Here is a 71,647-nt window from a genome sequence, read left to right as displayed (position 1 = left end):
CTTGATGACTTGACTCTTTCCAAATGCTAGCCAAACAATGCATCAGAAGGTGCATGGATTTTCACAGCCTCTACCCATGCAGCTGCATTTTATGAATTAGGCTGTATTTTAGTAAGTTTTTTAACTAAAGTGATGTTCAGAATCTGAAACATTTTAAACCTTGGCTTGAGATTTTTTTTTACATTTTAAATAATGAATTTAGTGGGACAGATTTCCCTCAAGTCTGAGCCTGATTATCCCCAATTACTTGTCCTACCCTGTCCTACCTTGGCCCTTCCATTTTCAGCTGGGCACCACTGTTTTTCATTTGGCTGCCTCTGATGGTACCATGTGAGCTGAACTAATTTATCCAAGTGCTATGATTTCAGAACAGAAAATAGTATTGAATTAATTTAGAGGCTGACTTAGCAGTTTTCTGGAGGATAACTTAATTTAGAGACAGGATCTGAATTCTCCATCCCTGAGGTATTGAAAAGTTGCATCTCTCTCACGGGTGACTCACTGCACACCCCAGCCAAGCCCAAAGTCTGCCTGTCCAGGCATGTGGCATGGTGATCAATGTCACATTTGGCTTCTGTGAAAGTGCAGCAGACTCAGTCGAAAATATCTCTGGGACAAACTTACAAAAATGCTGAACTGAAGATAGTTGCTAACCTTGCCCTCAGGACAGTAAAATACTGGTTTAGGACTTGTCTTCAGCAAAAATCCCACAATGAGGAAAAGAAACAAACCGTTTCTGTCCTGAAATTTGGTGTGATTATTGCTGCAATGTTCTACAACATGGTTCTCACCTTTCCATATCAAGTGGATGCCACAAACTCTAAATCGTGTAACACTATCTCTGACATTTTGGCTATTATAATACCAGACCAAAAGATTTCTATTTTGCTCAACATAAAGTAGTTAGTTAGTAGTTAAAGTAGTTAAAAAGTTACAGTTAACTTGTCTCTGCTGAGGAGAAAGTCACAAGTGGAATTTGGTGTCATTAAAACAATTTCTTTCTCCTTAAAACAAACCCTGTTCGTTATGGTGATTTAGTTCAACCTATCTCTTGTCCTTACCACCTGCTGCTCAGAGATGCCTAGTCAGCTTTTGGCTAGCAAAATAAACTTCTCTAGCAAGTCCCACCAGTGTTCTCATTCTATCAAGGCAAAAAGAGAGACTCTATATGAAGAAATTCAACTTCAGACATATCAGAAATTTGAGCCACCCCCTTCCAAACAACAAGTTCATTTTTGCATTACATACTGAATACACATCTTTCATTTCCTCAAGGAAACATATCTGTATTATTTCCAAAGGCAAAAGATGTATACACATATACACCTTCAGGCTCATAGAAACCTGAAACTGCAATGTATTAACTTGTCCTTGCCAGTTCTCAATCATGTGTATATGAGCTAATTTTGAAGCCTGCTCTCCTTGCAGTCAGCAATAACCTATGCAGAGGTAGCTGAGTACACCCACAGTAATCACAAAATCTGCAAAGAGAAAATTCTTCAATAGAGATAATATATTTAAACATCAGGAACCTCCATGCTTATGTACTCTACATTTTCAGAGGTGTAAATATACCTAAGGATGGCCAGAAAGGAATGAAGGTTAAGGTTGAAAATGGAGTTATCAAATTAGTCTTTTCCAATGTGTCAACATCCAAATGCTCCCTGTTTGTCACCCTTTTCCCCTTCTTGTAGGGAATATGTGAAAATAACTTAAAGAGTAGAAGTAAACGGGAAAACAGAGAGAAACCAGTGCATCAAATCTCTCCCAAATCTCTCCCACATCCCCCCTTCTCACATCCCATGCATTGTGTTTTCAAATTGGCCAGGACTTGGTTTACTAATTAAAAGCTACGCCTCTCTCCTAAATGGTGATGAGCCATGGTGTGGTGGTAAACCAGCTCCGTGTATAGAAAGTTCTTGAAACCATTACTGTGTTGGCATCTCTTGTGCATTTTACAAGTATTAGGTCTGCAATGCAAGTTATGAGAGAAATCTTTTTTGGTTAGAAAAGCAGTAAACATCTGGGGGAAAGGATGACCTTCTCACTGAGAACTAATGACAAAATAAACAAACAGCCTAAACCACATGGAAAAATAACACAGCTCCCTTGCATATGTGCTCTACATTATAGGAAGTGTAAATGCATAAAAAATGATTGGTCAGGTATGAAACAAATGTGTGTGTGTGTGTATCTCCCTTCCCTCCACATTAAGACAACATTAAGATTGAAAATATGATCATGAAACATCAACAGAGCAGTGGAATCATGTGCAATAAGCCACATGTGTTTCTAAATGAAAGATCTTGCCAAACAGTCTTGATTACATTGTATGATGGCGTTTTACTATTACTGGACAAAAGCAATGACGTAAAGGAAACATTCTGGGATTTTAGGGAAGCAAATGATAGGGTATCACACCAAAGAATAATAATCAAAACTGGCCTGGAAATGAACATTGTCACATGGATTAAAAACTGGCTGGAAAGCTACAAACACAGAGCTATGAGGCATAACAAAACATTTAGTAGAGAAGCCTCACGATCGGCCAACCTTCAATTCATTTTGCAGAAAAGCAGGACAGGCTAACAGCCAGGATCAGTGGTAGCCAACCTGCAGGTCAGGGCGATGTACAGCCCAGAACAAAGTCTCTGGCCTACAGCCTGCTTTCTGCTGCCAGCTAGCCTCAAAGTCCTCCAGACACAGGCAGCATGTGAGCACCACTGAGAACAAATGACTAATGCTAGCAGTTATTCCGAAAGATGAACAAACAACAAATAAGGGTGAAACAAGGGAAAACAATTTGGTTTATGCCTGGGAAAATATCCCTTGCTGTAGGTAACTGCAGAAAGCAAAGGGGGAGAAGTGATATTGTGGCAAGAAAATTTTAACTTTGAGACCAGACAAGTGAAGAGATCTTGGAGATTTTTGGATACCTCCATCCTTGTCATCCCTCATGCAGGGCAGCTAAGACGCCAGTGACTTTTTATCAGCCACAATTGCTCATCTGAGCTGCACTTCAATTCTCATTTTACTTTTATTGCCATCCTGTGAAATTTTCTACAGTATTGTGGGAGTATTTTGCTCCAGTAATTCTATGGTCCCACTCATAAATGAACATTACAACTGTACTGGTAAGCATTATATGAAAATGACGACCACAGATGATATAATGCTCCAGTTTACAGGGACTGTGTAAAATTACAGTGCTTTATGCAGAGAGCTGAGTGGCTTGTGGGCCAAGAAAGCTCCTGGTTCAGATTAATTCCCACTTGAGAACAGCAAGAACTAGTAGACAAAATGATATTCACTCCAAATCGATCAACATATAGGCCAGAAAGAAAATAAGTTTTATAATGAAAGTCCTTCCATAATGTGACTTAGATATTAATTTAGCAGCAGGGTATTATTATTCCCTAACATGGTATTTATTTTACAGGCAGATTTTATAATATTCAAAGCCGTGAGTAAAAGAAGGAGCTCTCAGTGTTGACTGTTAGCTTTCTGGTGTGACTGTCTGGAAGAGCAAATCATTTGCTATCCCCATTGCCATGCTCATAGCTCATTACCTAACACTCTTATGACAATTACACTTCCATCCATATATGCCCACTAGGCAATAAAGCAGCCAAAGCCACAACCAAGCTCACCTTATTTCCTGCAGTCTTTAAGACATGGAGCTTGAAGAAATACTTTTTTGGGCTGGGGTAAGTAGCAGCTGGAGGCAGAGCTGAAAACACTCATCCTCTTCACTGAGTGCCATTTGGTCTACAGCAGGAAACTCAGGGGAGCCATCCCAGAGCAGAGGGGATGGATGCAAGGGGAGACAAGGATGGAGCATGCTGGTGTTGGCCAGGGCTGCCTGGTGGGCTGGAATACCACCAGCAGCACTCTGTTTTCAGAGGGTTTGGAACAGGAAGAGACAGGCAGCTGCAATATTCTGTAATATCTCCGTCAGGTTAATGAGTCTGCAAACGACGTCCACTGTCTGCTGGACAGTGTGAGGGGCTGTGGTTTAAGAGACTGGTTTTTGTGTCACAACTTCAAGAATTGACATTATACCTTCAGGTCCAGACTTAGGAGGCACAGGGGCAGCTCCTATGCTCTGTGTGCCACCCCACCACTTCACAAAGCACCCACCACATTTCCCAGCAAAGTCCTGCAAGGCTGCAGCACAGCTTTGCATCTGAGTGCTGGCCTCCTCCCCTGGCCCAGCTCTGGGAAGGGGTCTTAAATAAAGGCATCTTTCAGGGGGAATACAGAGCCTTTCACGCTGCTGGGGTGGTCTGGAGGGGTGGGCAGCAGATGGGAAGCAGCAGGGCTGTGGTGCTTTGGGATCCATGTGGTGGAGCAGCCAGGGCTCCGGAATTTGCAGTGTAAACTATGCAGGAGGTGCGATGAGGGACTCTTATTTTTCTGCCAATGGAAACTTCTGAAATAAAGAGAAAGGCAAAGTTCTTGCACTGATGTAATTCCAAGGGTTTCCACTGATAACACTGATGATTTGCAACTGCATATCCACCTCCCTTCTGACACCAGCTCCTTCTCAGACATGGTGCTACCCCAGAGGTTTCATTAACATCAGATTATAAACCCTTGTTAAAGAAATACGATTTATGAGCATCTTGAGTGTGAATGCAGAGGTGGAGGTGCCCTGGACTGTTTTTAATGGGTTTGCATTCAGGTGCAGGAGAAGGACAGGTAAGCTAGAAAAGGCTTGGAATGTTGATGAATTTGTGGGTGAAATAACCTTCCTCCAGCAGCTTTTTACTTTTCCTCATCAATCCAGTGAGGTAACTGTAAAATTAGGGTATCCAAAGAAAACTGCAAAGCATTAAAAAAAGCACAAAGCCAGAATATATTGTAGAATAAGTGGATCATGTGACATCAGTGTCATCTCAACCTTTCGAAACCAGAACTGTCCTGGGGACATAAAAATATGTGTCATTATGTCACTCTGCAAAACACTGGAAATCCTGCAAAACCTACAGTGCACATTTTTACACATTTTAATTTCAGTTCAATTGAAACAGATTTTTTGCTGCCTTGGTTACTGCAATTGGCCTGGTAAGCACAAGACTCGGCCAATCCCCATAATTCACTCATTTTTCTTGACAGGCCTCTCAGGATCAACAGTTTCCACTGACCTGTAAGTCTTCAAGCCAAGAGCAAATCTCTTCAGTGCAGAAATTAATCTGTGAACCTTGAACAGCAGCAGAATCAAACTGATAGTCCTGTGATATCTACTTCAGATTTCTTTTTAATAAATGCCAGTATTCTCCTTGACAATAATTTTAAGCTGTTTTTTTAAATTTCTTTTTTTATTTTCGTGACCAAGTACACATCCCCACAGGCAACTATGTTTTGACAACTGCAAACACATGTGAGGCTGGTAGGCTTGCTATGTTGCCCATGTTCCATGAAGCTGGTCCAGGAGCACCTAACAGTGATTATCTCTTCTACATGCTTTACTTCTCAGGAATGACATTAGCTTATATCCCAGTTACAATAAAACAATTCTAAGGTGTTTTTGTATTGAAGTTGTGTGGGAAATGTTGTAATGTGTGGTACTGCTGCATTGCTGGAGCTGCCCAACCCCCTGTCAGAGAGCTCCCTTGAGAGAAAGCCCCCTATGAGAACTAGATCCTCTAAGTGCAACATTTAAAGAGTCATGGGGAAAAAACAGTCGTGCTCATTTAAGAAAAATCATGGCTTTCAGTGAAGTTATTTGAAAATGCAACACCCCTGATGCCTCCAAGTCCCCTCTTGCTGCATATTGCATTTCTTGACTCAGCAGCTCTGTGGCTGCCAGCTCTGAGCCTCTTCTGCCTCCCCATCTCCTTCCACCCCTTCCAGTCCTCTCTGCTCTTACTCTGGTCCAAATCCCCTGCACTCACAGCAATGAACATTTTCACTTTTCCAGCTATCTGAAGGAATCTTTCTTCCAAAATGTGTTAACCATTTTTTCATATTTTGGTTTTCCTACTTTAATTTTGAACAAAGTCTTTTGTTTTGAAGCATCTGGCATTTATGGCAGAGACACTGAAACCCAATGACTTCTCCCAACCCAAACTATTCTATGGTTCTATGACAACAGTTTCTTTTTCCTCAAGCTGGAATCCTAAAATAATTCAAGCCCACTGTTGTCCTGCAGCTTAGCTTTCCACCCAAATGTGTGCATCTCAGTAGCAATAAGCTTTCTGTTAATTTAAAAGCAATAACCACTTAGCTTTGCTTGATAACCAGGGCCCGTATCCTGCTGATTCAGGAGAAATGTTGGGTCATAGCTTTCATATTGAGAAATAAATGTGATAGGAATATCTGCTGGAATCTCATCTAAACTTGAACTATCCAAATATTTTAATAGCTTTGTGGATATTTTCTGAGTTCAACAGTTAAAATGTCACTTAAGAAATGTAAAATGAATGTATTTTACTTATGTATCTTTGCTAAATGGCTTTCCATATCATGGAGAATAAGAAAAAAAAATTATTAAATATTAAGAATAGACTTCCAACCTCCCCACACCTCTCCTCCCCACACCTCTTCCCACAGCTACACCTGTCTTCAGTTAATAAAAAAGCAGGGAAACATTTGGGTTGGAAGTGGGGTGTGAAAGGAAGAGAAATATGTGCACATCATCCTTACAAACAAAACACATCCTGCTTTGGAAATGATGATTTAGAAAGGAAACGTACCAAAATGGAAAGAATTCAGAAAACAAGATGGATTGGAGGATCAGGAATCATGGACTGCAAGGAAAGCTGAAGGATTTGGTATTGTTTAGTCTAGAAATAAGGGTTGTGGGGACATAGTGTCCAAATATGTAGAAGGTAGCTCTAAGGAGGAAAGAATAAACTCTGTTCATATCCCCTGGGATAAGCCTATGTTGTCACAGGCTTAACTGAGGAGGAAAATAGGGAAAATAGTTCCCAGCTGAGGTGACAACGAAGAGACAGGCTCACAAGGGAGCCTGCACATCCCCACTACCCCTCATTTCTAAGAACAAGTAATTGAGGAAAGATCGAGGAAAAGCTGCCTGATGATAAGGTTAGGTGATCTTCTTAAGTCCTTCCTAAGTCTGCTTTTTACAATTACCATGTTGGAGTGGGGAGCAGCTTGGCTACACTCCGAAACCATTGGGTTTTTTCCTTAAAACATTAGGATGCTTCAAGTAGCAGTTGTGAGGCACAGTGACTGTGGTAGGAGCCTGGCAGAGATTTTGAGCACTCCTCTGCCTTGCTCCTGCTGGCCTCCCCATTCTAGAAATTGCACCCTCTTACAGTGCAGTAAAAGTCAAACTCCCTTTGGAGGTTGACAGTCCTCATTGTCCATATCAGAAAGAAGATCCAGGGATTTCAGCCCTCACTGGATTTGGTTTGTGAGGCAAGGTTTTGGTATTGTGTCTGTGGAGGCTACAGGGATGGCCTCTGTGAGAAGCTGCCAGAAGCTTCCCCCATTTCTAAGAGAACCAATGCCAGCCAGCTCCAAGACAGACCCACCATTGGCCAAGGACGAGCCCATCAGTGACAGAGAAGAGCAATGGAGTGGCTTTGTTAGCACTTAGAATGTAACCAGGGTCAACCCACCCCACTTTCGTAACAGACCATTTAATCTCTAAAATGCTGGGGGTGCTGTTATGGCCAAGACAGGCAGGAGAGCCAAGACCTTGCTCAGTGGAATGCAGTGAAGTCTGGGCTCCCACCTTGGCTTACAGAGGCTGAAGATATGTGCATCAGCTTATATGGAGTAATTCAACACTCTTTAAGAAAAACAGAGCTGTTTCCTTTTGGATCCCAAATGAGTGGGAGGATGTCTAGTTCATTTTTTATTCATCTGAATCACTTTTGAAAGCATCCTAGTCTTAGAGTGAAACATTTTGCAGTGTGTTATGAAAGGACAACTAAAAATCTTGTCCACTTTTTTTTTTTTTAATGTCTGTCATTCTCAGCTTGACAGTCCCAACAGGCTATTAGGAAAAGGGAGTTCTCTATGGTGAATGGAAAATAGTAAATCTAGGGTGGGATCAGAAGTACAATACAATCCATCAGCATGTTAAAAACACAAACTGACAAAAAATACGGCCCTCAGGGTTCTTAAACACACTCACAGTAAAAACTGTCTGGGTTATGAATTAGAGAGACAGAGAAAGTGATGCCTGAAATGGATACAGAGCAAGGAAGATAAGGTGACAATTTTTATGGATGAGTGTATGTTACACTCGAAAGTGTCCCCTGTCCATGGGAGCTTCCTTCATGTTTCCTGAAGAGCCAATGTCAACAATCCACTTTCTGCTTGCAATAAATTTAAGTCCCATCAGCCATAAAACAAAGATGCCCTATTCTTAGTGCAACCTCAATAACTTCCCATTCTAGTCACTATAAACGTCTCTGTTATGAATGTATAATTCTCACCAGTCCCTCTTATGACAACCTGACTCATGTTACCTAATTTATCACTCTGTGCCTCAAACCACTGAAGTGGGGATTTGGCTGTCTATGTGGCCAGTGCTCTGTGGAGCTCCAGGGAGTCTGTTGGCAACACCTGGCTGTAACACAAAAAACCAGTGCAGGTTATTTATGACCTGTATGCTGATAACCATGTTTCTCAACTGTAATTTTGGGACGAGCATCTGAAAACACCCTCCCCCAGCAAAGTTTAGGTGATAGAATGTATTTTCTCAAGAATACGTTGAATATGAATAGAAACAAATCCTGATGCTGAGCATCGCTGTGGGTGCTGAGGACTGTGGGTTTTCCAGGACTCAGGTAGTGTAACGGGTGCACTGAGATTCAATAAGGCTCAAGCTTATACTGGAGAGATGTCTGTTCTGCCCATATCTGAACACTTAGTAGATGTTTCCTAAGGTCGGTCTCCTTGGTCTTAATGGCACCTACCTTTTGTATTCAGGATTAAGCTGCGGTTCTGGTTCTGTGTGTTCCCACCACTACCCACCTAGAGAGCAAAGTTAAATGGCTCCAGGCACAAGTGCTCAGATTAAGTTTGGAAATGTTGCACACAAAGGGAAGAGATTAGGCCTTATCTCAAATGAAATGCTATCCTTTCATGTCTGATACTTAGCTCTCCTGAGGTCCTTGTGGATGTATATCCCGTTACTGACTTTCAACTTTGCCTCGCAATTTGCAATTGAAAGACTGAACACGGTCCTGGACAAGGACAGTAAGAAAATCTTCAGTGCAGAGAAACCAAAAATAAACAATCTTATGAGTGTATTAGTTGGAATGAAAGAAATATGGCATAAAAATTGAGAAGGAAGATATAGGAAAAATAGGGAAAATGTGCATGGTAATTCAAACGTCACTTGCTTCTGGGAGGTGTTGATATTGGGCCATATATACATTGAGAAACTTACACCAGCCATATTTGCTCACAAGCATAGTACTGGTTTAACTACACTGATTAAAAAAATCAAACTTAATTAAATCAGAGCAATGTTTGCATGCAGGAAGCATGCAGCCCTTCAAAGGCAAACTTCCCTTTGATGTGCTGGACTGAATTTCACAGAGCATAAGGCTGAAGGGGATATTAAGAATTGGTAGAATCATTGGCTGGTTCATCCATAAGGCTGGGACATAAAAGTCTTCCCTGGTATCTGGGCATTAGGTGTAGCCATGGGAGGATGGCCCTAGATGGCCACAGTGGTGATCCCACGTGGAGCACCCAGGGCTCAGACTCTCCCTGTACTGTGCTGTGCCTGTTCCTACAGCTGAGCTGTCAGCTGGGCTCCCCATTCAGCTCCACACTCATCCCTGCTGCTGGAAACAGGCCACGTGCTGCAAACTTGGACTCCACATTCACGTGGGATCACCTGTACTTCTGGGGTAGAGAGAGAGGGTGGGTCTCTGTTTATTTGACAAGCCTTGGCAGAACAGCCCAAGTGAGGTGTTTCCAAGCCCTTAAGGAGCCTTGAGGCAGAGCATCTGGCACAAAAGGCCCTGTAAACTTTACTGCTCGGGAAGGGACAGGATGGGGTGCTTCCTGTTAACGTGATACTATCTACACAAAACATTAATAACTGCTGTGGCCTGAATCCCAGGATGTTCATGAATTCCACTTAGCAGCTACTCACATAGCATTTAGCAGTTTTATTAGCAGTTTGCTATCAAAACAGAAGGGCAGGACTTGGTACCTGGGCCACCTTCACCCAAACCCTTTGAGACCAGAGCTCGGAGGATGCTCTCAGCTTACCACAACTCTTTGGGAAAGGAGCAGCAGTAAACACCATGAAGATGAGCAATGAAGGATTCACACTGTAGGGCAAATACCTGCCTCTAAAAGCTCCTGTACTGAGTTCCAGCATCCATTCCATTCATCCTGTGTTCTTCTCCAAGTTTTCATTTCAGCTCAGCTTTTCTCCATCTGAGTAGCTCCAATCTGTCCAGGATATGGTCCTATTTTTAGCTGCTCACAATGCACGAGCAGCACAAGATTCTAGGTACTGGGATATTAAAACAGAAAGTCATTGCATCAGATCTCATTGAAATACAATTGCCCCTGGAGATTCCAATTCAGATCAATTTCATGTCTTTAATTGCATGGGGCACTTGTGTAGTTCATAAAATTAGTGTTCAGGCAACTGTGCCCTTTTGGGGCAGATTTGATAGAACCATGGGTTTTTAGTGCAGGTTAAATACTGTTCATTCATTTATAGCCTCACATAGTTCTTCAGATATCATAATTTTCTTGGAAGGGAATGTCTGCTAGTGCTAATGTGCTTGGAAAGCTCATAAAACCCAGAGGTAGCAGCAGCCTGTGTATCTTGCATTTGCTAACAGTTCACTGTGGGTTTCTCTGATGTGGCAGATTTACAGGGGTCATATTTCCACCTGGATGAGTCTGTCCATGAATAATTCTCCCATCTTGTGTACAAACGTGATTTTCCTACAACACCCATATATTTCTCTGTCCCAATACTCCCCCTGTCTCTCTGGTATTTTTCTTCACACCACACCGTGGTCAAGGCAACAGAAAGAAAATCTTTTTATTAACATGCATGTTATTTTCTGAGCCTTCTATGTCTTTTTTGAGGGGGGTGGGGCTCAAGCAGGATTTTAGCCGGTGGTGATAATGGTGCAGTTTAAGGCTGATTTGGTGCAATTATACACCTTATCTTTTCATTGTTCAGACCAACACAGGCGAGAAATACCCAGGCTGATGTTAAAACCCTGAAAGCATGAGAAGCAGCACCCAGTAGGTGCCCCACAGCCTGGGCAATGTCACAGTGTGCCTGCTTTGTGCTGTGGGGTGGCAGGGACTGGAGTGGCTTAGGCAGCAACAGCCTTGTCCTCGTGCCTAGCCTCACACCAGCCCATGTGGGATTTTCTTTATCCTTGGAAAAACACTGAGGGAGAGCTTGGTGATTTTCCCACTGGGAATCTCTACACAGAGGCAGGTTAACCATCACGCAGGGGCAGTTCTGGGAATTCTGCACAGGCTGCAATGGCATCCTGTCCTCAGCCTTGATCACGCCCCCAGTTTTCAAAGCTCTTTCAAAATCCAAATGAAAACCAACATCGTCCTGATCTGCCAGAAAGAAACTGTTGGTTAAACTCTGAACAGTCTTTAGCGAAAGCCTATTTTTCCTGTTTCCCATTTTTGGCAGTTCTTAGCGGGTTCACTTATTTTTACCCTTTGAGATTAATCACAGTAAGGCACTAGACCCACTTGCTGCTCATGTCACACTAGGCAAGGTGCTCCAGGCTGCCTGTAGATTGCTCCTGTACTCTGCATGCTTCCTCCTGGTCACTTCTGCTCCAGCAAGGGGAAGGGAGGATTGTAAAACCCTGCTCCCTCCCAGTCGCTCCTGCCAGTTCACACCTCCTGCACCAAAATTCCTGACCACTTTTCTGGCAGAGGAGGTTCAGGAAAGGTATGGAAACATGGGATCCACAGAAGAACTGAAGCTAGCAAACACATGTTGTCTGTATATTTGCATATGTAAACATATTTTGTGCTTCAAAGAGAAGAAAGCTTCTCCATCTTGGTCACAAAACAGCAAGATTTTGATCTATTTGCCTCTGTGAGTAGGTGAAAGAGTCAGTATTCAATGAAGAGTGTGGGAAATGTGCTCATGGTAGTAGATAAAAGAACACCTCTGTGCACGTGCAAGCGTTTTGGAAAGCTTATGCAACGTTTCCTTTTCAAATAAACAGATATGTACAGCCCTGTTTCCAAAATGTCACTGAGAATATCACTTGCAAATGTTTTTCGAAAGGAGGTTGCCAAATTGCTAAATATATTCTGTGCTTAGAATAGGCATTTTGTACTGTTTCCTTTCTACCCTGATAAATCTTTCCTTAGCCCTCCCACAGAAACTCAAAGACCTGCTTGGGGACAGCATGCCGCTTGGTTGGGTGCTCGTCCCCAAGCTGTAGAGCTGGGTGCTGTCCCAGGGGAAGCCCATGACCCTGCTTGTGGCCCCCTTGCTGCCAACCCCTCGCAGCACTGGCATGGTGGAAGAGGATGAAGGAGGAGAAGCAGGGACATGACCAAAGGGGCGGGAGAAGCTGTGAGAGCACCAGCATGAGGTCTGCGCTGTGCTGCGTGGGGATGGTGCTCACAGCTGGCCTGATGCTGGCCTGAGCCAATGCCCAGAGGGGCAGAAATCAGCTGACATCATGGTTTTCAGAACCTCATGCATTAAAAAATTCAGAAGGCTTTTTAATATACTACTCTGCCTCAGAGATGAATGGCCATCTGTCTGTAAATTAGTACAGATAGCAAGAATGCATCATTTCAAGGTTTTTACACTTCAGCTAAAAGACCTTACACATGCAACAAAGAGGAAATGGTGCAACTCATGACACATTAGCACACACACTGCATACAAACCTCTGCCCTACCCATCCACTGCTTTCCTAGAGAAATCAGGGGCAGCCTGCTGGGCTTTCTGAAATCAGATAGTGTCATCCAAGATCTATTTCCTGGTGGTCACAGGCATCTATGATTTTCTTTATATTGGTCAGTCATACAGTAAAGAGAAAAAGTCAGGTCAGATCCACAAAACCCCAGTGCTTCTGAGGAGGCTGAAGACCTCATACTGCATTCCAGACTTAAATATTTAATCTTTCCTTACTTACAGGATTCCACTGACTCGCAAAAATAAGGGTACAAGGAGAGGGCAGATGCCCACATCAATCTCAACAAAGAGATCACTGAAGCACTATTACATGGACATGCTGAGCCTAAATAATGCATCCAGGTTAGCTACATAACATGGAACCAAATTCATCATTTACTACTATTTTAGTCATGTATGGCAAGAGCCACCAAGCTGCAGAAGCAGCACATCCATTTGTGCTTCCAGGAGCAGAACCAGCTTGGGTTCTCCAGATGTAAAGTAATCTTGTTAAAGCTGAATCTTTTCCTGATCCAATTCACCACGGGGATGTAAAAACTCATCTTGCAGAAGGAAAGCAGTGAAATGCTGCACACGAGATCGTAGGGTCCCTCTGCTTTTTCTTTTGTGATCAACGTGGGAGAAAATTCATGTAGAGTCTGTAACAGCTAGAAAGGCTGGAGATAAAAATATTCATCACAAAGTGTAGGAAGGGTTAGAAAGAACCTCCTGGGTGATCAGGAGTAGCCCCTCTCTGTTGAAGACACCACGTTTAATGAAGGTATACAATAATGTACCAACACGACAGCTGTATCAAACCACTACCATTTGGAGCTCTACACCTTCTGCTCCTGGCTGGTAGGGATCCTCCTCTTCGGATCAGTACGATCAGTACGCTTTCTTCCCTTCTCCAGCTGAGATTTATTTATAGCCTACTTACAACCATTTGTTCTTGAGCCAACACCATCCATTAGTGGAACTAGTGGTTCCTCCTCCTTACTGCTCACGGCTTTCCGGAGCACGACGGCATCCCCTCGGCCTCCCCCAGCGCATTGGGAGTTCGTGGTGCCACGGTCGCTTCTCCTCCGCACCAGGGACCCCCACAGCTGCCCCAGCCCACTGCTCGCTCCTCAGACGGGCACCCTCCTGCGGGAGGGCTCCGGGGAGAGCCACGCCGGGTTCTGAACTGGCTGCCGCAAGGACATACGGGGGACCGCAGCTCTGGCAGCAGCCGCCCCACACCGGGGACCCACAGCAGCTCCCGGTGCTGACCCTGCACCACGCACCACAGCGCTCTGTGCCCACAGCACCCGCGCCACTGCTGGGACCCTGCAGCACGGCCCCAGCGCGGTGCCCCACCACACGCCCCGCAGTGCTCTGTCCCTGTCACACCCGTCCCATTCCCGGGACCCCGCAGCTCCCGGCTCTCCGCCGTCCCCGCGCGCCCCCGACCCCGCAGCGCGCGCAGGCGCGGGACGGGAACGCGCGCACCACCGCCCACCGCCGTCCCCGTCCCCCCGCGCCCCCCGGAGGCCGCGCATGCGCGCCGCCGCCCTCCCGCTGCGGGACCCCCCCGCACGGAGCGGGCCCGGCGCGGTGGAGGGGGCGTGGCCTCCGAGGGCGTGCCCCGCGGGGGCGTGCCCCGCGCGCGAGGGGCGTGGTGCAGCGCGGCGCGCCCTGTCCATGGTGCGGGCGGCGGCGCGGGTGTCCCCGCGGCGGGAGCGCGGCGGCGCGGGGCTGTATGGACGTGATGTCCCCGCAACAGGAGCACCTCGGCCCGGGCCGCTCGTCCTCGGTGAGCGGCGAGAGCAGGGGCTTCGCCGCCGCCGACAGCAAGAAGGTGAGGCCGCCCCCGGAGACCGCACGGGAAAGCGCCCCCCGGTCCTCGTCCGTGTCCCGGAGCTTCCCGCGGCGGGCACCGCAGGTCAGCGCGGCCCCACCGCGCGCTCCGCCGTGCCGTCTCCCTGGGTCCTGCACGCCGCCGTCGGAACCGGGGACGGGGGAGCTGCTGGCGGAGCCGGGGCTGTCGGCGGGAAGGGTTCGTGCACGGGCTCCCCGGGGAGCCGGGAGTGCGGCGGTGCCCGGTGTGGCCGAGGGGCTTGTGACGGTGAATAACCCGGGAACCTCGGGGAGTGGCTGCACGCATGTCCCGGGAGCGCAGGGAGGCTGCTGCCGGGGTGTCCGGGGTAGGTACGGAGCGCCGCTACACAGCTGTCCCGGGCAGCTCGGGAAGGGTTTGCTGGGTTCTGTTCGGTGCAGTCACAGGGCTTTGCTGCATGGATTTCCCGGGGATCTGGCGCGGAGGATGTTGCTGCATGGATGTGCTGGACCGATAAGGGGGTTTGCTACACGGATTTCGTGGGGAAACCTAAAGGACGTTTTGCTGAATGTATTTCTAGAGGTTTTGCTGGGTGGGTACCAGAGAGAGCTGGGGAATGGTTTGCAGAGCGATTTTCCAGGGGATCGAAGAGGGATCTGCTGCATGTGTGCCTGGAGAGAGCGAGAGAAGGGTTTGGTAGAGATGAGGGTGTTTGGTGGCTGCTCTCGCACGTGCTTTGTGCAAGGGGAATATTAGAAGCTCCCTGAAGAAGCACCTTGTGCAAAGTGTATACAATTGATAGCAGGAGAACCTCATCCCATCTTCAAAACCGGTCGTAAAAGCTGTTTGATGTCTCAGATTGCTTTTCAGCATTTGACACAATCAAGTGCAAAATGCTCTCTTCTGCATTCAGCCAAGCACTTGTTTCTGCCTTTTACTTAGCTGTAACAAGCGAGCTGTGATAACCAGATTCTTCCTGCTGTATAAAACAGGAATTCTTTTTTTCTCTTGGGTTTAGCAAGTGCTGAAGTGTTTTTCTATCCAAAGTAGAGCTGGTACCTTGGTGCCTTGCAGATTTTGCTTCACAATGTCATTTAAATCTATTCACTGTCTTGTCTTTAGAGGTGCACTTCAGACAATTGCCAAATAGGCTGGCAGGATTAGAACGACTGGCCAGGTTTCCGTGTCCCTTAGTAAATCTGTCCACCTGGTGACAATTTAGGATGGTAGTAAAGTCTGAGCTTGTGTCCAGTCCTGTGGCCAAGCAGTCTCTGGGGTTTTGCTGGCCATGGCACAGCAGTGCTGATGTGTCTCCTCGGGCTGGGAGGTGATGCTGTGTGCTTCCATGGGTTGTGTCCCGCCAAGCCACATAGTACTCCAGCCTGACTGCAACCCTGGGGACCTCTTCTTATGGCAGCTGCTGTCTGGAATGGTGGAATGGTTGCCTGGAGAGAGTTTTGCCAAGATTTCTGCTACACTTAAAGTACTGCAGTTAATACCTGATTGGTTTCTGCACTGGGCATGTGATACACCTACACAAGGTGGTGGAGTATCTTCTGCTGCCCAGCTGGGCAAAATGATGGAGTAGATAGTCCCCCTTTCCAAGTGCTGTGATCTAATTTCAGATGGCTACATGTTCAGCTTTGATTTTTATCAAATATTTATTTCATTTTTGCTGAAGACAGAATACCATATACCTTCCAACCTGGCAGAGCCCTGATGCTAGGCACCCACCCGAAATTAGAAGTTATGTTCAAGTACTGCGAAGATGAACGTTTTTATGGTGTGAGTTCCACTTCATTATTCAGCATTCTGAGGACAAATATTAATGATAGCACTTGTGTTTCCTATTCCTGCTCCAAAGAGCCCACAGTCAAAGGAATGCAGACCTTGTTTTTGCCAACGCTGACAAGAGAGCAGGGATATTACTTTTTACAGATCTTGGCAGCCCTTTTGGAATTCCTCAGCGTGGAGGCACATGCAGCGGGGGTACAGATGGAGATCCTCCTGTGGAGAAGCAGCTTGAGACCCTGGCTGGGCCCTGCAGCATATGGCAGCTTTGTACACCATGCACAACCAACACAGGCAGCCACCAACATCCAGCCAGCAGCTCAGCTGCTTGTCCACAGTTGTGGTGCTTCCTGGAGACTTCTAGCATGTCACCTCTTTCTGTCTCTCTGGGGAAGAAGATTCCTACCTTTATCCATGTACAGGAAAGGAATACTCCTAATTTTGCCTGAAGCTGGATCTCAGTGACAGTTCAAATCTATCTTTTACCATTTGGGTCCTTTGGACTCTAGATATACCTCTGTGTTGTCTTCTACTCGGTGCCAAAGCATCATTTTTTCCCAACACAGAAAGTCTTTTTTGGTAACAGGGAGCTTACCTTGTTTGTGTGGTTTCCTACAGTGAAATCAAGAATGTGTTGGCAAGAAATCAGTTTTGATGCTGGTGACACAGCACGTCAAGCTAAACAATTTTGTTGCAAATATGTATTTAACATTAACTGTTTTGCTTTCTGGGAAAACCTACCCCTAAATATGTGATGCTAGGTGACCACTGAACCTTTCTCCCTTTTTATTATCTTGACTGTGTTTTCTCAAATTAGCTGAGATTTGCTGCATTGTTCTGTGGTTTTCTGAACTCCTACTTCATCTTCCACTTGGCTGTCAAAGCCAAGCTGAATGATCACGTGCTTGATCACACCACAGAACCAGAATAGGGACAGAAAATGTCTAGGGCTTTTTTCATGTATTTTATGTGACCATTTAAGCTAATATCCTGGAAACGTTTCTGTGCCTATTCTTGGCATGCAAAATAATTTGCACTGTTAACCTACCTCGCAGTCTGTGGGAGGTTCTCTCTGTTAAATGCTTACAACACTCTGCTAAAAGGTGACATTGAAGTGCAGTGTTTTAGTTAGACATTGAAGTGCAGTGTTTTAGTTAATGCTTTTGGAAAATTCTGGGCTAGTTTCCCTCCTTTACTGGAGTCACTGGAGTCACTATGATTGACCTACAGAGAAGTTTTGTATTGACTGTTCAGCTTAGAAACCAATACCAGTAAATTGATGCAACTCTGAAGTGGATTGCAGTAGCATGAGTAAAAGTGATTATACTGATAGAGCTTATTTCTACAAATTTGTCAAAACAAACCATGCAGCAGAGATGTCTTTTATGCCAATGTAACTGTGTCAGCAGTAGCAGCTGGGTCATTTACCCATATTTATAAGTTCCTGGTGTTTCACTTCTCTCTTCTCAGAGGGGCTAAATTCCAACCAACCCTGAATATTTTATGCAAAACAATTATCTGGTAGCACAAGGAGTCAGTCCTAGGATTTTTGCTGTGTCCTTGAAGATTTCAAGTAACTGCTTACAATGTTTTGGGGGCTCAGCAATTTTTAATATTTACACCTACAAAGTGTGCAAAAAGCTAACTATTTTGAATACTAATCAAAGTAGCATTTATGGTGTGAGACTTGAAATTTGGCAATTCCGTCACCATAAATGTGTTTCTTTGTGATTCTGATCACAAATGCAGCAACAGTTTACTGGCAGGGAAAAGGGAGTTATAGTGTTCCTCAACAGTGTATTAAATGGACAAATTCAAGCAAATTAATGGCATTGGAAGAGTAATCATAGATAATCTTCATCCCTTGTTTTACTCTGAAAAGACGAATCAAGTATGTATTTCCCATTATATTGTATGATACCTTAATGTCATGCCAAGAGATTTATCTCCTTAAGCATGGATTTCTTCCTCCTGCAAGATTCTGTCCTATTTACTATGGACCTGGCTGAGGATCTGGTGGGGTGTTTCTAAAATCACACCTGGTAGTGCGGGAAATTTCAAACACATAGAAACCCTTCCGGCACTATTTAGTGGAGTGATGAACAATTCCTATCATTCTGCAGATATATCCTGTAGCTATTTTGTCTCTGATGAGGACTGGAAAAGCCCCTACTTTAATGAAATCACCCGCCAAGTGGGTCATTAGGTTAAAATCACCTTGGTAGGCTGTGCTGGCTTGTGGTAACTTCCTGTGGTGATGTGCCTCCTGGTGCTGATTTAATTATGAACTGGTGTTAGCAATCCTTCATTTCTCTGTCCGTGAGAGAAACTGAAAATTATGCAGAATACAATGGGTTCTAGTTTTTTAATCTCCTGTTCCTGGGTTTTTTGTTTGTCCCTCCTGGTGGCAGTAGGAAAGAGAGGGGCAGGATAGGTCATGTGGGATGTAACACCCAAGAACCACAAATAACAAATTATTGCCTCTTCATGTTGCTTGAAGTATGGATGTGGAGTGGGGGGGGAATCTCCTCTCTCTGTCAACTCTAAACTGCTCCTGAGAAAGTCTGAACATACAGAAACTGGGGCAGAATTTTATCCATGTGTTAACCTTCATGCTCTGTGGCAAGCTTGAAAGGAAACTCTGGGCTTCAACACGACCATCACAAGCAGAGTCACTGGTCTGAGCAGTGCCCTGACTCACTGTAGGACCCACAAGCAGTGTACTCGATGTTCCCCTCCTCTATGATGTGTTTGCTAGTCTTTCACATCTTCATCTCTCGATGTGGATGAGTGCAATCTTTTGAAGACATCCATATAAGTGCTTCCAAAGATTTGTATCCTTCGGGAAGTATGGTGAAACATGTTTTGTTCCTAGCTTCTTTTATCCATTTTTCTTTCTACTCTGAGGTGGCCTTCAGTCTTTGCCGTGCTCTCTAGCAGCTGCTGTTCCATGAGGATGTGCCTTTGGTTCTACAGTGTTGATAGCTCTTTTCTCTTGTGCCCTTGCAATTGTTTTCTCCACAATTATCCATCCAAAAATGGCTTTCTTTCGAGGAAGGTCCTTGTAAGTAAAAGTATTCTGCCAGCATAAACAAAAGCACATAGTTTTGTCACCTGCTCTGCCTTTATGGTAAATGGTCTCTCTGTGGGATCTACATCTCTGCTGCTTGAGCCGGCACTTCAAATGCAGTCATCTTCCCACCCTGTTTTTGAGGGCTCGAGAATGTTATAGGTCAGCTTTAACAAAGTATAAGAATTCTTGTTATTTTTGGTACTTTTTGACAGCTCTAGCCTGTAAGTCTAACAAATACTGGATTATAGTATGTAGGAAAATATAATCTATTGCCTCTCATAAGTGGCCCAGTGATACAGGGTTAAGAGTGATGGCCAGTTGTCCTGCAAAATTAACTGCTATATGCTGAGGGTTGTTGTGATTTTTCTGATTTTCAGGCATTTAGCTGAACTTTGCCTCACAGTTTCTGGTAAGGGTTTGTTGTCAGTGCTTTGGTTCATATCTAGTTAAACCAGGAATGTGTGCCACAGATATGTTTTGTTGCTCAGACAACAAGAGCAGAGTTTGCATGGGTGAAATCCCTCGCAGTTATTAACTTAAATACATTTAGAGAGTAGGATTTGTTAAAATCAGACTTCCTTTTATTAGAAAAATAAAGCAGTGAAAGGGAGAGCTTAGCCACTTGAAAGCAATCCTCAGCTCGAGGCATTGGCACATCTGAGGGTTGTCCCTGTCACCCAGTTATATGACCCAGGCAGATGTCCCAGCCTTGACCCATTTCTGGAGTGAGCCTGTAAATCAGGAGCCTGAAATCCTTCATTGTCTGGGGAGGCTTTAACAAGGTTATCTGCACATTGCTGAGGAGGCATTTCTGCTGTGTTTACCTGTCACTCAGGAACTAAGTAAATTTTTCAACTGTTTTGTGTGTCTGTTCTTAAACAGACATCAAGTAACATTTTCTTATCCTAAGCTCAAGCCACTGCAAGAAGACAGTTTTTCCCTGTGTTACTGAGTACATATGTTTTTCTGTTCCCTGTCCTTTGCTCAGATAGCAAGGAGAGGATTGATGATTATCAATTCTATTTTCTTGGTCACCTTACTTTTCTTTTACAGTCAGTGGAGAAAAACTTCTTCAGTCAAGATGAGCCGTGCCCTAAACTGTTTTTTTCTCTCTGTCAGCTATAAAAGGAGCACAGGGCAGACAGCTCAGCAGGTGTGTGAGTCAGAGGCTGGGAGAGGAATCTTCCTGCATGTGTCTGACCATGGCATGGGTCAGGCAGCACAACCTGGCAATGTGGGCAGTGTGTTCCTGGGGAATCACTGCACACTGTCCCTGGCTTAGCCTGCCTGCTCTGACCAGTAGCTGCAGCAGGGTATCCACTTAGTGCATAGATTTTTAACTTCTCTAGACACTTGAAAATATTATAAACACTCTATATGCATTACTTAAATTACTTGTCATCACAAAATAAATAGTAAGTGCCATTATTTTTTTTTCATACATTCTTTATTTAATTCACACTCTGCCATTCTCTTTAGAAGTGTGATATAGTAAAGTGATACGTGCAAAGTGCAGGAACAGTTCCAGTTTTTTTGATGTTACCTTTTCCACAGTGGAAATCAATATTGTAACTTGGTAATATATTAATTTATATAAATTTGAAATAGCACCATCATCCACTTCAACTGCGAGGCAAAATTAGTTGAATACTGGCATCCAGGAATAGATTGTTCCTCCAGCTGATGACTTGGGAGATACTTGTGCAAGTTTTACTGTAATCCATAGGGGTTCTGGTTCCTGAGGAAAGACAGCATATTTTCAGTGATGTTTTGCAAGCTTTCTGTCCTCAGCATGGTGGGCTGGTCTGCTCATAAACCGCCTACCATCACAGTTTACAAAACACTGTGTCAGATTGTAGGTCTGATCGATATCTGGTGTAAATTCATCCTTCTCCACTCTACAGGCCTATGACTTTTTTATACCAAATGAGAAACTGGCCAAATGCTACCACCAGTCCAACAAGTGAAATTGCAAAACCTTTTTTGTTTCTGTTAAGAAGGCAAGAGAACCGCAACCAGAAATGCAGAAAGTATGAAGTTAAACCTGAATCGGAGGGGAAGGGGCAGCAACTCCAGCTTTTGGATGTGGGGAAGACAGAAGTAACTCTAGTTTGTCCTGACTGACACAAGATTATCATGTTTAGCATCTGGCACACAGTAAACATTCATTATAGATACTGATTTTATGATACATTTCACATGGGTGTGACTCAGCCAGCAAGTATGAGAATTTCTGTCTGTGTTGACCTTTCTAATATTTACATGAAAAAATGGGAGGTAATGATGTGGGACACATGTTGAGAAATGCTTCTCTGTGTCCCATGCTTAGATAATTGGTCAGTGCATCTCCTTTTCCTCCCAAACATCTGCTCTCACAACAGCTGTTCAGGATATATCTCTTCTTCTCCACATTGCCATCCTTGCGCATAATAAAAGCAATAAAAATGAGGATAGCAGGCAATCTGATCCAACTTAAGGAAAAGTAAATTTATTCTCTCCCTTCTCAAAGTGAATCAATTCAAGTTGTCATGATGGTCACTTATTTTCTCTTCCCAGACTGTACATAGCAAAACAAAAATAAAACACCCCTTTATGTCTGCAATCAATGTCTCTGTGTAATGTGTTTATTTGCATACAGCTGACCTGACTCACTTGAGTGCTGTGAAAATTTTCCTTTTCTCATCAGTGATCTTTTTATGTTTTGGGGCTATTTTTTTTTTTTTTTTTAGTGAAGATATGCTTAGTAGCTGTGCTAAGAGTTTGCCCAGAGAGGCTGTGGAATCTCATCCTTGGAGGTAGCACAGACCTGCACTGGAGGTGGCCCAGAGTGGGCTGCTTGAACAGGTCTTGCTGTCATCAGGTTTAGAGAGGCTGGGTCACAGACCTGCTGGGATCCCCTCCGACCAGGATTATCTCTGCCAGTTATTTGAGCTCTTACTAAATTTGCTGTAGTCTAGACTTTACTTCGGTTTTCAGACATTTGAGTCAAGACTAGAGTCTCGCTGGCACAGGTGCTATTCAGCACTGCTAACCCAAGCATGAAAAAATAATGCTGTAATTGCCATAGATTTTAAAATACTGCAGTTTTTTTTTCCCAGTGACTTTTTTTTCAGACCTGAAGATCTCTTTGAAAATGTAACCAAACTTCCACTGTATTTGCAGGAGGAAAAACTGAGATGCTCCAGTTTTTACCCCCCCAAAAGCCACCTGTGTAAATTGCAGTAAATTTCCCACTGGGAGGTGATGCTTTATATTAACTCCTGAAATCTGCCTGTTGTGTGACATATGTGGCTGGTCTTCTGTAGCATGTTACACTGCATTGTTACACAGATCTCTTTTTTGCCTCTGTATTTGCAGGTGTGCTACTTTTAAAACCTCTAACAGCTTGTCAGATTAGCTAGCAGTAAAACAAATGGATTTAATTCACTAGAACAATTTGTCTTATATATTTATTTAAAAAAACTATTAAAAATGGGCACCTCTTTTATTAGTAATCTTTTATTATCTAGTTATAGTCCAGTTGGATACAGCTAAATGTTCCAAGACTTAATTTATCAGTCTTGAGAAGGTTCTTTTTTGATAAAATAGGGAGGAGGAGATAATTTTAAAGGCGAATTGAAATTACACAGTTGAATTTATAACAATTGCTGCACAATGGCTGTAACTGAGTGACAAAACAAACAAGCGTGCTCTGCAACAATAAAGAGAGAACCAAAAAAAGGACACAATAACAGATGAACTGCAGTCAGTAAAATAAATGCACTTGTCACAAGCGAGTAAAATACGCAGAGTTCAGTTTCTCCGAGGGGAGCACTCCGTGCACCTGCCCAAACAGAATGAATGCCACGTCCAGCACATATATTGGCAGAAGAATCAGTTGTTCCCACTGTCCTGACATATTTGTCCTGGTAGTCAGTGGTTATTTCTGGTATGAAGGAAGAGAGTCATGCTTTGTGATTAGCTGAGAACAGGGATTTCATGGCTGTCAGAGGTTCACCTGTTTGTGGGCTCTCAGTGGGGCTGTAAGGTACCACTGCATCATTGGATACTCTCCTGTCAGGGTCTCAGGAGGAGTTTGACCCTGGTTCTTTTGTTCACCAGTTTATTCTGAAAAGTATTTGAGCTAAATAAGGTGACAGTCACCCTTCTGGTGGAGGGTCAGTGAGAGGAGAGGTCATGCACCTTGGCAGCAGGCTGCACAACTGGTTTAAGACAGCCCTCCAGGGTTAGGGCCAGGACTACTCAGTCCTGCTTCTGACTGCAGGAGGGAGACTGAATGCATTGTGGTGAATACATTTGCGTTCAGGAAAATGTGTATTTTTGTCTCCTGTGGGTGCTTTTGAAAATTTTTACCTCTGGGGAAAGCAGTGGTATTTATTTGCTCGGTATTTTTATTGTAGTGTTCAACTTCACTGACTGGAAATCCATGCTCTCTTTTAGCTACTGACATTTTCATCTCTTCCTTGTGCTTTTTTTTTTTTTTTTTTCCCTGTGGTCTTCTCTGTCTTTGAGTGTCTCCTTTTTCTCATTCTCTTCCTAGGTCTGTGCTAACAACTGCCCTGCCTCTCCCTATTTTATTTTTCTTATACATAATCAGCAATGAAAAAAAAGTCATTGTTGACTACTGAGTGGCAAGATACGCTCCAGATTGAGTAGCAGGGAAGGAAAATGCTCTCATCTTTAAAGATTTGTTAAAAAAGGTAGCCTAACATAATGTGTAAGGTCAGGTGGGTAGAATCCAAACCTTAAACCATGGTAGATGTCAGATGTGACACAGAAATGTATGAAGGATTTGAAATTTAAACCACCACGTGGATATTTGATATATTTAAAGTACAATAAATTACTAAGGGACAAAAAAGTGGTCGAGAACCAGCTCTAGGTGTTTATTTCATGTGTGCAGGGTACCTCAAGTATCTGTGTATGGACATTAATTTTCAGCTTTTCTATACACTGGCTTTCTGGTAATGCTCCTGCTTTTCTTACCATATTTTCCCCCTCCAGGGGGAATTTCCCTGTGATATTTTCCCCCTCCAGGGTTGCTGAGGGCAATAACAGCCTTTTCCCTATGGTCTGAAATTGGAGTCTGGCTGTGCCCAGTCTGTGTGCCTGCAGTTGTTGTTCCAAATCTCACCTGTGATTTCATTTTGTTTCTCTTTCCAATCAGAAGATGAAGAGTTTGGCCCAAAGACGCCAGTCTGCACCATCTCTGATCTTTGTCAAAGCACTCAGCAGATCTAGGTCAGCCTCCAGGTGAGTCAGTGACTTTTGCTGTCTGTACTGTTTTGCAGGTTCTCAGCCCAAAACTTGAATGTTTTCTAACTATTGTCCACACCAGATTGCTGAACACAATTCAGGCTCCTTGGTAGCTGTACAGCTGAAAAGGCTGCTGAAAGATGTGACAGAACCAGCCCAGGCAGCAGGTGGTCTCCTAGAAGTCCCAGTGCTGCCCCACTGAGCTGTTTATACCTGGCTGGGTGAGCAGTGCTGCTCTGCAATTTGTAACCAGGCATGAGACATTTGGGCTGCTTAGCTGTGAACAGTTTGTGACTGGCTTTGATAGCATCCTGTGGAGATGGCATGGGCAGAAAAAGATGAGTGCTTGCTGCCTTGGACACTTCCACTCTGTCAGGTGTAACTCAGGATTGTTCACTGTAGAATTGCACAATTTAATTGGAGCTAAGTTTCTTCTGTCATTGCCTGCTGCATGGTACAGGCTGTCAGGGCTCTGGACGCACCTGCTGATTCAGGACAATGCTGTGGGCCAGGATCTGGTGATCACAACCTTCCCCAGTCCAGTATCAGCACTTTTGGGGCTGAATTTGGGTGGGTGTTTAGCATTCAGCCTTTTTTGTCCTCGTCTTCTGCCAGAATTGGCCATCCTTCCTCCCTCCTCCCATGTAAAGCTGCATAGAAATGGAAGTTTCTGTGGAGCTAGTCCCCTGTCCAGCCCCAGCCCTGACCTGCCATTTGAACCACTCTGCATACATAACTTTTTTTCTCCCTGCACTACAGTTCATTAGACTTTAAACTTACAAAACGTGTTTATCGAGAAGTGAACCATCTGGTCGGCTGTTAATGCTTCCAGCTGTGTATTGCTCTTTATGAAGAAATGTTATGGAGGGAAATAAAAGTATAGCTTTGTAAGGAATATCTTTTCCTACTCTGTGGTGCGTTAAGTAATCAGTACCTGAGCTTTGGAAAGATTCTTTGTCTTTGATCTAATTAATATCTGGTCTGACATCATTTAGAATTCCCCAGTATTTCAGAAACCTGGGAAAGTATTCTGTGAAAAAATCAGAGTTGCAAAATAGGAAAGTCAAAATTACCTGCTGGTATTCAGACAATACTTTTCTTCTATTCTACTTTTTAAATTTACTTTATTGCCTGCTGCAGAAGTATCAGAAATCAGAATTAGCTGGAGAGGCTGACTGTAATACACACTACATTTTCACCTAAGAATTTTATGCTTTCTGAAGTGTCTTGCTTGTATGGCCCAGATCAGAATTATTTCCAAATCTAGTGTGTGAAAGGATTCTCTCTGCCAGTTGGCAGAGGCTGTGTGGTGGAGAGGACCAAAAAGGGGAATCCATTTCTTTATTCTTCAGTAAACAATGCTTATCCTACACAACAGCTGATGGATGCTGCCTCAGTTATGTCTGTCCTCTGCCTGTGGCATCAAACAATTTAGCTGCTTCTGTTGTTTTCAACAGAAGTCTGTGGCCTTTGTGAGAGGTATTGGGTGAAGTCTGAGGACTCTCAAGTCAGAGAAGGTGATTTTGTAGCTTCAGAGTCTTTTAGTTTAGAGTGTGACGCTTTGGATGGTGTTTATTATTGTTCACAGGAGCAGCAATTCTCACCTGTGCCTGACTTCCTTGTTTGGCTGTGCAAAGCACATTCCTCTTCATCACCAAACTGATGGATGAGTTTGATCTTTCCACTCAGTTTGTCGTGTAAATGCTTAACTCTGGTGAAGTGCTTTCTCTGAAGGAGAGCTGAAGAGCAACAAAATGACTTCTCATGTTTTCTAATCTCCTCCAAATGTTTTACCTCAGACCTGTCTCTGCTCTTAGTTCTTATAGACACAGCCAGCCTGCAAAATCTATCATTCTTCTCTGGCAGTGAGCCTTAATACTGGGACTCCATAACACTTACTTGTTAATGGTTGATTAATGATTTGTAGATAATAAAGCTCCTATCTGAAGTTAACAAACATCTGTGAGGGATTTATTTGAATACTCTCACCTCAGCAGCTGGCTCACCTCAATATTTGTTGAAATTAATGAACAAGTGCAAAGTTTAAAAGGGCAGGAAATACTTAGAAGCCGAGTCAGTTTGTATTTTTGTACCACTTTATATGTCAGGTGTCCCTGGTTTATATACAGGGCACTTTCATAAAATGTAGTGGCACTTTGGACAGACTTACTCTGGGGCATTTTAAAGTTTATTAATGCTGTTTAGTCAAAGAAACCATTGTGACATCTGGAGATGGCTATTTAGCATTCAGAGGACTAGGGTTTTCGATGGTAGTGTTATGGTAGCTGTGATGAGCCAAGGATGTGAGCAAGACAAGATGGTCTAACTGGAAAAAACAGTGCTTGTTTGTGCCATTGTCCTCCTATGCAGTTCTGAAAGAGAAGCAAGTCTGAAAGTCTTCTGTGCTTAAAAGCTTGTCATCTTTTTCTCCAGCTGTATCATTAAACCCATCATTTGGTTTAATGAACGTTCAGCTTTCATTACAAATCTTGCCTTGCCTTGTCAGTCGTACAGAAGGAGTCACATGATACTTGGCCTATAGAAGAATTCTAGGATGGCTGTATGGCGTGGTGGTGCACAGAAAGGAAACCTTGCTGTGATCCATGCCTCACTTGACTTGCACCTGCAGGCAGAAGACATAGTAAATAGTACAGATATTACAGTGGAATTTGGGCCCTTACATCCAAGAGATGAAGATATGCAGGCCACTGTTGCGACATTTTTTTGGTTTCTCTTGTTTTTTTCCCGGTACAGCTTCTTTTTCATCACAAAATTGTGATGAATAGCCATGTAAAGACTCTTCACATCATCAGATGTACTCTTTGGAAGCACTTTGAGCAAGGTTATTGTAGAAATACATTGGAAAAGTAAGCTTTTGGTATTTTTCTTGGCTCATTTTCAAGTGCAGAAAAAATTAATTTGATTGTTAACTCCGTTAATGTGTATGAAATCAGCAAAGGGTTTGGGGTAGTTTAATTTGTCCATGGACTTGTTCCACAGTTGTAATCTTCCTCTTACTTTTTCTTGGTGTCTTTTAGTGAAACCTGCACAACTTAATCATACAGTTCAGTGCAGTACAAATTACATGCTTGAAACAGAAATGTCTGAAGCCTGGATTTAAAGCCTCGGGTATTGTCATCTCAGATAATTGACACAGAATAATAAAGACTTGTTTCAAGTAAAATTTTCAGCTTTTGTTCTGCTGTCACTCAAAACAATTTTCACATGAGACAAAACCTGAGTTTTGCTCCACATTGGTGGTCTTCTGCGTGCATCTCTAATATTTCACAGGGACAGCCAAACTCTGCTGCAGCTGCCAGCAGCTTCCCCTTTTCTATTGCACACCTCAACAGATCTCTGAAGGTGATATTTTTACATGCTGAAACCAAGTAATATAATCTCACAATTTCTGAGTCTGGAAGACCATTTATAGATCTGTGTCTCCACACATTAAAGGTGTTAAAATACTGAAAATGGCACAACTCTTTTTTACAGTATGAAGAGTGTTTATGATATTATTTTGGTGTAAGCTGGAAGCACAGGCTGTTTTAAAAAAAAATCCCAAAGGAAAAGGAAGTTCCTAAAATGTTACTTCTACTCAATTTTGTTATGTGGCTTTTATGGTTGGAAAAGTGGAAGGTAAAAACTGGAGATTCGACAAGTTTCCAAGGTGTTTCCTCCCCTTGTTTACATAGAGGTAATGTTATGCCATTCACAGAGAGGCTGTTCTTCCTTCTTTCAGTGCACAGTAAGTGATTCTGGCATGTCATCTTCTAGGGGTCCTGTGCCAAAGGCTAAATATCCCAGATAACGAAGATCATATGTGTAATCTAGTAATACATTCCACTTGGCGCGAGGCAAATACAGAGTGTTCCCGGAGCCTTGGACATTGTGTTTTCAGGGTTTTAGTCAGAAGAAATGTGGATGATCCAAGCTACGGGACTAGAAGAAGACAAAAAATAGAGACTTTTAATAAATGTAAATTGCCAGAAGGCCTTAACTGTTTTTCATGGGGAAGATGGGTGGTTGGTGTTTCAGGTAAAACTGATGGCAGGGACGAGGGGGATGAAAGTTCATTGCGAGTAACCAGCTCGTTATACAGATATTCCAGCTGAGATAATTCTGCTCATTCTTCAGTCATTTCCATGCAGGTGAATAACCTTGCCTGGCAGTGTAATCCCTGTGAGGCAGGTTGGGCTGGCAAGGCAATGGAGGGGCAGCGCGGGGCCCTGGGCCTTGCGCCGCGGCCGTTTCTACCTGCTCCCACAGCATGAGGCCCTGATGCAGAAGCTCGCCTGCTCGCTCTCCTGTCTGCCTGTCTGGAGGTGGGTGAGGCTCTTGCACAGCCCCCAGGCACCGTGGCAGCGTTTGCTGGAGCGTGGGCCATGGATGGCACCTCCCTGGCAGAGGCCACCCATGCCAGGCAGAGGAGCGGCACCCTGGGCCAGGGCCGCCATGGCCTGGCCGGGCGATGGTGCCGCTGCTGGCGGGGACACAGCTCAGGGTCGGCCCTGGGGTGGCACGGGACGGGCAGCGCCTCACCAAGGAGTTTGCAGAGCTGTGAGGGACAAAGGCCGTGCCGTGTGTGCCTGCCAGTTTCCAGGTGTGCCTTCCACATGTGCTCGGTGGGAATTTGCCTCCGGAGCAGCTGCAAGCCGCCAGCAGGGAGAGCTGGGCTCAGAAGCAGAGCAGGAGTTGGCCTGGACAGGTACGATCCCAGCTGGCTCCAGCCTGTCATCTGAACTGAGTCTCCTGTTCCTACAGACTCAGTACCAAAGCAAATGAAGGTGTCTTTGCTTCTGGGTCTAATTCTTAGATTTAATTCAGCCTCGAAAAACTTGATGGGGATTTTTCCTGAAGTTTTTCATTTCATGAAAAGTTTTGATGTTTTAACATTTTGTGCGGAAATCTCTGTATGAGAACTGCCCTGGATTTCTCCCCTCAATATGACGTGCTTCCCTATGTAAGGTAAACATATATGAATTTGTAGAAAAATAGTAATTTCTTTTTAACTGCTTTTTTGTATTTAATGCTCTTCCTTTTTAATGGAATTATAATTAAGACAACTTGTGATGATATTCTACAAGTTGTCAGTTTCTAGTATGTCAAATTCATGCTTGATTAAAGCTAATTATAACACTGGAGTGTTGCTTCCTTAAACCATGTGTTTGAACAGAAAAGTTACTTTTATATAATAACAGCTGAGGATAAAATTTTATTAGCTGTTAACAAGGTGAACTTTCTGAGGCCTCAGATGGCCTTTTCACTCAGAGATTGGCAATCCTGCCCCTCTGCTGTGTTTTTTTCTGTTTTGTTTTGTGCGAGTGTATGTGTGCATATGTTTGTTTTTGATAAAACCCCTTGGTTCTTCATTTACGACCTACAAACTGGCTTTAAGCGATGTTTGTACATCTGGAGATCAAAATGAGCTGCGGCTCTCGGAGATATGCTGCTTTTTTATTAAAAGGAAAGGACTAGAGGTAAGAAGGAAGGCTTGGAAGCAGGGTTTTGGAGGGATTGGAGTTTAAAGAAGGGTTTAATTTTACAATAAATGCCAAATAGTTTAACACCAGCGCCTTAAGCCGATTCCCTTTTGGAGAGAATTGTGGCACTATGAAGACAGTGAGGGGCAGTGCTCATCAGGATGAGTGCAGGGCTCTGCTTGTCCAGATGTCTCAGTGTCCACATGTGCTTTTGGCTGCAGCCCATTTAAAGGACTTTTTGGATTAGGCCTTGAGGTCTGGCAGAAAGCAGCTGTTGTCCAGCCATTGTGTATGGCTGATTTTAGACAGTAAAATCTCTGCCAAGTGACAGTCTGGCCAAGCAGTTTGGGCAACAGCATACCTGAGGAAATCACAGACCAACTTGCTCAGTCTGCTTTGTGATCATTTGTCTTGTGTAAACAAGCAGAAAGGCTCTAATGATGTGCAGGCTGATGTGCAGCCTCTGGTGCTCCCACCTCAGACAAGGGCCAGCGTTAAATACCCTTTGGACTCTCCATGGCATTACTTCTCCTGGTCCAGCTGTGTCCTCGTGATGCACAAAGCTGCTGCTGAGGGGTTTTGATCACATTGTGGGAGTAACAGTCTGTATTTAGGTATCTTTTGTGCCCACTCTTTACTGTTTGGGTGCTGGGGGCTAGATCCAATGAAGGATAATAAGCCTCAGGGGCAAGACTCTAAAACCCATGACAGAAAGACATCATCTCAGAGGCTTCCTGACCTCTCAAGTGCCTCTGTTATTTAGACACTGTCCTGCTGACCAGACAGCTTACCAAACACCCGGAGTTTAGCTTTTGCACATGCCAGTACAGTATAACTGTTGGCAGCACTGAGCAGGTAATTATCATCAAAAGGCACAGAGATGTGGGCGATCCTCTAACAGCTTTTTTTCCCAGCTCAGATCACTAGTGGAGTAGGAACCTTTGACTAATCTGCCTGAGTAGCTCTGTGAAAAACTCGTTGAATAAATAGGTGGGCAGTGTGTTATGGGAGAGCAAACAGGTGCAGGTAGCTCCATGCATGTTCATAAGGAATCTGGGTCACTACACTTGCCATACCTGGCAGCAGCAGGCATATTAAGTAATCTCTTCACTGTAATAGGATAATTCTTGTGCTGTAGTACAAGTATCAAAATATAATTCAAAGCCCTGGAGGCAAAGCAAAGCCAGATTTGTTCCTGTTACAACTGGACGGGTGAAGTGACAGTCCTGTCTTCCATGTTGGCACCCCTGTTGGTCATCTCTCTTAGAGAAGGGGTTCTTACAAACTGCAGCCAATACAGGGGCCGAGCAGATCCTCTCTGCATGTCTGTGGTGGGGCTTTGTGGAGTTCACCCCAGTGTGTCCCACAGTTCGTAGACTCATAGGATGGCTTGTGGTGGAAGAGACTTTGAAGATCGTTTACTTCTAAGCTCCCTGCCATGGGCAGGGACACCTTCCACTAGACCAGGCTGCTCAGGGCCCCATCCAGCCTAGCCTTGAACACTGCCAGGGATGGGGTAACTGCAGTTTCTCTGGAAAACCGGTGCCAGTGCCTACCACAATCACAGTATAGAATTCTTCCTAAGATCTAATCTAAACCTACCTATTTGAATTGCTTCTTCAGTAACGGGAAAATCTGAGTTTAAAGGGGAAAGGGCTATTGAGCAGTGAAACTTTGAGAGACCATGAGCAGCCCCACTGGTATTACCCAGTGATTGAGTGGGGTGACTGACAGGCAGTGAACCCAGGCAGTCAAATAGAAAATGCCATTTCCCTGTTGAAAGGACATGGTCACACCCGTGCCATACTCTTGCCCATCTGAAGCATGTGTGACACAGAGCTGGAGATGTTAGGGTCAGCAGAAACAGGTAGGCTCACTGACAACCATTCATGATGGTCCAGAAGGGGTTTCTAAAGATGTCCACACCAGTCTTTTTACCTCATGTGCACATCAGCTTTAAGCTACCTGTTTCTGTAGAGATCTGCAGAATGTCCAAGCTATTTTGGTGACCCAGAATTCCTGGCTGTTATATGACATGTGCTGAACTCTTGTAATACACTTTACAAGAAGATAACTGAAAACACCTTTTGAATAAAAGGTCAGTTTCATCCATGAGGTAAGTCAAAGTCAATGGAGTTGAGCCAGGCTTTTAAATGTTCCAGTTGTGATTAGGTCGGATTAATTCTCCTAATTGCAATTACTACTTCTCAAAAAAGTTAAGGTAGGACAAAAACTGTATCTCTTCAGCCAACTAAAATAATACTGGATCTCCTAGTGGGACTGAGATCCCAGAGTACTCCTCTGTATGTCTCCTCAGAATGGGTAGGAAGAAGCTTGGTTGGTAGTAGCAAAGGTAGCCTGTGCATCCAGGCTTCTTGGAGGCCATGAGAAGCTCCAAAAGCCCAGACATCCATGGTGCAGAACTGTAGAGCTGGGGTGTTAGGTTTTGGGCTTTTCTTTGCCTCAGTTCATCCTACTTTTTTTTTTTTTTTTTCCTTTTTTTATTTTCTTTATTATCTTTTTTCCCCCCAAAGGTCACTTTTTTGTGACTTTTTTTTTTTGGCCTGAACAATAAGATCTCTGTTTGGATAGACAGTGCCTGGAATGGCATTTCCCTCGTGCAACTGCAAAGAGAGAGTAACTCAAGGTGGTGCTGCTATGTCAGTCAGTAAAAGTGAGTGGGAACTGCAGTGGGGAACAGAGGATTGATTCTTCCAAAGGCCAAAAAGCTTTTATTGACTTCTGCATGTGAATGTGTCCTCTTCCAAACGTCTCCCTTGCTCAGGGGGCCATAGACCAAAACCCCTTGAACTTGCTGACTGACTGGAGAACACCCACACTGCAAGAGCTTTTCAGCAGGATTTACATCACTTGCCCTAAATTGTTTTCTGGTGGAAATAGGCAAAATATGACCAAAACGTGTGGTGCTAATTTATACCGATAGAAAATTTTGCCCTTGTGTTAAATTTTCAGAGTAAACACCTTGCAGCTGTTTATTAAAATAAAACAAAAAGCCTTGGAAGCAAACCAAACCACAAGCATGTTTCCTGTCTCCAGCCTCCACGCTGTGGTGCATGCTTGCTCTGCAGAGAATTGTGTCCTTTTGGCTATGTAAAAATTACTTAAGTGCAGCTTTGTTTACAGTTAAGCTGCCAAGCTTCCATCCTGAAAAGTGTGAGGATTTTGCTTTAATGATGCATTTTACCCTACAGCTACGTGATATTTTACTGCCAGACTGCAGAAAACTAGTCTGGTATGTGCCTCAGCACCTGAAACATTTAGTGCAAACCATCACCTTATTCTCTATAGTCATTTTTATTATGTTTCATAAGGTTTTGACATCATGCAGAGATGATACAAGACAATTTTTAGAATCCTATTATAATTTAAGTTGGAATATTTTTCTCAATATATATTGCATTAAAATGTGCACACTGAGTTTTAGAAGCAGAGGAGTGATATCGAATGTCATAAATAAAAGTTTTAACCTTGATTTCTGCCCTAAAATGTAAATTAGTCTATTTATCTGACTAAAACTTGCTCCCAGTCTCAATTAACATATATCTTCCTTCCATTGTTCAGGCTTGTGCTTGCCCTGCCAGTGCTGGAGAGTGGCTTCCAGCACATTTGGTGTGTGACCCTGCTGGGACTCACTGCTTGATCTTGGGTATAATCTTCTGAGGTCCGGCTGCTTGCCTGCATAGAGTGAGGACAGCCCTGTGCTGGAAGCTGTGAACTGAGGCTGATACTTGCTCCAGGTTAGAGGAGTCCCTAGGAGATCCAGAGGCACAGTCCATAAGGGAAAATGCAGGGGCGAGGGTTGACTGGCCCGTATTTTTTCAAACACATTACATGTAAAAAAGAAGCTGCAACCAGTAAAGAACACTTGTAAAGTAGAATCAGGCATTGTAAAACTTAGCAACTAATGCTCTTTGAAAAACCAAGCAGATCTCACTTGTTTCATGGTACAAAAGCTACTGTACCCGCAACGGTGATGGCCTAGGGGACTTTAAGGAGTGCTGCAGAAAATAGACTTGCTATTTCTGGAATACTGCGCCATTTTTACAAAGTGCTGCTTTAACTGCATAAAATTTACCAAAGATAACAGCATACAAACATGCCCAGCATCCTCAGAACAAAGCTCCCTTGGCATAGCAGGGATCAACTGACAGCAGATTTTCAGAAATGGATTGGCAGCCCATGTGATTAAGAGAGTTTCATGCTTGTTTATTAAAGTCCCTTCTATAAATAGTCCGTGTAAGTTTACAACTGCATACTAGCTTTGTGCTGGCCCACATCTTACCTACCACCTTCCTGGAAAACACTCCTACCCTCCAAGCTCATATTTTTAATGCTTTCTTTCGCCCTCCAAGTCTCATTATTATTTATTACAATAAAGTGCCATACAAATGTAGATAAGGTGCATATTCAGGATCACAGAGATTTGATGTGGGCAGATCCTGAGCACGTGGGTGGCTCACCGAGGGCACTGGTTTTGGTTCAGAGGCAGTGACAGAAAGGAGCAGTTAGCACCTTTAAAAATGCAGAGGATTTTATATCTCTATCTCTATATATATCTATAGCTATATATATCTGCCTGCCTAAGTAGAGCTCTGAGCTGCAGAATGCTCTGTGTGGGTGAGCCTTGTCTGTGTTACCTCGTTCATGGCAATGGGAGCTGTGGATGCTCGTCCCTGGGACCAGCAGGGCTTTGCCTGGTGGTGCTGAACAGCCAGTGGAGATGGAGCAGGCTGGACTGAGCAAGTCATGGGAAATGGGCATGGCTGTTGGCATCCCTGTTTTCAGCTCCTTTCTCCATCTATAGATAGTTTGTGCCAAGCCAGAACTGTCACAAGGACATCTCCAGATAACAGCGTTATTGAGGAGTACCATGTTGTATCTCCCTGTTTCTTCCCTTTTCCATCTACAGCTGGGAATGATCAAGAACTTTCCATCTACAGCTCAATGATTAAGAACATTTGAGGGAATGGTCAAGAACTTACACAGGGCTTTGCTTGTTCCTCAACTGTTCTTCAAAGACAAAGCCCCTTGCTGACAGATTTTGGAGGACTCATTAGGAGTTTAAGGGTCAGAGTACGAGGCACAGAAAAAAGTGCAAATACTGTTACTTGATTTCCAGTATAAGCTTTATTAAGAAATTGGAGGTACTTACCCTCTAGATCTTGCTTGCTTTTGGGGGTATCTTTGCTGGTCACAAATTACATGTTTTCCCTGATTGATAATCCGTTTTGGCAACTATCCATAATGTGGGCTGAACTGTAGACCTTTCTTAGGGTGCAGATAGCTGCTGTTTTCACTAGCCTTGAAAGGATGTGGGTAGCTCCTGCTTCTCTCAGTGGGCTGCTCTAGCCCAAAGCTATGATTCAGTGATGGTAAATACTTTACTGAGAGACACTAATTTGAAAGTTCATTGGCTTTATTATTCCTAAAGGATAAATTGCTTATTCTTTAGAGCCATGCCAAACTGGCCTTTGAGGTATACAAAGTAAGTCTGATATCTCTGAACACTGTGAGGAAGGTTAGCAGATGCTCTGCTTGGTGGCTTCTCTAGCCTGTAGCCAAAACAAGGTTAGATTTATGCTGCAAGCTGCAAGCTCTATGCCTGTAGGCAGATCCTCTTCACTGTCTTCATAAATGGCTTGGACACAGGACTTGAAGTTACACTTACATCATTTTGCTGATGACACCAAACTGGGAGGAACTGTTGCCTCCCTGGAAGGCAGAGAGGCCCTGCAGAGAGACGTAGGCAAATTAGAGTCATGGGCAGTCACCAACTGCATGAAGTTTAACATGGGCAAGCACTGGGTTTTGCACCTGGGATGGAGCAGCTGTGGATGTATGGACTGACTGGGGAGTGAGACAACAGACCAGGAGAAAGGGATCTGGGACTCCTGGTCAATGACAAGTTGAATATGAGTCAGCAGTGCCCTGGCAGCCAGGAGGGCCAAGCATGTCCTGGGGTGGATCAAAAGCAGCATGGGCAGCAGGTCGAGGAAGGGGATTCTCCTCCTCTGCTTCACTCGGGTGAGATCCCACCTGGAGTTCTGTGTCCAGTTCTGGGGTCTTCAGCACAGAAAGAACTTGAACCTGTTGAAGTCAGGAGAGAAAACCCATGAAGATTACCAGAAGAATGGAATACCTCTTGTAAGAGGAAAGGTTGACAGAATTGGAACTGTTCAGCTTGGAGAAGAGCTCTGAGGAGACCTTAGAGCAGCCTTCCAGTACCTAAATGTGGCCTGTAAGATAGGTTTCCTTAAGGGGTGTGAAGATACCCCATGCATGGAAAGATTCAAGGCCAGGTTGGTCAGGGCTCTGATGTAGAGGAAGCTGACTCTGCTGTTTGCAGGGGTGTTGGACTAGAAGACCTCTAAATGTCCCTTCCAATCCCGGCTATTCTGTGACTCTGTGATTGAATGGTTCTCATGGGTCCCTTCCACCCTGGGATATTCTGTGTCTGTGATTGATTGTATGAAAACTGGTAAGAACTTCTGGTCCTTAATTGAGTTGCAGCACCAGTGGAGGCATGCAGAATTTATACCTAGAGTACATATTTGTGAAATGAGTGTAGGCCAAGTTGTTCACTGTAAGAGGAATTTGGAAAGGTATTACAGATGTGTTAGACATACCAAATGCAGCCTCACACGTGGCTGGGCTAGTTCAGGTTTCAGCCTTTTGAACAGCTATCATTTGACTGGTCTGCTGATGAAAAGGTGAATTTCTCACCTACATCTTGAGAAGGACTTCAGAGTTTAAAAAGAGAAATGGCATTTTATTTCCATAGGTATCAGTCATGCAGAGAGCACTGGTGCTGCATCGTAAGGGGAAATTGACTTCTGTGGCTGCAGAGAGATCATCAGTGGAGGAAAGTTCTGGCAGAGAACCATAACCAAAACAATGGAGTGAGGTTTAGGGTGGAGCATGAGCAGTCTGTGAGAAGGATGTCATGTAGCTGAGATACCTGCAGCAGCTCATTCCAGCTTAGCTACCTTGGAACAGGTTGTTCCCCTGAGGCATCTTAGAGCTTAATCTAAACCAGTGATAGGCTGAAGTCATCATCAGCTGAAGTCAGGGGAAAGCTTCCTATTGGAATAAATGACATTTGGATCATGGATTTAGTAGCCACTTAGCATGAACTGTTCAGCTGTCCTTCAAAACATATTTTCTTTCATTGTTTTTGCAATAAACAGAGAATAAAGCTGACATCTCCTTTAATACCAAGAATAAACATTTTGTGGGTGATGCCATTCAGCTTTATTGGAAACTCCAAGGAAGCTCTTCAGGGGGAAGAAGTATTTTTTGTGTTTCTGTGGTTTCTGGTAAATACAGGATCAATGAAGTGAGCTCTGATGTTTGCTTTCACACCGAATGCAGCCAGGATGTGTTTTTCAGTATTTGGCTGACTGCTGTAGATTTCACCCTCCTATGTTTCACCTACAAAATTGCTGTGGTCTTTTAAATCATAGTGTCTTTTGAATAGGCACAAAATAACTAGTTTGATTAATTTGAAAAATAAGAGGTATAAAAATTTATGTTCCGGAAACATCCAGATAGAAATCTTCAATTATCTTTCTACTAACTTCATCCAGCACAGTGATTTTAGTATTTTCCTGAAGAGCTTAAGAATATCTCTGTAGATATCCTCCAATTACAACATTTTGTACTTAGTTAAAATCCCACATGGAAATTTCAGACTCCCCAAAGTAGTACTCTTAGAAAAAAAGGTTCACTTAAGACTGGAGTTTTATAATGGCAATGCCATTGAAACATCAGTGTCAGCCTTGCTTCCTCACAAAATGGATCATGGCTGATTGCTGGCTCTACAGGATCCCCATCTAACCCCAGCTTTCAGGAATCAGTTCACAGTTCCTTCTTCACAAACCTGGATAACAACTTTTTTTTTCTTCCAAAATGGAAAGATGTTACTGTGTGGGTTTTTACTTGTGCTAATCATAAACTGATTTTTAGGGAAGCACAGGAAAGGCAGAGAGAGCCCTACATCACTGATTTTCATTTTTTATTTATACCACAAATCATGTTGACCTGACTTTTGTCGAATTTTATTGAAAGGAATTTTCAAAGAATCAGTATTTACGTACTTAGCACTTTTTCAGAATTAGACCCATCTAATGGCCAGAAAAATCATTGAGCCATTAAAAACTGAACTGCAAAAATACTTCTCTCATATAAATCCCCATGCCTGAGGATATTGCTGATCTGCATTTTCAGTGTAACAACACTTGGGTTTCATTCATGTCTTGTAACAAAGGAACATTAATTGAGAGGATCAAAAGCCTGCTTTCCAAAAGACATTTTCGTCACTGCTGACATGAATTTCCTCCATGTTCCTTGTTCCTGGGGCGTTAGAATATTCTGGCTAAATTAATGGCTTTGATTTTTTTTTCCACTTTGAAGTAAATACTGGCACTACTTTTTTTTTTTTTTTTTTTTTTTTTTTTTTTTTTTTTTTTTTTTTTTAATAAGGCTTATCAGGTAAGGTCTAATATTAGTGTATGTAAGACTGCTTGTTAGAATTCAGCTGACAGATGTGCTTGAAAGGCACTGGCTCAAAAGACAGTTCAATTTGCTTGACCCTTCTGGCATTACTAAACTTTCTACACCTTCATCTGTGTACCAACGTGGCAAAGATTTTCCTTAGTTTAATTTGAGGGGCTCCTGGGCTTATGAATCATGATGTAGAAAATATATAAATAGGAACAATCAAACAGAATTGCCTATATGGAGACATAAAAGCCAGACCTTATGATTGTAAGAAAGCTCACAGCAGTGTAACATGAAAAGGGTTTTCCTCACATTTGTTGTTACTGGGTTCAAGCACGCGTGAGTGTATTACTGATTTAATCTTTGAGGTAAAAGCCATGCATGGCTTTCATGCAGGTGGACTCATCAGCCTTCCTGAATTCTGCTTGAGTTTCTGTGCCAAGTGCTACTGGAGTCCCAGTTACCCGACAATCATTGATGAGCTGGTGAGGTGGCAATTTCTAGTCCCATGGGAGTGGCAGGGTTGGAGAGGTGCTTGTTCCCCTGGCTCCTGTAGTTGGCCACACAGTGTGTATCCCTGTTGTGCTGGACCAAAATTCCTCCCTCTGCTTTAACCTCCACACTTCTGGACCCCCCTTCTGCATAGGAATAACTTAGGTTTTCATTATTCATTCTGTAAGTCATTCCTCTTCTTTCTCTCTTACCTAAAGGGTAAGTAATGAAAGACAAGATTAAGACACAGTTTAAGACAAAATAAGTTGAGGAATTCTTTTAAAAATTGAAGACTTCCAGCCATAAAGGGGAATCCAAGGCCTTCCCAGCAGGTAGGGATCCTTGCCAGCTCTTTATACATCAGTGAAAGTGTGTCCTGCTAATGTAGGCCAATCTTGGAGCTTATCCTTTCTCTCCCAGCTGTCAGGATTTCCTAAATAACTTTCTGCATAATCCAGCCACGAGTGTCAAAGAGAGGAGGGTCATGAGTCATCCAGGCTCTAAGAGAGGTACAAGGTTCATGACCTTCTTTGAAGGTTTCCTGTGCTTGCTCTTGTTTTCTTTCATTTCTCCCCCCATTTGTTTCGTGACTTTCCCCGTATAAGCTCCATTTCTTCTCCCAGAAAACTCAATAGGTGTTTGTCATCCATTCCAGTGGGACCAGGAGTAAACTGGAATTGCAAAGTTGTTCACTTCAGCCTGCCCTTGCCAAGCTGATCCTGCCAAGTGTTAGTGTAATTTTTTAACAAGAAAAAAACAAAGTAAATATATTTGAATAAAAATTGAACTGATTTATTTTGCCAGAGGGAAATGGTTCATTTGGAGGTATCTCTTGGGAAAGAAAATAATGGCAAAGTTGGATTTTAAAATAGTGAGTAAAGATACTGATCGTACCTGGATTTAATCCAGAAATTCATTATTTACGGTACACCAGGAGTATAGGAGACCCAGGTTCAGTTCTCTCATTTTAGTGTGAGAACTAGAGGCCATGCCTCTGGCTTTCCAAGGAAGAGCCTGACCTGCTACAAGCTACTAGGGAACCCTAGAGAAAGAGTGTCCTCCTCTCAGACCCTCACATTCATTTTGTTTGGCTCCATATAAATGGTCATTTGTTACAGCAAGGCTCGGAAAGTAGGGATATCCTGTCTGGATGAGTAAGCTGACCATCATGCTAGAGAAAATCTATTTCTGCTTCAATAACTGTTCATCTGCTTTATGTAGAACACTTAGATCAGGAGAGTTTGAGAGAATCATGTTTCCACCCTGTGCTGCAACTTACTCAATACCTCCTTTGAAAAGATCAGTGTCTTCCAGGAGAGAGCCTGGTATTTCCCCCACAGGCTTGGGTTAGGATTACCCAGGAGCCTCAGATGAGCATAGCTGTGCTCCAGCCACACAACCAAACCCTGTGGCAGGAGCTTATTCAGTGCTTCTGGTTGTGTGCTGGGAGAAAGGCTGAGCAGCCTTCTCGTGTTGCATCTAGTACATCGTGTGTCTCTAGCAAGGTTCAGCAACACCTTATATTTGTCATTGTTTCTCAGTCATTTCTGTAAATGGCTTTGAACCCTGAGTATGAGTCCTACTCTGATCAAGGTGAGTGTGCAGTTCTCTGTTCATCGTGCATTATGTGTCCTCTCTCTATTTGGAGAGCCTACAGGAGATGAAATATTTTCTCTAAGATTTCAATACAAAGGGAAACAAATACAAATAGCAAAAATGGGGAGGGCTGTGCTGTGTCTATATTATTGTCCTTTGCTAAATGCTACTCATGCTAAATGCTACAGATTTTACAGCTTGGGCTGTAAAGGTTCAGTGAGGACAGTCCATAACAGATTTTGTGTCAGAATCTGACTGCTGAATTATCCTCTAAGTGCCTCTCACCTTTCACTGAAATGTGGTCAAATAAATTACTTTTTGGCAGCAGGTATAGGAAGTCTCTGCCTGGTTCTCACTCTCAGGCAAGCAGCTGATTTGCTTTCCTTTATTTGGTTTGTTTTATGTCCTTTTTCAGGGAAGGCTGCTTGTCCCCCATCAGCCCAGAGTCATGGCCCCTTGTGCAGTCATTCATATGCCACAACCGAATGCTCATCCTGGACGGCCACGTGCAGCTGAAGACGAGTCTGCAAACCCAGGAGCGACACCTTTTCCTCTTCACAGACCTTCTGGTTGTTGCCAAGTCCAAGTGAGTAAGGCCCCTCAGGCACTGCTCCTGCAGAGCAGACCTTTTCTTCAGTGGAGCATAGCATGGATTTCCAGAATGCTTTTACAGTTGCAGATCTTCCCTAAATCATAAGGAAACATTTTATTTTGATAAAAATAAAATCTTTGTCTCCAGGGATCTTTGAAAGTCTCATAGCCATAGAGGAATTTCAGGATGCAGCATTTTATGGAAGTATCAGATGTTCTTTGATGTATTTCTTGTTTACTGTTATCTTCTCCACTTTGGGAGTGCAGTGTCACAAAAGACTCATTGGCGCTCAGCTATGTCCAATGTGCTACCTTCAGCTTCTTGTTTTTGACAGGTCATCTTCAGTCCTGTGGGGTTTGGATAACACCAGTGGTTGTGTTGTAGAGGGATTAGAGGTTTTAACCCTTACCTGGAAGCTGCTTTGATACACACCAGGGATGAGCAGCTGTATAAAAATAGAGATTGCAGGCAGCGCTGCAGTGTCTGTCTCTGTAGGTTGTCCTGTGCTAGAAGGAGCATGGGGAAAGGGAAGCTATGCTGAGCAGTCTGGGTAATGTTCATGTGTAATCAGGCTTGCTGTTGAGCTCTGATTATTCACTCTACCATTCACAATTAAATCACATTTACAAGCTGTGTCGAGCATGCCAGCTTCATGCAGCATTTGTGGTTTAAGGCAGTTTTAGAGGGTGCTTTCACTAGTTGTTATGGGTTATGGAGAAATAATAATAAAAAATCCTGATGTAGCTTCACTCTCTGTTAGGCACTGTATTGTGGTTTCACAGGGTGGGCAGTCTCAATGTGAATTCTGGGCTTTTGTGTCGTTTTGCTTAAGCAATTATTTCAGGGGCTTCTGGGAAAAGCCAGAAGAAGTCTGTGTTTTCTGTAGAAATCCGAGCTGTGTCTGTTTGAATCACACATAGTAAACATAAGCCCCCCAGCTGAACTCCCTCACTTGATGTGGTGTGACAACACAGAGTATATTTTACACGAAACACGTTCCGCTATGGGTGGGTGGAGAACATAAGGATGTTTAGGGGAAATCTTGGTGTTCTACCAGCACCAGCAGCAACAGCATTGTTACTGTATTGATTTTGTTTTGTTGCTGGTTTAGGCTGGAATTCATCTCACCTAACTGTCTGGATTCCTCTTACAGTCACTGAGGCAAAACCAGCTCCTTACTGTGCTGAAAGAGCATTGATAGCTGGGAGTCTCTCTCTCTCTCTGTCCACTGGCTTCATTGGGCATGGTCCATAAGCTTAGCTCCTTATAGTACAGTGAGGAGGGATAAAGCCCCCTCCCTGGTCAGCCTCCCTGCTGAGCACAAGCTGAGTTACAGCCCCTGAGCTGCGCATTACTGCAGGTTTGGCTGGGTCCCAGTGGGACTATTTGCATAGGAAGGCACTAGTTGGTGTAACCGCACAAAAATCTGGTCCCCAGGGAGTAATAACAGCTCCTACAGCATGTGATTTAATGTGGTGAAGAGAAACAATGTTAAAAAAGGTGGAAGAGAACAATTTGTGCTTTTGCATGTGAAAAAGGGGGGGGAGCAAGTCTTTGCTAGAAATGGCAGAAATAGTGTTTTGAGTGATTTTACTTCATGTATTTTAAAGAACTAATTGGGATGTTCTCCCTACAGCTGCCCTGTCAGCAATTAAAGCATCAGAACTGTCACTAATGAATACTATTTAAAAATCAGCATTTTTAAAGCTGTCTCACACTAAGATGCCAATGCTGATTCTTAGAAGGAAAACCCAAGTGTGTGTGTTGCTATGTGGCCGTGACTGTTGACTGCCATTGACTTTCTAATAGCTGGTACAGAGTCAAAGCAGTAAGACTAGGGCAGAATTAGTGATACAGTTGAATCTGACTTAACTTCAGAATTGTTCCTTGTGAATAATTCTGTCTTAAGCAGTTTTTCAGCTTGGGGCATATGAACCCCTAAGGTACCTCTGGTCTAGCTGGCCCTGTGCGGGTGGGAGCTCAGCTGCAGGTGACCAGCCACTTACAAATGGAGCTCATGTACAATCAGGCTTTGGATGGCCAGAAAATGGGGACAGGTTTTTGGTAAAGAGAACAAATATCTTGTGTCCTCTGAGCTTGCTCAGTAAACTGCTTGTACAGGACTGAGCTCCTGCTTAAAGGCAACAAATTGGCATTACTCCCATAGGAATTTTGAGGGGTAAGTTCTCTCCATAACTGGTCCATGTATGACTTTGGACAAGGGGCCTGTGGGTTTGTTTTTTTGCTGCTTTCTAAAAATACCTGAAATACAAACTACTACTGTTTCCTATGATGCATTATACTAGTTTATCAAAAATAAGAATGCTACTTACATGCTGTGCTCCCCTGCTGCCCTGTCCTTCAGTCCCTTCATGTGGGGGTAAGTCACAAATGAATTTATTGAAAGAGTTTGTCTAACTAAACCAAAGTCAAGTACATAAAATGTTATACTCTTTTTTTTTATGTATTGATTTAGATTTCTTACAGAGAGTGTATGTTTTTATTTGGCAGAGTAAATATTTCAAGGATCTGTTAGTTCAATGATGAAGGTGTCTCACATATGTTTTTGTGTGGGAGACACAGAGAAATTGTCTTTTTCTTCTTTGTGATGTGCACCTGCATACATATACGTGCCTTTTAAGGGTATTTTCCTGAAGTGGCTGGACATAGAGATGAATGTCTGAGTTCATACATGGAATAATGGCAGCACTCTCACAGTAGATCCATAAATGCTTTTGTCAGAGAATTCAGTTAAGGAGATTAGCAAATCTGGAGAGGAATTAATCTCCCATCTGTTATCAGCTGCAAGGTATCCAATTGTAAGCAAAAGGAACTGTGTGTACTCTGCAGAGATGGCATAACTTGGGGTGTGCCAGTATCTACAGCATTGGTCTTCATGATTTTTCTATAGATTTCAGTTGATTTGGAATCTGTCTGATATTCACAGTAACATTTGCTAGAGGACTTCCTTAAAAAATATACAATACATTGTTACTGTACCCATTTTTTAAATGTTCTGTCATGTTGCTTCCTTAGCCAGCAATATATTCATTTCTAAAGGTAATGCTTTGGCATTTGAATAGAAGACACACGTTTCACAAATGCTGAGAAGCCATGGATTGCATAAAGCACATGGCAGATAGGGGTAAAATTATACTTCAGGTTCTTTAGATGGTAATGGAGGCTACTGTTTCAGCACCTCTGGAAACCAGGCCACTTGCATACTGATGATAGCTGGAAGCTGTGACTAGGCATGGCAAACAGGGAAGAATATACATCAAGCATGACTGGAGAACATCCTTGTGTTTCTGCCAACACCCTGCTGACACCTGCTACTGGCACTGTAGGGATCTGGCTTTATGGACTGTAAATATTAAAAAATGAAACAGCATGTAGAGTGTTCAGTGTACTGGGTAATGGCAAAAGGAAGTTGAGGAGAAAGGGAGGGTCAGCAGATTGATTTGGTGGAGTCAGACCAGACATCCATTTACTAATATCTACATTAGAATTCACGGCTGTATTTTTTTGTAAATCTATGTTTTCACAATTCATTCAATGATCAGTCAGAATACAGTTATTTTTGTATTCTTGACAGACCTTACTTGTTCCATCATTAACTCATTTGCTAACAAGCATGTTGAAATATGCTCCTGTTCTTTAATTTTTTAAATTTCTCTTTAATTGGGTAGCAAAATGTAATAAAGAGAGGTGAAATGTTCAGCTGATGAGGAGACACCATAGACTCAGGTTTGATAAATACTGATGGTTCTTTCTTGACCTGCCTTTGATGTGCTGCTCTGTCCCACCACACCTGTTAGCACAGTGTCAGCTGGAAAACTCAGACCAGCCAGGTTCATCTATGTCCTCTTTAAAGCCACGAGGTTCAAGTGCTTTCATGTTTCAGACTGAGTTAGTTCAGACTGTCCCAAATCAAATACCTTGTGAATGAGGCTCATCTCAAAGAAGGTAGTCCATGTGTCTCAAAGCCCTAAAAAACTGCTCACCTGGCATATTTATTTATAGAGCACTAATCACCATGGTGCCCAGCACTGTCCCCATCCACATTTGCAACACAGTGGTGAGCTGATGTGCTCTTGGTTTCGGGGAGGGGACACTTCTCCTCCAGCCTTTCCCTGCTGGCCCAGGAGAACCGTAGCTCAGGTAATTCTGCAAGGCTTGAAGTGAGTGGCTCTAGCAGTGCTGCAGAGCTGGATTGACTTTGGGAGTTTTACTTGTGTCTCATGCAGCACTAGCACTCACTAAAACTACAAATGAAGGACCCTTATAAAGAGACATCTATTGGAAGAAAAGAGTTGACGTTAAAATGTGAAATTCTGTACATTTGTCTTTTACTCAGTTGTTTGGTAGCATAAAACATAGGAAGGGCCAAGTTTTTTAAAAATTGGGGAAGATTATGTCTCTTCCTTGTAGATGAGTAAATATTTTGAGAATGTGCAAGGTCTTGGCTTGTTCTCCAAGTGATGTGTTCCTAAAGCTACCATGTAGAAAGTTTGTGAAGGCTGTGTGGTGACCTGTGCTGTAGTTAGACAAATGGCAATTTTCTGCTTGTTCTTTCTTCACGTTTGCTTCATTTGCCCTGGCCCAGTTGTCACTACTTAAACTTATCATCATTTTTGACCCTGAGACTAAGCAATAGAACTGTGTGAAAGGAGAGTCAAATACAAGTGGCAACCTTTGCCTCAGAGCAAGATTTGAAGAGCAACTCTAGACATGGGCAGCTTTCCCCTGAGAAGGGGAATGTCCAGGGATGCCAGAAGCAATCTGTTTATCCCACAAATACAAGATTTGTTGATCCCATTTAAATGAAAAATTGGTATGTTTTTATATTCAACCAGTAAAATATTTTCTTTAACTGAAGCAGGAGTGCTTCTTCTGTCAGCTCCAGTACAAGCCTCACATGTGTCTGAAGAAAGAAAAACTCTAGTTGTTTAATCTGCTGTCTGTGTTTTCATGTGTGTGACACACCTGTGAATTTCCACCTGCAGGTCACACTCTCATTTCAAGCTGAAGTGCCAAGCACGTCTCTGTGAGATGTGGACAGCATTTTGTACAGAAGAGGTGTGTGAAGGCAGCACAGACCCAGACCGGTCCTTTGTTTTGGGCTGGCCCACCACAAACTGTGTGGCAAACTTCAGGTAAGAATTGAGATATATTTTATTTTACAAGTTGTGTAAATGTTTCTAGGCTGACAGGCCATGAGACTTTCACAGATTCATTTCAGCACCAGTGAATGTGGGGAGCAGGAACTTGCTGATTCTCAAACCAGTTCCTTCTACTGCTCTGAGCAAGCTGCCCTCCATACCTCATCTTTCATCTCACCATTTTAAAAACTGAGAAAATACATGATTTAGCAAAGCACTTTTTTGTGCTGCAAACTTGCTTAGTGGAAATTACCTTTTTTTGGTATAACTTGGCAAATACCTTGACTAATTAGTAAGATGAACTACAAATATTAAACAGCCAAGCTAATGAAAGGATCAAAGTATAACAATTTTTAACAGAAGACCATGTATTGGAAGTAGCAGAAAACTTAGAGTGAAATAATGACCTTTGTCCTATTTCTCTTTTTTTATTTCATTGTGCCAGAGAAAATGTCAAAATTCCTCTTAAAGCAGAATCTCTGAATTTTAATATCAAGAAAAAAAATTTGGCTGTCTTTGCAGCATTGACTGTAAGACACATAAGGGCTGTGGAGGTAATTTCAGTGATTAGGATAATTTTAGTCTCAGCAGGAGGGCTCTTTCTTCGCTTTGGATGAGGGAGGGCACCATCCCCCTGAAATCCCAGCTGCTTTGCCTACATCTTAGGAATCACATTTTCTTCTTTATCAACACAGAGCAAAAGCTGGAGTATCTGGCTTAATTTCCACGTCCCATTGTCCATACCTAAGGACAATGTTGTCTACAAATTGCACTCTCCTGAGCTGGTTGTGCTGTTTGTTTTTTACACGTAATAGTCTTGAAACAGAGATGAAATTTTATGTTGCTTTTCAGTTGAAATCTTGCCAGAATTTCAGGAGCTTTGCTCTAAAGACAGTGTGTGATCCTTTATAGATTACTGAAAGTAGTTGCATATGAAAGCAGTAGCTTCAGTCAAAAACAGCCAGAGATTTACAGAAGTGAAATTATTTGATGTCTGGAGGTAAACAGAAAAATCTTAAGGGCCATGTGTGAGTGCATAGATGTCTGTCCAGCAGAACTGAAACAACCAAATCAGAGTCATTTTTTTAACATTTTAAAGTGCATATAAACAGCATCATTGAGTAGGTTTGTAGTTCCCTAAATGCCTGCTGTGTAAATTTGAAAAACTTGATTTGCAAAAGCAGAGTGGGAATAGCAGTTACATCTGGGCTAGGATTTAAATCAAGAAAGTTGAAGCAAAATTAGATTAGATTCCTTGAATTGTCATATTATTAGCTGTATTTTACTGGACTGCTTTTATCCTTTCAAGTATACACGAGATAAAGAGAAATGAGGTAAACCTGGAAATGTCCAAAGTTAAACCCTGTTAAGTACAGTGAGCTTTTATGTACTTTGTGATGTGCTCATAAAACATGTAATAAATAGGAATTCGAGTGGAAAGAAATCTGTGTACCTGAGGAAATACCTTTAAACTTTTGAATTAAGCTTTTTTTTTTTTTTTAAAGTGCCCTCCTCTTCTATTTGGACATTACTTTCAGAGTTCAACACATTTCCTATGAAATTCACTGCTGAATCTTTACCTTCTGTGGCAAAAATGGTAACTGGGGCTTTTGATCTCCCTGGCAGGCTTTTCAGCTGACTTTGCAGGGAAGCAGACTTTTCATTCAAATCTGGATAAACCTTTTAGTTTTTGTAGGTATTTATGAAATTGCAATCAAGAGAAGGTCCATTCCATTGTGGTTTGTAGAAGGGCTGTTTTGGTTCTAGAATGATGGCTGATTTGTCCTGTTTTTCCTTTAATTTTTCAGGTCTGCAGAACAAAAGGAAACATGGCTGTCTGTTTTGCAAAGGTACTTTATTATATGGTCTTTAAAGACACTGGGAAGAGTCCTGGTCTAGACCAGTGATTCCCAAGCTGTGGTGCTTATGCCATCATGATAGATAAGCTCTTTCAAATAGTAAGAAAAAAAAATCTCATGTCTTCTCCCTCAGAAGATGTTGTGTGCTTTATTCAGCAATCCCTGTGCTAGTAGGGAATTGCTTCTCTGTGCTCAGCAGAAAACTGGGGCAATTCCTATCACACATTGCTCCTTCCCAACACAGCAGCAGGAGCCTCTGCCACCATGGCTCTAGTTGAGCCTGTCTTTCCATGGTGGTGGCATTCAGGCAAGCCCAGCTCAGAAACCTGTGCTCTAACCTGTCTGCTGCTCAAGGCTGGCTGTATTTTGTTCTGAAAATACATGCCCAGTGCTGGAGGGTTCTGTTTTCTGGTTGCCCAGTTCTTCTGGTTGAGGCTTGTATCTTTACCTGCTTCTTCAGAGTACCTGGGTTGTCTAAATCATCCTTGCTGGAATGATTTCCAGTTCACTGTTCTCCTGTTCATTCCTTTGAAGTAGTCTGTACTGATGGAACTGATTCCAGTAGGAGTCTGTAGTGCAGACTCAGGCATCACAATGATGGTTAGTTTTAGCTTGATTTATTTTTCCATTTCTTTCTTTGCTGCTTACTCTGGTTTCTGCAATGAACTTCAGTACAAGAGGGCATTACTGGGGGCCACAGTCAGCCTCCCTTCCAGACACTGCTGGATGCTGTCTTGTCCTCAGAGATCTTTCTACTGCAGTACATCTGCAAACAATCTCCTTCTTACCAACTTACTGCTTGATTACTGTATAAAGCTATGTCTTGCTATTTATGTGTGCAATATTAAAAATTTACTTGTTTTGTACTTGTTTTGTCAGTCGAATAAGAGAAGAGAAGGAAAAAGACAATCCTAAAAGCATTCGCCTGACGATAATTGCAAAGGACGTGGGGACTTGTGCATACGTAAGTGTTCTTGAGCTACAGAGGGCTCTAAATCCACATCACCTAGGAGTGCCAGTCACCTGCAAATCCTTTGGATATTGAGAGGTTTCCTTTGGTTTGCAATCTCCTTTAAGGATTCAGCCAGTCTTGGCACAGTCAGCCCTGAAATGTTTGTTCCCTGTCTTTAATACACAATTTCTGTTTTAAGGGCAGTGTGCTTGGTAAGAAATACTGGTTCTGGCACAGGAGCTAAAGACTGTACAGTGTGAAGTCCCAAGGAACACCTCTAGTAGAATTTATACATAAGCATGTCCAGAAATGTCAGTACAGTATTCCCTTTTTTAAATTTTCTTATAATACTTATGTAACCCTTCATCTACCTTCATTAAATTCTGTAAAGTTGCAGTTGTTTTATGGTTTATATTAATCTTAAGTTAGTAAAGTGATGTATAAGAACACCCTGAAATTGCCTTAAGCATGTTAGTCGTCAAATAATTGATTTTAGTGACTTTATAGGCAAAGACTAGATGGTAAAGGAAGGTCACCCATAGTGTGATTTGTACCTTTTTGACTATATAATTTTTAACCTATTTAAGCTGAATTCTAGTATGTCACCAGTTCCATAGAGATACCCTAGCATTCAGTGATAATCAATCCATTCTTCCTCTGCTTTTTGTCATTTCTTTCTAACTGTGCTTGTGACATCTGTCTTTCAAGCTCAGAATCCTAAGGAGCATGGGCAAGGGCATAAGAAATTTTCACAGAAGTTAGATTTCACTGTAAATCTTTCCCCAATAATGACTCTCCACTTAGAATTCTATATTTCCATCAATGTAAACATAAAGGATTCTGCCTTTTTATTTTTTTCTTTTTTCCCCAGAAAATCATTATTAAGGTAAACAATGACAGAATTGCCAGGTTGCTAAGACAAAAGTTAATAAGCAATACTAATAATTGTGACAGTTTAAATGCAGGACTGCAGATTAAGGTCTGCTCAGGTGTAAAAGTCTATAAATCATACATGCACTCAGGTGTTGCAGTCTTGTGCCAGGGTTTGTTGGGGCTTTTTCCAGTGTCTTTTCTCCTTAGCTATAATTAGGTCTTGTGCCATATATGGTCTCTTGATACTGACAGTCCTAGGAATGACACTCTGTAGTCTAGATATTATCAGTAATAAAACAGCAGAGGAACAGATGGAAATTTTGTAATGTACATAGTTCTTATGGTGCTGTGGTTCCTGTGCTACAGCAGCTGGAGACACCCAAGAATTATTTCATTTTTGGACAGTAGGGAAGGCTGAACACAAGGCCCAAACTATATTCTAGCCAAGAGCAAAACTTATGCAAATGTGCTGACCTACTCCTGAGAGCCAGATGTCATTGCTTCTGGCAAATGTTAAATTTTTTATGGTATGAGCGTTCAGATCTGTCCTGAAGCAAGATACACAGTATTCTCACTACTTTCCTTTCATTGCCCTGGCAGCCTGTTACTGCCAGGGTCTTACTCAAAGGTACAGCTCAGATCTTTTTTAAATGCAAACTGTCAGGAGTTTGTTTCACCTGAACATCTTATGGCCAGCATAAAACTGATGTGCTGCAGGGTCAGGGTATTGCAGACTCTCTTGGGACTGGCAGTGAACATCTACATCCCAGCTCTGCTGCCTTCTGTTCTTCAGAGTGGGCCTGGGTGGTTTGTTGCAGTGGGCTTGCCTTGCTCTGCCAAGGCTTTAGTCTGGCCATGAACCAGCTGCAATCCACAAGCTGTGTAGTCCTGGTGGCAGAGCCAAGCCAGCCTCTAGAAGGGGCTCAGTGACACGTGCTTGGTGTGTGGGAGTTGGCTGGGAAGCCAGGCCAGCATGGGTTTGGTGCTGCAGGCGTTGGAGCAGCCCATGGAGCTGAGGCAGAGAGCACTGCCCAGCAGGACAGGAGTTCTGGTGCCAGGCAGCAGGTGCTGAAATCTCCCCCTGGAAAGACATCTGTGGAAAGTGGCACTTTGGCTGACACAGAGCTTGGCACTTGGTGCTGGTCACCATAGCTGGTTAGAAAGTGGGGTCTCTGCTGCTCTGTACTTTTCCAAACTGCCTTTCAGCAGATTCTGGAGGATGCTGGAAAGGTCTTGTTTTAACTGGATGGAACATTACCAAGAGGAAGTGCTTCTGGTACTAAGCCAAGTCTAGCTTTGAGAAATCTATACTGAATATGGGAAAGGTTATGGAGATGAGCAGCCTGCATACAATACTTTCTTACCACAGAGATCTTCAGTTGAAAAGGACAGAAATTAACAATTGATATTTCACTGAAAAAAACTCCCTGAAATGTTTCATTTTTCAAAGGAAACTTCCATGCTTTTAAATTAATCAAACCATCATGTTTCCCTTATGCAGTGTCTAAAAGTGCAGCTAGTGGTTCTGACTTCTTGCGTGTTTTAATGTGGAAGTCATGTTCCAGTAATAGTAATACTCTCTTCTGATTGAGCTGTTGGGGAAGCAGGAAGCAAATATGGAAAGTATGTGACAAAGCAGAGGAATCAAACCTTGGTCTCAGACAGCTGGACCTTTATCTATGTAGTATAATTTATTTATCAAGTAAAATTTCAACAGGATATTCTCATTTTTTTTTCTAACAATGAATTATGCAGAGCTACTGAACTTCAGATACTCTTTGCAAATCCAAAATTTTAATGCCACTTTCCCCTTCTCTTTTTTTCTATTCACAGTCAAAAACCCTAAATGTAACCAATGTTGATACAGCAAATGATGTAATTCTGATGGCCTTGCAGCAGCTGGGAATTAATGTAAGTCCTTGCACCAGTTTTAATGAGTCTTTCTTTGTAATTACTTTTAACAATCAGATCTTGCCTTGCACTTTTTCCAAGTTTTAGGATATGAACATTATTTAAATCCTTAACATAGTTGTCCAGAGTTGTTGAAATGCAGAAATGCCTTGTTAACATACAGACCTCCAGAAATTATCAAGTGCCTTAAAAGTTTTGAGTGAGCCTCTCATCCCTGTAAGAGATCAGTCATGTTTCACGTTGCTTTTAAATCTCTTTTGCTGATGCCTTAGAGGAGATATCTTGACACAAGAAGTGAGAGTTTGATAGAGCTCCTTTTGCATGCTTCAGTGTGAACAAGAAGCCCAGTGGTCTGCCTGTTAGCTGGTTTCACAGTGTGCAAGCATGCATGATCAGCTGTGTCCCCAGATTGCACTGCTCTCAAGTGTCCCAGTCAGGTGCTCCAAATGTCCATGGACTTTGGAGTCATGTGGTACACTACTGTAACTGAGTGTGTGGAATCTGAATGCACCCAATTTAAACAGTGTCCTGAAACTGTTTTGGAAAAAGGCTTTTACAGAACTTGTGGTAATGCAGGGTAGTGTACCAGATAGATGCAGTGATCCCTGCTAGATCAAGTCCTGCCTCAGCTGGCTTCCTCTGCCCTAAACCAGACTAGGTAGTGCCTCAGGTGTGGTAGAGGATCAGTGCCAGGAGCAAGAATTCTGGCTTCTCACTCTGTTACACAGCGTGGCTTCAACCAGTACCAGTGATCATATAGAAGCTCCTGGTGACAGCTTTTTAGCTGGTCTGTCAGCTTGCTGTTTGGGTAACAGGATTTTTAAAAATCTTTTGCTCATGATGCATATGTTGATCTCAGTGCATGGAGTCTGACAAGTCTTTCCTTACCATAGCCTTGAGTGTGAAGAGTCAAATATGATGAGCAAAATTCCACTGTTATGCTTCCCTGGGGCTTCTGGAGACTCACAGCAAAAGTTGGAGTAACCTCAGAATTTGCCTTCCCCAGCATCCATTATCCCTAATTTACACAGGCTTTTAATGCAGGAGTCTGTTCTGCTAGCTTGGCATTTCCCAGGCCCAGCAATTTGCGTCTACCCATCTTGTTATGGCTCAGACATCTCATTTACACCAGGGCTGGGGCCCTGGCTCAGAATCCAGTAGTCCATTTAATTAAGGAATCTCTGGAGTCGATAGAGGGATTGCAAGGTGAAAAGGATAAAAGGTGAATTAAAATTAGGATTTTAATTGCAGATTGTCTCCCCTGCTCTGCACCAAAAATCAGGAGACTAAGTGCTATTACAGCTGCAAGCCTTTGTTGTGATGTGCTTCATTTTTACCCATTTTACGGGTGTCATTTGCGCTTCCTCACTCTGTGTACAGAAAAACCAGGAAAATGGTAATATTTAAAGAGAATACTTTGAGATTAGCAGGACAAGGAGCCGGTTGGGTTTCAGCATTGTGTTCTTTTCTATGCATCACAATCAACCTTTTCATCCTCTTTACGTTTTTAGTTCAAGTAGAAAAAGAATGAAAGCCATATGAAAGATGTAAAATCTTGCCTGCAGAATTATTTGCCCCGCTAATATACTACATTTTTTTACTGCTTCTTTGTAGCAAAAAGCCTTTTTCTTCATTAGAGGCGTATCATAAGATTAGCAATAAAATCAAACAAGCTAAATAAATTAAGCTGTAGCCTGCATATCAATCAAACACCCAGCCCCCTGGTAGGATTGTTCTGGCTGTAAGGAAGCTCTGCCTCACGTGCTGTATCAAGGTTTTTTATTTCTGTCCACAAGTGCCATGACTTTTCAATGGCACTTATAAAAACTACATTTCACATATTGTGTGATTAATGGGGCTGTTACTTTGGCTGAGTTCACTCTGGTTTAACACATCAGGGTTTTTTCCTCTGTGGTTTCTCTGGTAAAATGACATCTAGCTCATGCAAAATGGCATTGATCATCTGTTCCAAATTATCAAGTAGGGCAGAAGGAAGGGCCTTGGGTTTCTCAGCTTTGTAAGTACACTTGCTGACTTTTCTGGGACAGTCACATTTATCCTGACAAATGGCCTCATAAAGCCATAAAGGACAGCATTTGCAGTCAGAGATGAGCAGTCTGCCTCCTGGAACCACGCTTAACTGGCCCTTCCCTTCCCTGCTTCCCCTTCACAGCAACGAACCCTTTCATATATGTGTGTGAAAGGAAAAGCAAATACCCTTTCTTGTGCTCTTCAGCTGTATTTATTTGCTCCTGGCTGCTTGCCCCAGGGCATCAGAGATGTCTCCAAAGCCTATTTATTTTCCTTCTGCCCCCTGCTAGCTGACTTAACAGCAGTGCTAATATGGGCCAGAAAGCTCTGTCAGTCAGAGAGCAAACTGCAAAGGCTTTGTTGGGTGTTCAGCATTACATCAGGTGCATGCAAGTAGGAAGAGTCTCAAAAGCCTTAGGAACACTGGGTGAAGGTCCAGAAAATGCAGGGTAGTAGGCAAGTCTGTTTGAAAGGAGGTAGGAATTAACTTTGGACCTAAATAAATGCTGTCATGAGGTATTTATCACTTTTTATAGCCAGAAAACTTATAGATTTCTAACTATCCTGATTTAGTAGTGTCACCAAAAAGATCACTTTTAATGCATTGTATTGATCCACTTTTTCTTTGGTACATTTATGCTAAAGGCAATATTTAGAACTCTCTGTAATTTGATTTGGGTTAAAATGAGAGGTTTTCACAGCTTTTCCCAAAAAGATCACATTCCCCAGTCCTTTGAAAATTGTCTCTTTTGATGTCAATTTATCCTCTCTGCTGCACACTTTAAAAGAGGGCTCACTAGTCTTAAAACACCATCCAGCAATCCCAAGCCCTTCCACACAAAAGGGCTGCACAGAAAGGCTGCCAGCAGCCCTACAACAAGATTTTGGGGCAGTATTGAGTGCCAGGAGCCTAGGGCTGCCATCCTTGCCTTGACATCATTAGAGTGGGCTCAGGTGAAGGTGCTCCTGCCCTGTGCTCCAGGGTCAGTCACAGGATGCTGTTGGCTCAGCAGCCTGAGTTCCTCCTGCTTAGAGATGTAGGAAAGCTGTGGAGAGGGTGGAGCAGAGTAGTGAAGTAGGCTCTGACATCCCTCCCTCTGCTGCCAGGAGGCACTCCAGTCTGAGGGAAGGAACTGGGGGCAAATCTCCCCCTTTTTCTTCAGAAATGATGGGCTCCAGCACCTCTTACTGCTCAGAGCTGAACCCAGGTCACATAAACCACACTGCACATGACAGACACACTGCGGGAATTGTGCTGGTGGCAGTCTTGTGCACTACAAAAGTAAAGGGGATTACTTTGACCCTGCTGGCAAGGTGCAGATTATCCTTATATTGTGAGAAACTTTCTGTGAGAACCTTAATGGCTGACAAACTGATTCTTAATTTTGATTTTAAAGGGCTCTGAAAAAGACTACAAGCTATGGGTGATTTCAGGAAGAGAACATGCTCCTTACCCTCTTATTGGTAAGTTGTTGACATTGTTTTGTTTTTCAATGTTCACTCAGGTACTACTGCTGTAGGAAGCAAGAAACAGAGAGAAGACTGAAGTTCAGTTTCCTCTTTTGCTTTGTTTTTCCTGTTTTTTCTCTTACTTCCCTATCACATGAGTTTACCTCCCTGGAGTTAGGGAAATGGCGATCCTTTGTTTTGAAGAGCAGTTGTCTGCTTGTGTCACTAAGAGGTTGAAGAAGTTCATTTATTTCTGCCCTGGTTTTGCTGCATGAGCCCCAGAGTTTCTGTAGAGTTGGCCTCTCCAGTCACCTCCTCTTTTGGAGGTTGTCCAGCTTTCCCATGTTTCTTCCTACACTTCCATAGCATTGTCCCCTCCTCAGCAAAACTCAGCAGAATTTTGAGAAATGATCTTTCCTTCCACAACTCCAGTTAACTGATTCAATCCTTTCCAATCCTGTATTTCTCATTCTGGCTGACAGCTCCCCTCTGATTAGGAGCAAATTAGTGCTCATTAACTTTCTAAAATGCTTTTCAAAACATTTCAGGACCAGAAATTAACACAAATCTCAGAAGTGATTGGATGGAATGATTTGATTTTGGCCCATGATTCACTAAGAACAAATCCTTTTCCATTAGTAAGAACATTTCCCTGTAGAAGCCCAGCATTATTTGTGCTGCATGAGTTTGCAGATGATTAGAACAAGAAAAACTTGTGGATTTTCTGTTTTTTTTTTTCTCCTGGAAATCTAATCCCAGTAAATCTTAGCATTCCTTCTCAAAGTAATCTTAGCTACAAATGCTTCACTGGAGTCAGACAACATTAATATTTATAAAATGTCTAACTCATGCACCTTCTAGAGAGTGCAAACTGTTTTGCCTTTGAAACATACCAGACTTGGGGTTGCTGACCATTACTGTGTATCTTGTTCAGATCAAATCACATCCATGCCTTTAAACATAGAACCAGAGAATTCAGAAATGGGAAAGGCCTTTCTTATTGACTGCCTCTCACTGCAAATTCAAGTTGCAATCCTTGGAAAAGAAGAATCCGACGTGAAAGTGATGCTGTTCTTGATACTTATGCAATGGTTTATTAGATAAGGCAAACTTTTGTTACAGGTGCACGTCAGAAGCAGAGTTTGACTGTGCCATAGCTTCATACTATAATCTCAAATAACACCTCTTCCATTCTTTTAGTGTTCAAGTCTGACTGCAAGCCAACTAAAACATCTTAGCATTGCATCCACATTTCAGATATTTAATCCACCAGGTCTTTAGACAAGTCAGAAAAGCATCTTTCCGGTGGCATTTGGGAAAGCTCCTCCAGAAATGAATTGCCTCTGTGTAGTCCCCAAAGATGCTGGTTAAAGCCAAGCATAGCTCATTTGCATCAGCCCTGTGATTAACGTTTCCTTCCTGTTTCAGCCTCAGACAGGAACCATAATTGTGTCTCATTTGACTGAGCTGATGGCTGTTGGATGTAACATGCTAAGGGAGGGAAGATCACTTCCACACTGGAATTTTTTGGTTTTGCATTTCTCAGCAGAAATTTGACGTGTCTGATCCCAAAATCTCATTTCTCTCCAGAATGATGTGAGCAAGCAGCACCTAAACGTTAAGTGCCACAATAAAAGCAGTAGAAAGAGTAAACGCTGAATTCAGAAATAGTCACTTTTATTTTTTTCTGAGGGCCTTCTATGTGATGCAGCTGTAAAAGATTGGATTTTACTTTTACATCCGTTTAACTACACCAAACACAGTAACTCCCTGTCTGCCAGTGTATGATTTATGCCCGTGCAAATATGGAGAAAAGCAACAATTCCTAAATTACTGAGAAAGTGCTGTGGGCCAGCAAGCAAAATCTGCTTTTCCTCCAGGGCAGATGGAGTTTTGCAAGTCTCCAGTCAATCCAACAGAGATTATTTCGATTTCTCTTTGAACAGGCCACGAGTATCCCTTTGGAATTACAATGAGCCACATTCGTGACGCCATGCCCCACGGATCAAAGCACTGTGCCTGCCCCAGGCAGCTTCAGGGCCCTTTCTTGACAGAGCAGCTGCCCCAGGAGCTGCAGTGCCAGTTTGTGCTGAAGCCCAGCCAGGTGGCCGTGTGCCAGCAGCTGAACGGTACGTTGTCCCCTCACCCCAGATCTGTCCCCACACACAGCCTGGCCACCTGGCTCTGCTGCAGAAGGCACATGTGCCGGGCTGGGGGCGCAGTGGGAAGCACAGGGGAGCGTGCAGGTGTATCTTCCAGCTGCTCAGGGGGGTTTGCACTGTAGCTCTCACTGATCTGAGTGTGCTGTTGTATATGTGTCATCGTTGGAAGTTACATTTTGACAAGCTGCCTGTCAAGTGATTGTTCTAAAGTCAGCAAAAGAAAGACAGAATCTCTCCCCTGCAATTTTTGTGAGTCTTGTTAGCTGAGCTTCTCTCTGCAGCCCTTGCTGTGCTCTGTAACAAAGCAGGGCAGTTTCATGGTTCAAGAGTCAAGGCTTTGGCACAGAATTCCCATGCAACATTTGGCAGCATCCTTCATCTCATAAGGTACTTAGGACTACACTCTGCCTCACTGGGACCCTCCAGTGGCAAAGTCTAGGCAGGTACTTAGCCACCTAGATGAGGTGAGCAAATAGAACTTTATTTCAGTGCTCTTTGAGTAAAATAAAGAAGGTAATATTTTCTTCTGCCTTTGGCCTTGGTGCTGCAAAAACAGGAGCACCTGCTCTCTGTTTTGCACTCTGTTGTCGACGACACAATGACTGCGCTCTGCTCATCATAAAAAGGAGATAGTGACAGGATTGGGAAATTAGACTTAGGGCAAGGATACATCCCATGGTGTGTTTTTGTTGTTCTTAACACACTAGCATTCTCAGCTCAATTAGGAACTCTGCCCTACTTCACCATTAATAACCATATCATGGAAAAAATAACATCCACACGGTTATCTTGGGCACTCCCCAATACTTAAATCCTTCCACAATATATGAATATTAATAGAATCCATTTGTAATGGTTTTAGAAATTAAATACAGTGAAGCTATACCAGAGTCCATTGCAAATTATTCTGGAAATTTATTATATTTTATATAAATTAATTTCCTTTCCACATGCATTCATCCACCCCCCCCTCCCAGTAATTTGTATCATATATTACTTCATGGCATATTTTAAGAATGAGGCAATCTAGCAAAGGGGTGTAATTAGGTTTAGAGGCCCTGCTTTGGCAGCTGATGTTGACTGGCAAAAGAAAATAGAAATGCAAATCAGGCCTGTAGAGTTCTAATGCAGATGTGTTATCATCAGTGCTGTGCAAGCTGCAGGAGTGGAGTGAGCCTGGCTTGGGGCAGCAGAAGCCTGGGGCAGCCTGCAGGTCATGCACAGGGACTGTGCATGGGAGAAAGTGGCTTTAAGTCCATTCACCTTTCCTTCTTTCATCAGACAAAAGCTGTTGAAGTGATGTATAGGTGTAACTGCTTGCAAAGCAGGTTAGCTCACATACAGCGCTGTTCCTTGTGCTTTTCCTCAGTGTTTTGGGTTTGGAAAATGGCAAAAATTACCTGCATGCAAGCCAAGGCTATGGTCTGGCTTTTGAGCTTCGAATCAGCAAGCCAAAATCTGTGTTGGGTACCCACTGGGCACTCTGCCACATACAGGGTGAATATACAGAGTAAATTCAGTATCTGTAAAGCCACACTCCTCTGCCACGTGCTGTGCTGTCCTCCCTGCCATGGCTTCCCTGCAGTGGGACACCGCTGTGCAGGACATGCTGTCCCTGCTGGAGGCAGCAAGGAGCAGCTGCCAGCTCCACCAGTGTGCACCACGGTGGGACAGCACTGCAGGTGCTGACAGGCAGGCAGGCATGACTGACAGCTGGCTCTCACATCATGTAAGTGGCTGTGTGGACACCAAATGTGGTGGTGCAATTGCATCAACTGTCCTGGCATCATGGTTAAAACAGTACAGGAGAGTTTTCTATATGGAAGAAGTGGGGTGTTTCTGTTGCCTCCACTGTACCTTTCAGCATGTAACAGGAATGGTCACCTACCAGTTAAACATAGCCATTATATTATGCTGATGAGCACATTGTTAAATAGAGCTGAAGATTTATTTAGAAGTTTCTGATTAGTTTCAAGGAGAGGAGATGCCATTTCCATGGCTAGGACATTAACTATGACTTGACATTCCCTTCATGTAAAATATGAGCAAGAAGAGCTGCTGTGAGCTCTGACCAAAATTTTCCAATAAACTGGTATTACTTTTTTTCTGATTCTGGCTTAGGATAATCCACCAGAGCGAGGCTATGAGGTCTTTGTGTGGAAGTACTTCTGCAGAGCAATAACTGGCATCTGTCTTGGCTGAGAGGAGTCTGGCCTTCTCCTTGCATTATAACTTTGCACAGGTTCAAGGAAAGAAAGTGAACACCCACCCCTTCTCATCTCCTCTTCAGCTTATGACTTGTGAACACCCTTAAAAAGGGGATATGAAAAGGATGAGTTTTCCTGTTTTTCAGTGCATTTTAGTTTTTAAGTGACAGGGCATTTCATTGCCACACATCAGATGTTGGTTTCTGCCCTGGCGTGCTGAAGAACTGGGTGAGATTTCCTTCCTGTCCCAGGAGAGAGCTGCAGTTCATTGCAATGACCCCTTCTTCACATTCTCAGTTTGAGACATGGCTGTTAAGGGGGAAACAATCAGTAAGAGACTGAGAAGAGTTCCTAATTTTAAGACTTTTTTTTTTCTTCACTTCTGCTATTCCTTGTTCTTCAAAATATCATCTTAATATTTGCTTCCACTGAGACCTACAGGAGTTACAGAAAAAAACACCAGTATGTATTTGCTGTTGTGTCACTAGAACGCTGGCACACCTTAGATTGTAAAGCAGACCTTATTCAGGTGTCAATATCTAGCTCATCTGAAGGAAAAAAATATAATTTTGAAAGTTACAGGTCAGTTATGGTCTCCCAAAACATGATGTGTCAAGTAAAGCCTTAGACACTGCCAGACTTACATTTCTTGAAGCTTTGGACTGCTTAAAATGTATGTCCTCATTATTTTTTATAAAAAGCATTTTTCTTCAGGCTTTCACATTCATATGTTCACATTTTGAGTTAAACTGTAACTTTTCATCCTGTAAGCATCTAATGAAGACTTCCACCCATTCCCAAAGGGATCATGATCTGGAATGCAATGACCTATAATGAAAATCACTCTTTGAGCTAAAAACCAAATTCTAATAAAGTATAGGAGAGAATAAAGTATTGAAGAGAAAAATCTGGTGTTGTACCACAATCCTTAATTCTGCAAGACTTGGTTCTGGCCTCCACAACAGCAGAAAGTAAAATGTTTGGGAGAACCAGCTAATTAAAATGTGTGTGGGGTAGGCACGCAACTAAATCAATGCTGATTGGCTTTGAAAACATCTCAGGAAGGAAAATTGTATCAGAATAAGTTTTTCCCAGTCTGCACTCCTTTTCCCTTTAGCAGTAACCCATGCTGTTAAGAAGACTTCAGAGTGGCTGATGTTGAGAAAGGTCCTATAAAAACCCCCTTTTTGTGTCCCAATACCAGTGTTTCCTTCTCTCCACCCTCCAAATGAGAGTTTCAGTTGGCATGCCTGTGTTGATATCAGATGATGTATGTTACAATGGGGACAAGCAGAGCCCATCAGTGTGCTGGCAGCATGCTGCAATGCCATCTGGAAGGCAGTGATTAAAGGGCAGGCACCATCCCTGGGCCACAGTCAGCAAATGCTTGGAGTGAGGACACTGATGACTCTCCTGCATTGTGGAGAAGAGAGCAAAGGCAGTGGCTTTTCCTGGTCTGAAAATGCCCCATCTCATTAGTTGATTCTCTGGTGGTATTTCTGGAGAGTCTCCCACATTGTCAGGAGAGCTAGGATGGCCCTGGACAGCGTGCTGGGGTGAGGGCAGTGGATTTCCCCCTGTGGGTGGGAAATGAGTTGTTTAGCAGAGTGCAGCTGTGTGAAGTCAGCAGGCTGAGGTTTGCCATCCTGCACGTGGTGGAGAGTGCTGACATTCCTCCAGCAGTGCAGGGCAGATCCTGGTGATCCCCTTCAGGGCATGAGTGGGACCACACATTCTACACACACACACCAATACACAGAGGTATGCACATGGTGGATTAGCCTTAGCTGGATGCAAGGAGTTTTTTGAGTTCGTGACATTTTTTCCTTTGAAACCATAGCAACCACCAAAACCCAAATACTGTAAGTAGAATTGAAATGCATTTCTCATAATAAACACCTTTCTCTTTCCCCAGACCTAAGCCAAAAGTCATTTAAAAGGAAAAGATCTATCATAAATTGGGCTTTTTGGCGTGGCCCAGGCACTCACTTGGACAATGCACCCCTCTCCTCAACATCTGCTGTTCCTGGGAAGCTCTTTGGCCTCTTACTAACAGCCATCTGTGAGGATGACAACCTGCCCAAACCCCTCTTGGTGAGTCCCAGGCTCAGGGTTGGGTCTTAGAGTGGTGGAATTTCTCTGTTTAGTAAATGAGGATATGTTTGTAAATGGGACATTGAAATTACCCAAGCAAAGAAACCAGAAAGGTTTCCATAGGGAAACCTCATTTGTGATTCCCAGCAAGAACTTTGGTTTTCTATATATACTGTGGTCAGGCCCAGTTAATAACAGCTTGAGAAATGCATGTGATCATTCTGCTGCTCTGGGCTATTTCTCCTGTACAGGCCATGCTATAAGGCTGGTTCCCTAATCCTCACTCACACTGTGTAAATGAATGCCACATTCACACATCCTTTTTAAACCACTCCCAAGATCTCTGTAAAATCCCCACATCCATAAATGTCTCATCCACTGTCCCATATAGGCAGCCCACGCATGCATAAAAATGCCACCTGCCCATAACTAGGCAATTCAGAGCCTTTCTTGAAGTCATTCCAGGGCAGACAAGCATCCTGAGTCCTCATTTTTGGTCTGACAGCACCACTGCAAAAAATAGGTGGCAATGTGGAGGCTACAATAGCATCTTTTCATCCTGTCTCGAGGGAGCTCTGGTGCTGTGGGTGCTCTCAAAAGCAGCCTAGGAGCGTGAAAAAGGTTGTCCTAGAGCCCATTCCTAGGCATAATTAAGGCATGTATGTGGCATTTTTGGTCATTAGAAGGCCTTGTTGTCAGTACAGCAGATGAAGTATTTACAAAGTGGGAATGAGCCCTGCAGGATTGGGCCCTTCATCCTAACAGCCTGACTTCTGGCTGGAAGAAATTGCCAGAACCCCCCTGAAATCAGTGGGGTCACACCAGTTTACAAGAGTAGGTGTTCTGTCTCCTAAGCTGGAGCTTGATGTGCTGCTTTATCACTGCCTGAATAGGGAATCATACCAGGGCATTTCAGGTCTTTTAACAGTGTTTTCTTTTGAAGGAGAAGTGTACATTTTCTTGATTTAGGTTATTTAAATAAGCCCTCCAGAGGTGGACTCTGTGTGGCTGTGATCACCTGATCTCTCCTCCTCTCTGTTTAAGAGATGAGCCAATGCTGCATTTCAGAAATTTCTCCAACACATAAATAATAGTAAATTTTTATTTGAAAAAAAAAAATCCCAAAGTTACTAAGCATAGAATCACATCTTGGTAGACTTTGTGCTTTGAATTTTAAACATTGTGTTGATACCACAAAATAGAACTTCTGAATTCACGCAGCATCTCTGGAGAATAGAATACTGGGGAACTGAATGGGATTTACTTGCAAGAGAAAAAATAGCAGGGATGAATGCTGCAGGCATGCTGCATAACTGCTTCAGAGCTTGCAGCTTGCTTTCACAGCTGAAGGGCTCTCTTTTAGCCATTGCCACACTGAATTGTCTTGCACAGCTGCATTCATGCAATTTCATCTGGGTTTGTTAGTTTAATAGGGGCTTCCCATTTTTATCTTGTGAATATTTTGTTCAAAATGTATTTTGAAAGGGTTTGTTCATGTGCTAACATCCTGTGCTGTGGGACTCAGACTGTTTTGATGGGAGAGTTCTAAATTCCTGCAAAGAGAATGAAAATGCTGACGTGGGTCCTGCTGCCATGAAGGTGCTCCTCCAAAGCATCTGCACTTCCATTAGTTCTTGATCTTGGACTCTGCAAGAATGAGAAAGAAACATGAAAGAATAAAAGTAATAGCTTCCATTAGACTTAATTACTCTGCTGTGAGGCAGGAAGACCTACCTTATAGCCCAGACTAGGAAAGACCCCTCCAAAAGGAATGGAGTTTGGGGTCCACTAATTGCTGGACTAATTCAGTTTAATGATGATGGACCAGTGTCCCAGGACCCCCCCTCTGTGTCCCTTTTCTTGCCATCATTTTTGATAATTTGGTCCTCAGGCCACTGTGTGCATACAGATAATCCCAGAGATTGCCTGCACGTGTTTCCCCTTTTAAAGTTCACCTGCATGCTGAGAGATGGCCCTCAGGGGACTGCAGAGAACTAAGCATCTGGCAAATATCCTGGACATGTTATCTCAGGAGAAATTTCTGCATTTCTTTTTCTCCTTGTTTTCCTCTTATTATTTAACAGAAAATATCAGTCCCTCCCGTTATTTTAAAAGCTGGGCAGGAATCTGCTTTTCCCTTCTCTGTAATAAGCTGTCTACTTGTTTAATCCTATGTAGCCTCACTGGCTTCAGGGGAGCCACAAGCTGAGCTTTATCCCCCTTGGAGTGACCTCCTAAGCAGGAGCACCTTGCCTCAGAGCTGGTTCTGCTGACAGCCCTGGGCTGCTTGCAGAGTCTGATACCTTTCACAAGCAGCAAAGGGGTAAAAACCTGACTCTGATCTGCTGTAGAAGTGCAGATATGTATTAACAAACAAAGCACTTTCTAGTTTGGATAAAAATCTCTTTTTTTCAGATATCAACAGTGAAACAGAATTCTGTCTATGGTTGGTGATAATATTAATGACAATGATGAGCAATGAGGGTCTCATACATTTCTGCAAAGCAGTGTCTGGCTGAGGCCACTGTCAAATGCAAGCTTTGAATTAGACAGGCCACTCTCCTTTTCCCATACCACAGCATTTATATGTTTAAATGACTTGGCTGAAACTTGCACGGGTCCTGGAAGGTCATGAAGAAAGTTAGTGCTCAGCATTGGCAGCACAGTATTTCTGAGGGGATGTTTTCCAAAATGAGAGCCCCAAATCACAGCTTTGCTGTGCAGTTTGGCATGGTTTGGAGGGTGAGCCTTCACTTGTGTTTGATTTCTGATGTTTTTTAGGACTGAAAGCTTTACAGCTGTGGCAAAAATGGCAAAACTACTTTTTAGTGGCATTGGACAATAAAATATATTTATGGGAAATCCTCTTTGCCTTTTTAATTTATTTAGGACATGCTTTCCCTCCTTTACCAAGAGGGGCCTTCCACCAAGGGTATTTTCAGGCGCTCTGGAAGTGCAAAAACATTCAAAGAGCTAAAGGAGAAGCTTGATTCAGGCACTGAAGTGGACCTGGCCCGTGAATCCATATTTGTGACAGCATCTTTGTTTAAGGTATGTGAAGAATGTTCCTGTCTCTCTTTTTGGGTGGGAGCAGCACAGATCCTGTGTTCAGCCAGGGAGGGCTTTTCTCCAGGGACAGGCCCAAAGAGGAATGAATTAAGAAGAATGGGTGGCACATTAACCTTGTGAGGATCTCCACAGGAGGCTACCACTGAATTAGGATGAGGAAGAGGAGTAGCAAGCTTGTTTTGCTGACAGCTTTCCTGAGGTCTGTGCTGCAGCCTGGTCCTGTTACTCTCTGCATATGAAAGGCATCAGTACTATCTTACACTGCAGATCCTAGTGAGTTTATAGTGTTGCCATAAATATTTGGATTCTTTTTTCCATGCATTATACAGTTTTGTATAATTGGTCAAACCAATGTTCCTTGTGCAAAAAAAGCTTCCCTTACCCTAGCTATTTTGGGAAGCTAAGATTTTACCTTCTTCCTAAACTGCAACAATTTCCATGCTCATGGTTGAGGTGTTAGGAAAGAGAAATAGCAGCACTATCAATGATTAGTTTAAGTATTCCATTGATTAGGGGAAGGAAGTTAGTGTATTGTCTGGAGGTATTTGAGTTTGTCAGCTGAGGAGAAGAAACAGGGACTACAGATGAAGTGAAGTGATAAATAAAGACAGACATTATGCAACATCAAAATAACTGGTCTCACTGCAGATTTTTAGTTCAGCAATATCAGATGAAGCATTCAAATACCTATATTTGACAGGAAAAGGTAGAGAAAGGCCGGGAAATAATCACTTTAAGCATAATCTAAAGTGCCTCTATCTCAGATGATTTTCTTCTGGTTTTGGTGGTTGTGTATAACAATATACTTGCCAGGAGTGCTGTCCTATTGATACATCCTCTTGTATCTGTGTATCTTATTCCTACTCCCTCACATGCCCCAGAACAGCTGCTCATGTGTTTTGTTCTTCTTTTCTCTTGATAAGGATTTTCTTCGCAACATCCCAGGCAGTATTTTATCATCCCAGCTGTGTGATAAGTGGGTCTCTGTGCTGGATCAAGGAAATAATGAAGAGAAGATAAAAAGCATCCAAAGGTAGTTATTTATATTCTCTACATTCTTTTCCTATAAATGTATATCCCAGAATGCAGAATCACAAATATTCAACTTGCAATTATTTTTTTTTTTTAACAAAAACATCTCTTTGATGCCCTCCCTGGTTTAATTAGTGGACCATGTTACCCTGTTTCTGCATTTCCATTATTTTGACTTCTGTATATCTATGGAAAGTGGTCACTAATGTGAAGAATTCTGGTTCTATATGTTTTCAGGTTACTGGAGCATCTCCCCAGAGCTAATGTTGTTCTCTTGCGTTACATCTTTGGAGTGCTGCATGGGATAGAAATGCGATCTGAAGAGAACCAGATGAATGCCTTTAATCTAGCTGTCTGCATTGCACCTAGCCTGCTCTGGCCTCCTGTATCCTCCACTCCTGATATGGAAAGTGAATTTATTAAAAAGGTGAGAAACACTTCGGTGTAGCAGAAAACCCAACCGACCTTCATCCCATTCAACCAGGCTGTTGGTTGCAAACATGAGAACACTCAGTACCTCTTCAAATCAGGGCTCCAGAAACATTCATCAATACATTGTCATATCCTTCCTGGAAGAAGGGGAGAGAGGTCATAAAGCAATGCCAGTATGTCAGCAAAATGCTTCTCTCATCAAGAAGATCTATGGTTGTGGTGACCTTGGAACAGGACAGAGTAAAATGGAAAAGATGTTTACAAGGATGTGTACCAGGACAGGTTGTTGGGCCCAGGAGACCAAGAGAGTAGTTCCTGGCTGTCGTCATGGATGACAGTTTGCTCCTGTTCCTCATCTGTATGGTGAGCTTGTCCTGAGTTGAGTAATAAAAGATCTGACGTCTCTCTCCCATTGCTTTGTTGCAGATTTCTAGTCTGGTACAGTTCCTCATTGAGAATTGCTGCAGGATTTTTGGAGATGAAATTACCTCCCTCTTTGGAGAAATACTGATGACATGCAAGAGAGAGAACAGCTCAGGTAATGCAGATTGATGTTTTGATCCCATTAAGACAGATAAACTCAGCCAGGCAAAAAATTGATATATTCCATGGGAAAATGCCATTCCTTCTTCATGTTCCCAGATACTGCTGTTCTCTTTCCATTCAATTCCCCAAAGAATTGGTCATAATCACTGATTCAACTTACCATAGACCTGGATCATATCACAAAATGCTTTCACAAAGACTCTTGCTCCTATACCGGTCATCTGAACCACTATGGTTAAAAAAGGAGGGAGGGGAAACAAAGAAAATTAAAAAAAGAAAAAAATGTAGTGAAGGTTTCCTCTCAAATCTAGAATTTTTTCATCAGCCCGTTTCTTCCCAAAATATCAGGAGGTCAGTGATCAACAATGGTCACAATACAGCTGTCACACCATTACGTTAGGGTTGAAAGTGTCTGTTCACTATCAAAAGAGAGAGATCTCCAGAGTTTCAATGGGACATCCAGATTTTGCTGCTAGCACAGAAAAATCATGGAACTGGTGACTGAAATTGTTTGGCAGAGTAGTTGACAGAGTTTTCCAGATTATCATTAATGGTTTTTTTTCTCTCCAACCCTCTGATTTTGACTGGAGTTTTGTATATCTCCTTAAAGTATTTCTAGAGCAGTATTTTTGTCGAATAAATGTTGTCACGGGTGGCCTGTGCTGAAAGTGGTAACGACACTTGTGTCAGCATGTCTGGCTGACTCAATGTGGCTGTTTCAAACTCCTCATGCTCTGCCTCCAGAGAGATTGGGTGAAATTTGGCCTGCCCCCTCCCCAGGAGTGAAGCACATGGGATCTGCTGTGCTGGGATGTGCTGGCAGTGAGAGCTCAGACCCATGACATGTCACAGCAACTGAATGAGCTTTCAGGCAGGCACTGAGGCATGGTGACTGCCCGTGCATGAACTGTGTCTGCTGCAAATGTGAGATAAGACAGCTTAGCCTAACCCAGAGCAAAAGAAATTTAATGTAATTCCAATTATTGCAGGTGCAGGATAGGGTCCAGGTGTGCACTGCTCAGTGCAAATGGTGGCTGTTTAAGCTGAGCCTAAAACTTCACAGTGTTGCTCTTAAAAATATTGTATTTTCTGGAAGAAGTAGAGGTAAGAAGTGTACCCTGTTCTCTTCATTTGTCTAAAAGAAAGATAGAAAGATTAAATGTTGCTTTCAATATCCAATAATGAAAAGAAAAAATAGATTACTAATTACCATCTATGTATGTATGTATGTAAATTATTTGTTACAGCTGGATTAGCTACTATCTACTTAAAAAAAACCAAACCAAAGATAAAATCACAACATAAACCCCCTAACCCTTATTTGTGCCGTTACCTTGTATTTCTTGACTGAACAGTAGCTTAGTACTCACTTTAGCTTCTCCAGTTCAATATTAAGAGAGTAATTTTTTATGAAATTATTAGTATTTTTGCTTGAAGGATCTTTAAAGGGTAAATGCTCCTAAAAGTAAAGGATACTTGCCAGAAAAAAAAAAAATACAAAACAAAACAATAAAAAGAAGCTGCTTGTCAAGAGGGCAGTTCAGTCACTGATGTGTTAACACTTGGTTTGTGCTTGCAGATGTTGCTTCTCTCCACCAGAATGACTCTTCCTATGACAGCCTGGAGAATGAGGCGAATGATGAAGCTGACTCTTCCTCCAGTGATTGGATTAAAACCCGTGATCAGGATTACAGAAGCAGGGAGTCTGTCTTCACTCTGAGCGACGGCGATTCGGAGCAGACAGAGGTGGACGAAATCCAAAGCCAGAACAAACTGAAGCAGTTGGAAATTTCTGACGACGCGCACCCCAAGTTTTCCTTGCAAGAAAACTCAAACAAGTCTCCCTACTCCAGTGGCTTCCCCTCAGCAGCTACCTCGGGTTCTCCCAAGACGGTGAGGAGGCACCGGCGCTCCTCTGAGCCCGCGGTTGGCCTGCAGGGATGCGGTTCCGGCCGCGCCGATGCCGGGCGCGAGAAGGCCACGCGCAAAGCCAGCTGTGACGTGGTCCTGCCTCACCAGGATGAAGAGTGTCTCTGCCAGCGCCGGTCGTTGCAGGTGGAAAGGCAAAAGCTCGGCAATCAGAGCTTGCTTGTAGGGATTGATGTTGGTAAAAGTGACAACACAAATCAAAACGTTGAAAGGAAAGACCTGTCTCATTGTCTCCTGCCTCCAACGCCAGAGGGATTAAATACTTGCTCAGGATTTAGCTCTTTTAGCCACTCTTCTTCTGGGACATCTCCCTCTGTGTCATCAATTTGCTCCCTGGACAGTGCTTTCTCCCAGTTTTCAGACCAGGCTCTGTTTACCTTCAGTGAAACCTCCTCCCCTTTTGACAGCACTTTCCAGTTGCTAAAGAAACACGAGGACACTGCTGTGGCTGATGACTGTTTTCTTCCCCCCAGCACAGTGCCACCATCTCCACAACCTACTGACACTGGGGCCGAGAGGGGCTTGGTGGGGCCCAGCAGCAGGTCAGCACCCCTGAAACCTACTGATGGAGTGGATGGCTGTTTCATTAAGCCTGACCTTCAGCCATTGCCTCTGAAAGTCACTGGGAGAGACAGACTTCATGATCAAAGGGGAGGTCTAGAAAAGCATTACAGCAATCCAAAGTTTGAAGAGACTGACCAAAGCTTTTTGCAGAGGAACCTTAATGCTTAAAATAAACACCGTAAAGAAAATGCCTTTGGTGTTGATGTGTGTTCATTTTAAGTTTAACATCCAGATTGTTCAAATTTAATTGAGCAGTCCCCGGACTCACAGGTTTTCTTTTTTTAGGAAACTGAGTAATGTTCCAATGTGAAGCTTTGCAGGAACATTGCAGGAATAAAAAAAAATTGCTGAAAAGCAAGCAAACAGAAATCTCCTGAAAATCTGGAAGGGACCCAGGAGGTAACTAAGGCCAGAGTCCTGTTCCCTGACCCTGCGAGGGCAGCGGGCTGCCTGCTGGGCCTCTGTCCTTGAGCACTCGAGTGTTGAGCCTTGCAGATGTGAGTCCCAGTCCTTTGTGCTTTTGATGTAGCGTGCAAAGTCAGCATAGCTTCCATGACTGTGGTATTATACTACTGTTCTGAAACTGATAAGTATGACCTTCATTGTCCTCCAAGGAGTAAGTGTGTTGTTTTCTGTATGTTTATACGGTATGTTCAATAGGTGTAGTTATTTCTTTCACGCTGCAAAAGAAAGAAAAAAGTGAGCCCAAAAATATGTAAAGGGAAACGCTGAATCTTGTAACTAACACCTTGCAACTCTGTGTTTCATTTATTGTGCTTTGTTGGCTGTTCTGTTCATGTTTTAGTTGTGAATAGTTTCTTAACATTGCTGTAAATGGCATTATGTATTATGGCAAGCAGAACACATGTAATTTTATTATGCAACATCTAAAACATACAACCACAGAATGGATTGGGTTGGAAAGGACCTTAAAGATCATCCCGTTCCAACCCCTTGCCAGAGACAGGGATACCTCCCACTAGACCAAGTTGCTCAGAGCCCCATCCAACCCAGCCTTGAATACTTCCAGGGATGGGGCATCCATAACTTCTTGGGGCAACCTGTTCCAGTGCTTCACCACTCTCTGAGTAGAATTTCTTCCTAATCTAATCCTGCTCTCTTTTAATTTAAAACCTTGCCCCTTGTCCTGCTGCTATCTGCCCACATGAAAAGCCACTTCCCTTCTTTTTTATAAGCCCCCTTAAGGTATTGGAAGGCCTAAGTTAGGTCTTCTTGAAGCCTCCTCTTCTCGAGGCTTAACAATCCCAACTCTCAGCATTTCCTCACAGAGGAGATTTTCCATTCCTCTAATGTTCTTTATGGTCCTTCTCTGTACTCACTCCAGCAGGTCCCTGTCCTCACTGTGCTGGGACCCCAGAGCTGATGCAGCCCTGCAGGTGGGATCTGAGCAGAGCAGAGGGGCAGAATCCCCTCCCTGGCCCTGCTGCCCACCACTGGATGCAGCCCAGGACAGCTTTGGCTTCCTGGGCTGTGTGTGCACACTGACAGCTCATGGCCAGCCTCTCATCCTCCAGCACCCCCAAGTCCTTCTTGGCAGGGCTGCTCTCAGTGAGTTCTTCTCCCAGTCTGTACCTGTATCTGGGCTTCTCCTGACCCAGGGCAAGGTGCAGCACCTTGCACTTAGACTTGTTGAACCTCCTGAGGTTCAACAACTCATGGGCCCACTTCTCAAGTTTGTCCAGGTCCCTCTGGGTGACATCCCGTCCTTCTGTTGTGTCAGTTGCAGCTCTCAGCATCCTGTCACCTACCAACCTGCCGAGGGTGCACTCGGTCTCACTGTCTGTGTCCTACATCATATAATATATTGGAATAATGCATTATCTAAATGCTTTGAGTTTGTATAATATATCCTGTTAAATTTTGCTATTATATA

General features: G+C 43.1%; 1 protein-coding gene across 2 annotated transcripts; it reads left to right on the top strand.

Annotated features, from left to right (window-relative positions):
- The first annotated feature begins 14,559 nt into the window (after positions 1-14,559).
- On the top strand, positions 14,560-69,944 carry ARHGAP20 (Rho GTPase activating protein 20). Of its 2 annotated transcripts, none has more exons than XM_030235049.2 (15): positions 14,560-14,699; positions 24,710-24,795; positions 41,305-41,475; positions 46,488-46,637; positions 48,452-48,493; positions 49,382-49,466; positions 52,161-52,238; positions 55,667-55,733; positions 57,665-57,847; positions 62,003-62,181; positions 65,071-65,232; positions 66,174-66,283; positions 66,520-66,709; positions 67,141-67,252; positions 68,840-69,944. In XM_030235049.2, exons 1-15 carry the CDS (start codon positions 14,601-14,603, stop codon positions 69,919-69,921), a joined length of 2,796 nt encoding a protein of 931 aa, XP_030090909.1. In that variant the 5' UTR covers positions 14,560-14,600; the 3' UTR covers positions 69,922-69,944. The 2 variants fall into 2 exon arrangements, with proteins under 2 accessions (XP_030090909.1, XP_030090910.1); XM_030235050.2 differs by lacking the exon at positions 14,560-14,699 and adding an exon at positions 14,919-15,045.
- The last annotated feature ends 1,703 nt before the right edge of the window (positions 69,945-71,647 follow it).

Source organism: Serinus canaria, chromosome 1 (assembly GCF_022539315.1).
Source record: "Serinus canaria isolate serCan28SL12 chromosome 1, serCan2020, whole genome shotgun sequence".
NCBI lineage: Eukaryota > Metazoa > Chordata > Aves > Passeriformes > Fringillidae > Serinus > Serinus canaria.
Note: the sequence above shows the minus strand (reverse complement) of the source record. Positions and strands in the feature narration are given on the sequence as shown.

What these genes read in the sequence shown, in the direction of transcription:
- ARHGAP20 (XM_030235049.2), top strand. Translation starts at nt 14,601, where the DNA reads ATGGACGTGATGTCCCCGCAACAGGAGCACCTCGGCCCGGGCCGCTCG. An exon ending in AACTGTGTGGCAAACTTCAG is followed by an intron (nt 46,638 to 48,451) that starts GTAAGAATTGAG and finishes TTAATTTTTCAG; the next exon opens with GTCTGCAGAACAAAAGGAAA. An exon ending in ACCTGCCCAAACCCCTCTTG is followed by an intron (nt 62,182 to 65,070) that starts GTGAGTCCCAGG and finishes TAATTTATTTAG; the next exon opens with GACATGCTTTCCCTCCTTTA.